Source organism: Rutidosis leptorrhynchoides, chromosome 10 (assembly GCF_046630445.1).
Source record: "Rutidosis leptorrhynchoides isolate AG116_Rl617_1_P2 chromosome 10, CSIRO_AGI_Rlap_v1, whole genome shotgun sequence".
NCBI classification, from domain to species: domain Eukaryota; kingdom Viridiplantae; phylum Streptophyta; class Magnoliopsida; order Asterales; family Asteraceae; genus Rutidosis; species Rutidosis leptorrhynchoides.
The window spans coordinates 35,007,295-35,079,383 of record NC_092342.1 but is presented as its reverse complement, the minus strand read 5'-3'; the positions used below and the strand labels follow the sequence as shown (position 1 = coordinate 35,079,383).

The following is a 72,089-nucleotide window of genomic DNA, read 5'->3' as shown; positions in this document are numbered from 1 at the left end:
GCACTTCGGTCGATCAAAACCATTCACTTCTCATATACGCACTGATCTACACCTTACCAATTGATATGGTGTTGGAGATCAGGGAGAAAATGACTGCTATTAGAAAAGAGAAAATGGCAGAACATAATAAAGTTAATTTCGTACAAGGTACGTCTAAATCTGCTGCAAAACGAAGGGCAAAACAACTCGAGAAATGTTACAAGTGCGGAAAGTGGTCCCACGAAGGAGAATGCCCGAAGAATCAAACACATTCTAATTTCGAGTTCGTAACTTTATGCCGACAAGGGCCAGTCAGGTGTTTCCAAGAAAAATTACTAAACCCGAGAGGGTACGCATATGAAGCTATGGAAAATCAACTTGATCGGCTCGCTTTCGAAGCAATTCGCTCAGGTCGTTTTCAAGATGATAATTCTGTGAGATTCTGAAATTCTCACGAGTGTGCGAGTGTAATAGTTTGTTGTGTGATTTATTTTAGTGTGCTATTGTGTGATAAACATGTATGATTGTTTGTAAAGAATAATGTATTTGTATTTTAAGTTTATTTGTTTGTTTAAATGCATTTAATCTTCGGCTTTCAAGCGATAAATCTTCTAATTTAAGTGTTTAGATTGGTAGTCGGTAAAATTAAGTACCTAAAACTGAAATTACTGTTATCAAATAAAAGTTTAAATTTTGAATTAGAGAATATCGTTTATTGAGAAGATATAAATATTTTAAGTCAAATACTTAATATAACAATTTCAAAATATTCGTGAGTGAAATTAAGTTCCTGCCGAAATCGCGTAGAACGAAAATTTTGTTATTTTTAGAAAAGATAATTTGATTTAAGTGGGATAAAAATATACTTTTAATTAATAACTTTAAAATGACGATTGCTATAAATTGGTCGCAAGTTAAGATTAAGTGTTTACACCGAAATTACTTTACCCAAGGGTGGGGCGAGAATTTTGTTATCGTTATTTTATCCTTATTAATTTAAAGTATACCAAAAATAAATTTAATCCTTTTGTGTGATTTTATTTTCTTTGTATCGACTTGAAATGATAATTATAATAATTTATTTCAGGTAAGAATAGGTGATAAAACCGAAATTACCCTACCCGGGGCGCAAATTTTATTATTATTATTACAAGTTATAATTTTAAGTATTGTAAAATATTATTAAAAAAAATGTGTGTGTCTTTGTGTGCATGTTTGTTTGTTTTGTTTGTTGTATGAAAATAGGTAAAACAAGGCATGTTCAAAGACTGACAGTAAGTTCAGCAAAAGTAACTAATTTTTGACGAAACATGTGAACAAGAGAAGATATTGGTAATAAAGAACAATTCAACTCCAAACAGCGCAAGTTAGGGCTTTCTAGCTCTAAGAGGTTTTAACTCCCTTTCTATACTATTTGCCCTCGTGAATTCTAATTTTTGTCTGATTTCATTGCAAATGAGGGCATTGCATGATCTCAAATATGGGGAGGGGTTACAATTCTCTCGGTTTATACACTTGGCTTATTCTTTAAATTTTATGAAAAATTTAAAAATTTCTAGCTAAATAAATTCAAATCATGTTTATATATATATTTATGAACGGTAAAATTAAGTAAAATTTACTGAAACTATTGTCACCTAAAATGGACATAAATTGAGAAACAACACAAATGTTGAATTTATTTAATAGAATAGAGAAGAATAAAAATGCAAAGAAAAAGCCAAGTGTGGGGAGATTTACCAATCTATTTATTTAAAATTGCATATCACATATTTGTGCAAAGTTTTTTTGCAGGTGCTTTTGTTGTAATCCACAAAGAACGATGATTAAACAGCATAATTGAAACCGGGACATGGCCCAATTGGAGAACTAAAAGGGAGATCTACACTATAAGGGATAGTGTTGCACCCAACTGACCCTTCGTACAAAATGTTTTTAAAAAGATCAAAATGTGTTCATAAAATCTTATTTTCCTTAAGAAAAACATTAATCTTTTAATACACGAGGTCTTCAGGATGAATCAACTCCATCCTAGAGGAAGTAAAGTCTTCCGAAAAAGAAACGTGCTTCTTGATTTAGGTCAAGAAGTTGTCGTTCAGACCGGTTGTAGAGTCTACGAAAAACCTTGTAAAGTTTTCTCGAAAATCAGCTAGAAATCCACGGACCTCAGTATCAAACAGGGTCGCCAAGTGGTCAGACTTATCCTAACCATGAAAGGATTTGTCTTGTAAAATGGGGAGGATGCCTTGCAAATCAGCTGGATAAGACTGATGAATCAGATCCCCAGAAAGGATAATCTCCTTAAAGATTAAAAATCAGCATTTAAGCCTGATATTACTCAATCCTTGAGATTGACCTTAAAGATTGAGAATTACAAACTCATGGAATTCGATGATATCTATACTCGAACTTGACCGAGAAAATGTTTTGAAAAAAAATATAAAACCGATTTGTTTTCAAAGAACTTATTTTCAGTACGTTCATTACTGTTGAACGTAAAATCTTAGGAATTCACCGAAATTCATTAGGTCACCTGAACCAAATCGGGTGTCAACCGTACGAACGGTGGTTGCATAGCATGGTCGAAGATAGGACCTTATGCCAGACTAAAAACCTCTAGGGTGATCTTTACTATTTCTCCTACAAAGGATAGTAATTGCATCCGACACGATATTGACCATGATTTTATGCAATGTCTTAAAAGACATCGCCTTAACAGTTTCTTGTTCATCGCTCTCCTTTGCAACCGGACGTTAGTTTGCCGTAAGGTAATATACGGAATAAGTAAACTGCATGTGTGCTACAGGGTTAGCAGTGGGTACACAAAGCCAAAGTTTTAGCTTAAAATCAAAAGAGAATACGAAACCCATAACCCACAAAAATGTTTATGAAAACTTACACCGGTGATGGGTTAATCTGGAAAACGTGTCTAGTGTAAAAACTAGCCTGCATTTTCAAAATACAAAACGTTTTCATCAGGTTCCTATTTCCCTAAGGATCCAAATTTTCTAAGTCACGTAGGACTTTAACTACGACCCTTAAGTCATGGTGTGCTAGTCTACAAATTATCATAATAAAAAAATTAAAAGTTAGGCCAAGGGTTATGATATTTATGTTTTTAAATGCAAAAGTGGAGAACTGGTGGAAGAATTCACAAGTTGAGGAGACCTAGTCAACATGTGCTTCTTGACATATTATATTGAAATTCAAAAGCAAATTCAGAGAGAGATATATATATATATATATATATATATATATATATATATATATATATATATATATATATATATATATATATATATATATATATATATATATATATATATATATACTCCGTACGAACCAACGAAGAGGGGAGGAGGAGAAAACACACACAAGTTTACTGTAATACTCCGTAATAGTAATATTTAGTAGTTTATTATTTATATATATATATATATATATATATATATATATATATATATATATATATATATATATATATATATACACTCCATAGTAAAAACGGTGAAGGTTTCTAATATTGTTATTATTTGTTATTGTACGGGTGTTGAATTTGAAGTTTTCTACCGCGTTGAATTAATGGAAGCTAAGAACTTTTGTGTAAGTTTTATTTATCTTTTTACCATGTCTAGTAACTAATTTGTTATTATGCTTAGTTAACCCAAGTAGTTATGATGTTTGACTAAAAATAGGAAATGGGTTAATTTAATTTGTACAACGGTTAATATTTAGATAAAGAACGACCTTAAGGAAGATTGGGGTTTTAACTATTAATGGGTATGGTAAAATAATTAAGTGACAAAAATGTTAAATTACCACTATTTATAATTTACTATATGTATAAATAATCACATACGTTGACCGGACACGGAAGACGGGTTATTTACATATATGGTAAATTATTCATTGAAACGGACACGTGAATGGATTAATGGTTAAAAGACTAGTTAAAATTAAGGTGGGTTACATTCAGTGACAACTGGTGTAATTATTGACATACGTGACAACCGCGTCAAACCATCTAAATAGTAATTAGTTAGAATATTTAACTGTTGTTACAAGATAAAATGACGAGGACACTCGCATTTGATGCTTGTCATTATAGGACTGCGCTGGACAACTCCAGGAGGACATATTAAATATTCTACGGGTATAAAGGAAAATTAACCCAGGGTAAAAAGTAAAAAGTAAAAGTCAAACATCGTAACTACGGAAGTTAAATAAGCATAATACTCTTTTTATTGTATTTTCATCTCGTTTAGTTAAAGTTACTTTTATTTACCGCAACAATTTTTATTTACTTTATTGCTACAATCTAATTTAAATTTACTGTCTTGTTGTCTGATTAAAAAGAAAAGCCAAAAAGACAAACCGGTCGTTAAACGGTAAATCTCCCAAAGCTACCTATAATTACTATATATTACTAAATCTAGTTTAACTACTTAATTAACTATTTTAACCTAGTAAAGCACCCAATAAAAGTGTCAATGGATCGACCTCCCGGACTTTACCTTAGCTATATTACTATACGATAGGTATACTTGCCTAGTGTGTTTTAATTTAATTTTAGGTGATTTCCTGTAGTTAATAATATAAAACTGATAACCGTTTTGTACACCACTAAAAAACACATCAGAAACCTACCGCTTCTAATAAGGTTTTTCTCACGCGACAATTGTTCAATACGAAGATGAAGGAAGGTACGAGTGCAATGGATCATATCAGCGAGTTCAACAACATCATATCGAGGTCAGCATCAGTAGATATTGTGTTTGATGATGAGTTAAAGGCACTAATCTTGCTTTCATCATTACCGGAAAGTTGGTCGGGTACGGTTACCGCAGTTAGTAGCTCTACGAGAACTACTAAGCTAGCGTTTGAAGGAATAAAGGATTTGATTCTTGGTGAAGATACTCGTAGGAGAAACTCGGGGGAATCGACATCCGGTTCCTTGTTAAGTACCGACAACCGTGGTAGGAAATTTGATCACGGTGAGAGGAAGGGTAGAAAGAAGTCTAAGAAGAGGTATCCATCGAAAGATAGAAGTGAAGCTGTTTGTTGGGGTTGCAATCAAAAAGGGCACTTTCAAAAGAATTGTAAAAATGGTCCAGCGAAAGGTGTGAACTTGACCGCGAAAGAAAGTGATGATGCACTTTTATGTAGTGTTGAAAATTCTATGGAGTCTTGGATTTTGGATTCGAGAGCTTCGTTTCATGCTACTCATGTCAAAAGCATGATGAAGAATTTTCATTCATATCAAGGTAAGGTGAGATTGGCGGATGACAAACAACTCAATATAGAGGGCATTGGAGATGTTGTATTGAAGACTACTCTTGGCTCTAATTGGACCTTGAAAAACCTAAGGTACATTCCTAAATTAAAAAGGAAACTTATTTCGGTTGGTCAATTAGATGATGAAGGTAACGCGGTTACTTTTGAAAACCACCAATGGAAGGTGGTTAAGGGTAGTTGTGTAGTGGCTCGTGGACATAAAAGAGGAACTCTTTATATGGTTGAAGTGTTTGATGAAGACACGGTGCTTGCTACAGTTAATGTTGAGTCCGAATCAACTCTATGGCACCGGAGACTCGGGTATATGAGTGAGAAGGGTATGAAGATGCTTGTTTCGAGTGGGAGAATTCCTGATTTGAAAAAGGTAGAACTTGGGTTTTGCGAACCATGTGTATATGGGAAGCAAAAAAGGTGACTTTTGGGAAATCGGGGAATGCACCTAAGTTGGAGAAATTGGAGCTCGTTCATACGGATGTGTTTGGTCCAACCAATGTAGAATCACATGGAGGTTCTCTCTATTATGTCACCTTTATTGACGACTCCACTCGAAAGGTATGGGTTTATTTTCTTAAAGCTAAATCCGATGTATTTAATACTTTTGTGAAGTGGATAGCTATGGTAGAAAATGATACTAACTTGAAGGTCAAGTGCTTGAAGTCGGATAATGGAGGGAAATATGGTAGTCTTGAGTTTAAAGACCATTGTGTAAAGCTCGGTATTAGAATGTTGAAAACGGTACCGGAGACACCGCAACATAATGGGGTCGCCGAACGTATGAATCGTACGTTAAATGAAAGGGCTAAGAGTATGAGACTACATGCCAGTTTGCCTAAAATGTTTTGGACGGATGCGGTTAACACGGTGGCTTATTTGATAAATAGGGGACCCTCAACACCGTTGGGTTTCCGAATTCCCGAGGAAGAATGGCATGGTAAGAAGGTGAGTTATAATCACCTTAGGATCATTGGGTGTAATGCTTATGTGAAGACTAAAGATGCAGATAGAGACAGGCTTGAAGCTAAGTCAAAGAAGTGTACTTTCATAGGTTACGGGTCGGATGAAATGGGTTATCGTTGTTGGGATAACGAGGCTAGAAAAGTGATTCGTTCTCGTGATGTTACCTTTGATGAAGATTCGGTTTATGGCAAACCGAAAACGGGGAGTCCTAAACCAGGTCATGTTACTTTTGACGATGTTTCTATTGATGATCTTGCAGGTTCTAGTGGGAGTACGGGTAACAATGAATTGCCAATTAATGGTGAGGCGTCAGAAAATGCTAATGATGGAAATGATTCGGAAAGCGGTGATGATTCCGAACATAGTGCGAGTTCTGGTGATGAGGAGGATATAAATGAAACCGGTCCAACCATTCCGGTTACTCCTACACTAAGATGCTCGATTAGAGTGCCCAAACCTAATCCTAGGTATTTTCCATCAGCAAACTACTTGCTCTATACCGAGAATGGTGAACCCGAAAGTTAATTTGAGGCAAGAAAGACAAAAGAATCCATACAATGGGAGCTTATCATGAAAGAAGAGGGGTCACTTGAGAAGAATAAAACTTGGTCACTGGTGAAGTTACCTCATGATAAAAGGGTGTTGCAAAACAAATGGGTATATAGAATCAAGAATGAGTTGGATGGCAAGAAAAGGTACAAGGCTCGTTTGGTAGTCAAAGGCTTTCAAAAAAGGAAGGGGTTGACTACAAAGAGATATTTTCACCAGTAGTTAAAATGACTACTATCCGTTTGGTACTTTCTATAGTTGCATCCGAAGACTTACATCTAGAGCAACTAGATGTCAAGACTGCATTCTTGCATGGTGATCTTGTTGAAGAGATCTACATGAGGCAACCCGAGGGCTTTGAGGTAAAGGGTAAAGAGAAGTGGGTTTGTAAGCTAAAGAAAAGTTTCTATGGATTGAAGCAAGCACCTCGGCAATGGTACTTGAAGTTTGATGATTTTATGAAGAAGATTGGTTTCTTAAGATGTGAAGCGGATCATTGTTGCTACTTGAAGAAACTCAAGTCTTCTTATATAATCTTATTGTTGTATGTTGATGACATGTTACTTGCAGGTTCCAACATGTCCGAAATTAACAAGTTGAAGGGATTACTTTCCCGTGAATTCGAGATGAAAGATCTTGGTGGTGCTAGGCAAATACTTGGCATGAGTATTGTGCGTGATCGTATGAAAGGTACTCTATACTTGTCTCAATCCAAATATATTGAAAAAGTAATAGAGAGGTTCAATATGGAGAATTCAAAGGCTCGTTTTATGCCTTTGGGTAGCACGATTAAGTTATCAAAAAGTCAATCACCAAAGACGGTAAAAGACAAAATGGATATGGAAAAGGTTCCATATGCATCGGCCGTGTGTAGTTTATGTATGCCATGGTTTGTACAAGACCCGATATTGCTCAAGCAGTGGGAGTTGTAAGTCGTTATATGTCTAATTCGTGGAAAGAGCATTGGGAAGCTGTCAAATGGTTGCTTCATTATTTGAAAGGTACTTCTAATATGGGATTGTGTTTCTCCAAAAACAATCTCATACTTAGGGGTTATGCGGATGCTGATTTGGGTGGATGTGATGATTCGGGGAAAAGCACTACGGGTTATGTTTTCACAATAGGGAAGACGGCGGTTAATTGGATCTCTCGACTACAAAAGAGTGTTGCTTTATCAACCACCAAAGCCGAATATATGGCTATTGTAGAAGCTTCTAAAGAGCTTGTTTGGTTGAAAAACTTCTTAGGTGAGTTGGGTAAAAGACAAGACTATTGCGTCTTGAATTGTGATAATCAAAGTACGGTTCATCTTGGGAAGAATCCGGTGTTTCATAGTCGTACGAAACACATCAAGATAAGGTATCATTTTATTCGACAACATATAAATGATGGTACTTTATTATTGGAGAAAATCCTTGGTACGAAGAATCCTGCTGATATGTTTACTAAGGTTGTTACGACAGAGAAATTGAGGTTTTGCATTACCTCAATTGGTCTTCTAATGAATTGATAAGAGAAGACCCCAACTAGAGAATTAGAGAGTTAATGTTTCAATTCTAACAAGTAGTGTTGAAGACCTTGTATCGAAAGTCTGCTCATCTGAAGTATGTGTTGAGTGTACGTGTCCCAAATGGAGTTTGGCGGTATAATGGTGGTTTAACGTTCTTGGTTAGATCGTTGATATTTTGGCTTGACGAAGGTTGGGTTTGTTCAAAGTCTCCAAGTGGGAGATTGTTGGAGATATGGAGAACTTTAAACAATTAGAGGGAAGATTCCAGGAAACTCACATGTAGCCTCCATGAAGCTGTCAGGAAACTCACATGAAGCTTCAGGGAATTGTTTTTAGCTTACTCCTTAAACCATTCTATAAATAGACCCTCTTGTAACTCATTGTAAATACACCACAAATATTCAGTAAATACATTCTCTAGTTGGTCTGTGGACTAAAGCAATCACAACGATTGCATATAACCACATTATCTCTTGTGTCAATTTACTTTTTTTGCATTTATAATCTTTCGTGTAACAACCCCAATCCGTTTAACCAAAAACGGGGTACATTTTTTTTTTATTAGTTAGGTCCCATTAATACAATACATTTTCAACTCTATTTTAATTGAAACATAACATCGTAATGATACGTTTAATAATCTATCATGACCCTTGGCACACAAATTACACTTTACAAAATCATTTGTAATAATGAGACCTAACTAATAAAAAAAAATGTACCCCATTTTTGGTTAAACGGATTGGGGTTGTTACAAGTGGTATCAGAGCATGGTCTAAGGGAATTAGGTGACCTTGGAATAGGTGCCTAGTCTTAGACTTATTGACAGTGGTGCGTTAATTGCGGGACTTGTAGGATTACGGGTCAGTTTGAGATTTGTTAGTGCCTTAGAGTAGGTGACTAACTAGGACTTGTGATTGTCCAAAATGTGATTATGTGGGGGCCTTATTTCGTGTGTAAATTAGTGCCTTAGATTGCTAGTGCCTAATGTAAGTAGGCGAACTTGGATGTTTTTTTAGTGATAGTCACATATGTTGTAGGTTGACTTGTTGTTGTTGTGTACTTGTGTATGCTTATTATTATTGTATATTGGTGTATATATATACAGGTATCTTTTGGTGCGGTGTCCTAGGGATGAATTTATTGGAGAGATTCGCATGTTTGGCGGCTTGAGTGATCAAGTTCACGGTAAGGACTTGGGTCATTCGGGTACAAGGAGTTATCGCGTGTTATTTTGTGTGAATGTTGCGTCAGTCCGGGTAACGTACTTTGCATGACCATGCGGAAATGGTAAGGTACGCATTTGTAATAGTGATTGATCACCATTATTACAAAAGTGTATCTTGACATCGAGCATGACATGACGGGTACCGAGCAGAGGAAACGTGGCATGGTTGGGGTAGATTCGGGATGAATGAGGAATCTTTTAATGGTTCCTAGGTTATAGTGGTCTCGAGTGATGTGCTTGTTGTCACGTCGAGTTCTTTACGAGTCGGGAAGTGTTACGCTGGATTCGGTTAGCTAAGGTGAGTGAGCAACTCACGAGTTTGGCGCGTGCTTAGTCACCCTAAGTAGTGGTGTACTGTTGAGAATGTTACTGGTTTTAGTTACCTATCGTAACTAGGATGACCGATTTACGTGTGCGTGTGTGCGGCGAAGACTTGAACTCCGTAATGGAATGCAATAAGTGTAATGATTGTAGTTTTGAGTTACACTCGGTAGAGTGTGTGGTTAGAGAATCGTGTTAGGATTCTAGTTGTGAGTCGCCTTGGAATTGGCGAATCGAGGAGTCTTCGGGTCGCTAAACTCATGGGAGTGGGACCCGTATGACGGTTATTGCGTAGTGTGTTAGCGCGTAGTGGATTATAGAGTAACATTCCTAACGGAATACCCCTTGATGATGTGGTCGTGTCGATGTGCGAAAGAGTGTAAGACTTGGCGTTTCCAAGCATCTCTTTAGTGTTAGATGAAGGGTTTCGTGAGGCTATATCGTTTGGCCTTGTGGAAAATTGCGGGTAGCGTGTGATCGTTAGGAATTTTCGATAAGACGATAAACTGTAAGGTTTGCCGGGTAGGTATGACTGCGGGTCATTATTATTGAGAGATGGGTGACATCGGGTGTATGGAACCTAATGATCGGGTTTCTAAAAAATTCGGGTGATTGTGATGGGAGTCTGCATGACACGGCGTCAGGTGCCTTCTTATACCTGCTAGTGTAATGTTCAACTCCGGTGACGGTGTGATCACTTTGTGCTTAGGGTGCCCGTGAGATACCCTAGGAAGCATCGAAGATTTTAAATAGTGATCGACGGGTGTTAGTAATTCGACGGTTGCAAAAGTTGAAGTTTAAGAGCATTGCAGTAAATACTTCTTATGAAGTGGCGGATGAGCGAATATTGTTGCTCTTAAGTGTTAGACGGGTAAAGATGACCGGTGAGCCGGTGATGGACTTAATGATCGGTTAAGCCAAAGGTTATGATGACGTGTTGATATTGTGGTAGACACAATTATGGTGTCAGATTTGGTCACTCTTCTCCATGAGAGTGAGCAATTATTGATAAAGGTTCGTTGCATAGAAGGTCCGGTGATCTCGACTGTGATGCTTGACTGATTAAGCGGTGTGGCATGTGCCTAGTCATAGAGGCGTATGTGGGACTTTGGTGGAGTTCGCTTGGCGAACGATGAAGAGCTGTAAAATATGATTTGTGGTATGACGATGAGATGTCGTCACGTGTACGACATCTCAAGTGATTGTACATGTCGGCTCTAAGAGCCTAAAGTGAATTTGCGATGATTTGAGGTTTATGACCAACGGTGAGAATGGTCAGGTGTGACGTGGAATTACAATTCCGCAGGATGTTATCATCTTGGCGGTGAGAATGGAGAGATAAATCCTAAGTGGGGGAGTTTTTACTGCCGCCCAAGGAATCTCCGGTGGTGTTAGATCAATTGAAGCGTAAGTCTTCTTGTATAAGTTGGTCGTGCAGTACCAAGTGCGGTATGAGACCGAGTGTGAAGTTTGAGATCACGGAAGTGAGAGAATGTAACTGTTATTGCAGGTGCTCTCGTGATATAAATTTGGGTTGGTGTGAAACTCGGATAGTACTGTCGAGTGAGTACGAGTTCGAGATGGTGGTGAAAACTGTATTTTCCCTGTCGGGAAACGTGATCGTGAGGATTTTCGGTGGGTTATTCCACTTTGTGGATGGTTATGAGGCGGGGAGTGCCAGTTCTCATTGTCTCACATCGAGACACGCGGTTGTTGTTTGTTTACGAGAGTGTGTTCCCTAGTGATGTGACCTGTTGGTTGTATCGAAATGTCGAAGCCATCCTCAATGGACGGTCTATGTGGGAGGATTCACCCGGCGTTGGTGAATAATTGTTATGTTGAAAATTCGCTGCTGACGGGAGTCTAGTACACGAATAGTTTCCATGATAGTACTAGGAAGCCATAGTGTATGGATGTGTTGTAGGGTTTAAGGGAGAAACCTTGTGTCTAGTGTTGATGTTTCGTCTAACTCGTGGTGTATTATTGTCGTCATGGATTAATCCAGAGACGGATGGTCGTGTGCGGATCGATTGGTGGGAAAGTGGTGCTCCTAAGTGATTATTTTGGGGTTACCGAAATTTCTTCGTTGAAGGAATGACCCAGTTGTGGAGCCGGAGGAATTTGGTTCTCGATCCAGAGAGTGTTCATGAATGACCGGTTGACTAGTACGTTTATGAACCGATGGAGCACGGAGTTTCAAGGAAGCATGAATCCTTCTCGATTGGGATTAATGCAAGACATGGTTCACGACGTGGTGGATTTAATAGATCGCGTTGGGTGATATAGTTATGGATATAGCATATTACGTGTAGTAGCCGAGAAAACTTGAAGGGATATGTGGTGTTGTTCGTATTTTCCTAAATGGAAATTATGGACATTGAGTGTATGAAATATCGCATGTTGCGGTAGTGCACGCTAGTAATTATTAGCGTGTGGTGAGATCTTAAAATTCACGGTAGATGTTATGGATGTCGGGCTTGGTTGTGTTTCGTAGGATCGTGAGGCGTGACGACGATGGTTGTCGGTGAATTGTTCTACTTTTAAGACGATTGTGAAGTTATGGTACGAGTTTGGATACTCGGCGTAGGAGCAAATGGTTGCAGTTGTTTTGACTCGATGGTTGATTACCCGATATCGTTGTAATATGATGCATTAGTGCACAAAGCGAGAATTCGGATGCGTATACTACTTGTGTGACTCCGCATTGGAAGCGAAAATGTTCGAAGTAGAAGTGCTTAACTTCTAGTATAGGTACGGATCACGAGGACGTGATCCAATTTAAGTGGGGGAGAGTTGTAACACCCGTTTTCAGTTACGTGTTATTTCGAACGACGTTCGAAATACGAGGCATGTAAACGTATATTTGGATCCCAAATAAAGTTTGATTTGATGTTTCAAAGCCTTTCCATTGAAAATAAAATCTTATTACGTTTCCAACGATATTTGATTCATCGAAAACGGAGTTACGGTCAAAAAGTTATGGCCAAAACAAGTTTGCTGAAGTTCGGATGAAACAGGCAAATGCCGCGGCGCGACCAGAATGGCCATGACGCGACAAATGCCTATTTTGAAGGTCAGAAATCTTAAAAAAAGTGATCTAAAATCACCCTTTGGGCCACGGCGCGACAAATCTGCTCCGCGGCGCGACAATAGGCACGTTCTGGTACTTTTCAGCCTTTTAGTGAGTTAAATGAGGGGCAAAGTTGGTATTTCACATATGGATGGGTCTTTGGCCATAAAACTGATCCCAATCTTATCTAAACCTCATTTCCTTCTCATTTCTTCCCTCCCACTCACACCCCAAACCCTAGAGAGAGAGTAAAGGGTTAAGAGAGAGAAAGCTCGAATCGGGGATGAAGAAGAGTGATTCGGGTCGGGTCTCAAGAGTTAAAGTTGTTCTCCTCGTTCACGGCTACGTTGTGATAGTGATGGTAAGTTCTAACTCCGAAATTCATCTTTAGGATTTGGTATTCAAGTTAGGGTTTTTAGCTTTTTAGTTGTAAAACTCATTTAGATGACGAAGTGGGTTTATGGAAACTAGTTATTTTTTATACATGGCGGGTTTTGGGTTGATTGACGTTTTGACCATGATTAGGCTTTGGTTTTGGGTGTAATCACTTAGTTTAGTGATTTTGGACGCGTTGGAACCCTTTTGGGTGTATTTGAGTTGACTAATTTTGAAATGGGTCAAAATTAGGGTTTATGTGTCAAAGTGGGCTTCGAGTGATGAAATTATGAGTTTGGGTCTTGCGTGTGTTGGTTAAACGTTAGAACACTTGTGTTGACTTAGTTTTTGGGTGTAAACCCTAATTTAGGTCAAAACGGGTCAAATGGGTATTTCGGGACAAGTAAGCGTGATTCGGTGTCAAATTAAGTTTTAAGTCAAGTTTTGGTAAATCAAGTAGGTAAATACTTGATTTAAGTGTTAGTGGTTGTCTTGGAAATATAATCACTAGTCGTTAGTGATTTTGGGGCGTTTTATGACTTTGGTCAAAATGAGCAATTTAAATTGGGTCAAAATTCAGGATGACACTAATTTGGATTAATTGGATGTTAAACGCATTTGTTAAGTGTTAAATGATGCTTTTGATGTAATTACTCGCGAGAAGTGATTTTAGGTTAAAATTTGGTGTTTTAGCAATAAAGTCAAACTTGGTCAACCATGGAATGGATTTTGTGTAAAATACGAGCTAGTATGCGTTTAGAGGTTAAAGTTGACATATTTGGGTATTTCGGGAACGCGGGAACTAGTCTCGTTAGTATTGGACCTTCGGGTAGCGTTAAAAGTGCAAAAGGGTGTATTTTGCACTTGTTGTTCATTTGGGCGGGTCGAGAGTCCAAATGGGGTTGTAGGTTGATTATGTGTATACCTATATGCGTATTATAGATAAAATCTTGCTCGGTTGCGTGTGGTAAAGATTTTGCGCATGGTTTGTAATGCTCGAGTTCACGAGGTGAGTGGAATGATTATACATGTGTGTATATAATGTATTTACTTGTACGAGGTTCGATGTGGGTTTAAGTTCGGGCGTTCGATACCACATCGGGTCAATATATGATATGGGTTTAAAGTTCGGGCGTTCGATACCATGTCATATATATGTGTGTGGGCGTGTAGTGTGGGTTTAAAGTTCGGGCGTTCGATACCACATTACACGTGACGGGTGGGTTTAAAGTTCGGGCGTTCGATACCACCCAGGGGTTAGTGATATATTTCGTTGTACACTAACGGTTGTTGGGAACACCGATGGGAAATTCGAAGTACCATTCCCTTGTACGATTGGTTAACCATGGTTATGTGTTGTAGTGTAGCATATTATATTGTTCGAGTTATATATGCTATTGTTTGTGCTAGCTTGTGGTCTTGGAGATTTAGCGTTATACTTTGCGATGGTATGCCATGTAAATTGCTAGCGTGTATGAGGTATTTGTGTAAGTGTTTGCAAGTAGGTATATTATATATGTATATGTATAATTATTGCATTCACTAAGCTTTATGCTTACCCCTCTCGTTGTTTACCTTTTTACAGGTATTGTGATTATGAAGCTAGCTAGTTGTAGACTAGATGCTTAGGTGCGCTTGGGCTCGAGGGGGTAGCTTTTGGATATTTGGACGCGGATGGGGGATTTGGTAGTCCCCGGGATTATGCTCTTGGTATTGGGTTGGGTTATTGAGTCTTAACTCGTATTTCTCGTGATCGGGTCATTATTACAAATGATTTTGTAAAGTGTAATTTGTGTGCCAATGGTCATGATAGATTGTTAAACGTATCATTACGATGTTATGTTTCGATTAAAATAGAGTTGAAAATGTATTGTATTAATGGGACCTAACTAATAAAAAAAAATGTACCCCGTTTTTGGTTAAACGGATTGGGGTTGTTACATTTCGTTCATTAAGTGGGTTAGTAATCTTGTAGAATTACTATCGGTGAGTGATCTTATTGAATCACTTGCATTGTTTTGGGTCCTAATATCCTTAGAAAGTTAAAACCGATCTGAGTTGCAGGTGATGAAGATGATCATGATGATCATGATGAAGATGAAGATGAAGTTAATGATGTGTCAATTAAAAGAAAGACAAAATATTCCACGTAATCATTTTAACCGGTTTATCCGGTAGTAAGTCATTTTTGTTTATATTGGTACACTTTTTATAAGTTTGTAGACGACAGTAGGACGCAAATAGGTATATTTGCGACATCAAGACATTTGAGTAAGTATATAGCCAATTTGTGGCTTTTTCCATATTAGAAATAATAGTGTATTAATATTTCAAAACCAAATAAAATAAAGTTGTAAATCATAACCTCACTAAAAGGCGAGGCTTTTGTACTTAATTTATAGGTCGAGTTTCCTACGGCCTGCTTCATGATTTTAAATTGTGGACGAAACATTTAGATTTAAATATAATTTTAATCGGTATGAACAAAAAGAAGAGAAAAACTCATACCTCACTTACACGGGATTAGGTATTGTTGTTGTTATATAAAGAAGAGACATACATGAAACTATTAATCATGGTTATTCGGGCCTATACGTATGTTTGATATTAAACCCCACAATTACGAACTTTTTTCAACTAAAAAAGAGGCAAAAGCCTGACACCAAGACACATAAGGCTCACATAAAGTGGGCCAAGATAAAAACTCCTGATCACCTACATTACATGAATATAATACATAGGAATTTAAAGAAAAATAAGATCCACTTTATATAACTCCCTCTGATCACATTCCTCTTGGATTAACTTTCCACACCTCAAATTCTGGTAACAGCTTTGAACACCTTTTTGATCCAGAAGTGAGTAAGCACTTTTACACCTACAAAAATGTCTACTACATGTACAATGGAATTCCTCTTTTCAGGAGCTTCATGAATAAGCTTGTTTCTCCCTCTCCAAATCTGCCACACCAATACATAACGGGACGCAAGGTTTATTTCATTTACCAACTAAGATCCTACACTGTAATTCGCCGAGATTAATGTGTTTGTTACTCCATTTGGGATTTGATCACTTAGATTCCACCATGCCAGAAAGCCAACCCCAGTCCACAAAAAGGACAGTCAACCGAATCGATGCTAATGCCCCGCTCAAAAATATTTGATCTTATTGGAAGCTTATTAGCCATCATCCTCCAAATGAAAATTTTTACTTTCTTGGTAAACACTTTACCCACTTGCAACTAACAGTAATATTACTAGAGCCAAGTATCACCTTGGCAATAATAGAAGAAAGGTGTTTAACCGAGAAAATACCTTTGTGAAACTTCCAAAACCATCCGTCCGGGCTGTCTGAAAGCTTTGGTGCTAGTTGCAGCTCTGCTTCCAATCTGTTAAGTCCGTCTTTTGTTCATCCTCTTATATGGGATAAAATTACCTATGATTTCAGATTCATCCCGACCCATTTGATCTGCAACTACATGTGTCAGATTCCACTTTTTATTCGAACGACTATTTCGGAATCACGGACGGGGATTAAGACCACCCACCCGATCATCTTCCACCCACGCACGCTCCGGGGGAAACCTATCCATCCCCGCAGGCAACGGGGATAAGTGAAAACCCCTTGTGGGATTCGAATGCAGGCAACCGGGATAAGTGAAAACCCCTTGTGGGATTCGAATGCGGGACCCCTACAGAAAAGTGTCAGCTTCCAATTACCTCTGATTTCAATTCATGTAATTAAATAGGTTGTATATAAGTTCACAACATGTGTCAGCTTATAAAATAAAACATTTATGAGCAACTTCAAAAAGTACCCGAGTGAGTTGCTCCGTTGTGGCTATCCAAATCCAGTCGTTTCATTGGCGAATCTATGATAAAAATTAAATAAGGTCCCAATTTTTTTTTTTTTTTCAACGCTAATTATATTTTAAGGATACTTAAGTGGTTGTTTACTTCTAAAAAACCATAAATTTCAAAAATATGTGGGATCCCATATTAAAATTTAGTGATGTCCAATACAATTTGAAGAGTAAATTGTATAAAAAATTTCCACCTATACACTTAAAGTAGCCATTGAGTTGTTTCACCTCTATGAGACCAGGCCACCTTGTTCATTTTCTCATGATCAGGTGGTTTGTGTCTACTTTTTGTGGTTATGCATATGGTCAGCCAACATGATTTTTCCACAATTTTCTGCGTCGAGACGATCTAATATTTTGCATGTATGTGATGTGACTTTCTCTGAGATCTTCGCCATCTCCTTTTAGCTTATATATCACAGACTCTGACTTGATAAAAAAAAAGTTACTAGTACAATATAGTAAGGTAGAATCAAAGTAATTAACAAACCAAAATGCAGTAATCTTATTCTTCATGTTTACATTTAAATTACATCCATACTTTCTTTGCCTAATGCATATCAATAAGCACACGTGTGTGAGAATCTTGTATTTGTTTACAGAATGGATATACACAATCCATACCTGGTTTCCTTCTCATTTTCCCTCCTGACCCACCAATATTAAAAAGCAGCCTGCTCAACACATTAAAAATATCCATATTAAAAATACGGAATTGGTTGGCTCTAGTAAAAGCAGACTGTTCAATACATAGAGTATAGAGTATATCCATAATAAAAAATGGCATTAATCACATTATTATATTACTGTTATAATAATATTATTATTTTACCATATATAGAAAAAAATTATGAATAGTACTATTCGCACGTTTTAATCACCTGTACATCGCGCAACAATGGTTATACACCGGTAACTATTCACGTGAACAGTACACGGTACCGTAGCAATTTTTTTATTTTTTTTTGTAACAGTTTTTTTTCCCATTTTTTTTTTCTTTTTTGTTTTCCTTTATATTTTTCTTCACCCGCAGCAAATATCTACTAGACAAAAAATATGAATAGTACCGATAGTTTCTTTATAATTAGCAGCAGCAAATATCTACTAGGCAAAAAATATGAATAGTACCGATTGTTTCCTTTATATTTTTCTCTACCCGTTGTAACAATTTTTTTTTTGTTTTTTTCTTTTTTGGTTTCCTTTATATTTTTCTCCGCCCGCAGAGATGCACCTATATTATTAATTTAAAATAACATTTAAATCTTTGACGGGTTATACCTTTTAGTTCGACTCGAGTTGCGCTTCAACTACATCATCGTTAAACTAAACGCAATAAAATACATTGAAAACCGAAACTCGGCGCGAAGCGAGAGTAAAGAACTAGTTATTATTATTATTATTATTATTATTATTACTAATGCTAATAATATGGACACTCAGTTTTGGTGTATACAGTCAATTTTGTACAAACAAATAGTCAATTTTGTATACCTAAATAGCCCGTGTATGCAAGCTGAACTTGCTGGCGTTCCCATGAACTTTGTGTCATTCCATAGTTTTGATTGCAGAAGGTAAATTTGAAAGATGAAGGTTTCTATTAAAAGATTGACGGTGCCTCTCTTTGAAATCGAAGTTGAACCTGCTGACACGGTTTGTATTCGTCTCAATTCCGATTGTTTATGTTTTAATTTTATCTAATCGTTATGTTTCTATGTCATTTGTATTGTAAGTTAGGGTTCTAGCGTGCGTGATCTGTAGTTTTGCTTGATAATGATTTTTTTTTTATAAGTATTTATTAATTGATTGATCGTGGAATTGTATTTTCTAGGGTTTAAGACTTCAAGTGACACTGCTATTAATCAGGGGAGAATTTAGGATTTTTATTTGCTATATGTATTTATATTAGATTAGAAGATTTAGTTATTCTAGTCTATACATCTGATTGAATTGTGATTTTTGGGCTAAATTCATGAAATTGGAATGTGAGTTATGTCATAGGATGGTGTTTTATCTGATAGAGAAGCTAATGGTGATCATACTTAATTCAAATCAAAATGTTTGATGCTTGCATGTTTGGTTTTGGTCTACGGCTATAGGCTAAGTTAAGCTACTTTTTGTGGAATTAGACAATTAGTTGGTGACTACAGAAACCAGTTGCAGTTTTAGTTGTGTATTTAGTTTTCAAGTATAAATAAATAGTGTGGTGCTAAAAAATAATTATCAGTTGTCTTGGTATATTTGATGTTCGACTAGCAAGTTATTAGTGAACTACTTGAAAGCACCTGACGTAATTTTACTAAATAACTTGAGATTATGTTTATGATTGAATCTATCCTAGTGAATTACTTTGTTAGCTGAATGTGAGTAAGATGAAAAGAAGTTATCACCTAACTGTTTTTTTTGTCAACATGGATTTGGTATGTGGAATATTTTTGTACTTACAGAATCATAGTTCGTTTTGTGTTTGCTACTATATAATATAAAATTAGTTAAATTGTTCTAATATACAAATCATATTGGAATATTAAAGGTACTTATATCAGATGTAGTCACATATTACTCAAGGAAATGATCAAAAATTTTGAACATATCCATGAAGAAAGATAGTAGTAATTTTACCTTATAACATAAATTCTCAATATTGAGCTCCTTGTCATGAACGCTCATAATTAGTTCAAACATATCTTCATCAATTGTCGCACATCTATCACGTGTGCGCACTGCCGGCTTACGTGTTATCACGGCTCTAAGGGGTTACGTATCGCTTGCAGCCTGATAGCATTTTCCGTACATTGTGATCCGGTTATAAGTCCTTGGCAAATTTGACCTTTTTGATGAAAATGTGGCTAAGACCGGTTTCCATGTGATACGGATACCGTATACCGTATAGAGACGAATATTTGATCTGATGATTTATGTATTTCGGATTAGGATTCGATAGGCGTATCACAACTCAACTATTAAAATAATAAATTATTAATATATATATTTATATATATATAGAGAGAGAGAGAGAGAGAGACTGCAAAGCTGATTTTAAAACCAAAAGTCAAGTTCATAATCGACTTTAATTGTTATTTTGGTTAAATTCTGTTTGTTGTTTTTTTTTTTTTTTTTTTTTTTTTTTTGGTTTTTTTCCGTATCTACAGAAGCCAAACAGAATTGAAATTCGCCTTTTGCTTTTGTATCGGTTTTTGATCTTGTTTCCCACAATTTCAAAACCGAATAAATTTGAAAAAATAGAAAACTGAACTGCCAAAAAACACCCCTAGCACAAGTTATGTACTCTTTATAGATATGAGCAAAGCACTTAATTATGTGACCAACACCTAATTACAACTTTTTGTTCAATATGTTTCAGTAACAAGTTGGATTAATATGTGACATTAAATGCTGTCGAGGACTGATATATTGACAAGTAATTTCAATTTTATCTAATTGTATGTATGATCGTGAGGATGTTTAGAGTATCTCAACTTTAGAGTTAAAGAGTGCCTATAGCATTTCCTCAGTTTATCTCAATTAATTTGAATTTTAGTGCTTGTGTTTTCATGTGTATCTATAGAATCTTAACTTTTGAGCCCATAGCAAATCAAGTGAAACAAAATGAAACTTATATATTAACGAAGGAATGATGTATGTGGGAGTAGATATCTGTAAAGAAATGTTTAAGATTAGAACATGCTTGTTAAAATCCCAATTAATTCCCGATTAATTCCCGATTAATCCCTTTTTAGAAACAGCCCAATTAGATTATCGTCAATGATGTCTGGGTCAAAATCGGATATAGTTGGTCAAAGTCGGATTTAGTCGCTCAAAATTAGTCAAAATCAAAGTTGATCGCGTTTCAATATATATGAATTTAAATTACAATTTTAGAGTATTTGAAGAATTGAACGATTAGGTTTATGTTTCTAGACATTTATGTTTGTTATCAACCCTTTACCGCCAAAAAATGTTTATACAACAACAACAACAACAATACCCAATTCCCCTAAAGTGGAGTATGGGGGAGGTTAAATGTAGACAGTCTTTCCTCTACCCTAAAGTAAAAAGGGAAGTCATTCCTTCACCCACGGATACCTATCGGTCCCCAGGTAGAGGAAGTCGTCCCTCCCTATTCTGTAGAGCAGAGAGGCTGCTTCCTAGGGACCTCCGGCCAGAAAGAACCATGAATTTTGATATGTGAAGTAAAAATAAACAAGCAAAGTTGATAAAATAGAAACTTTACCATGAATAATGTATACTCCAATACGATATGTATAGATAAAAAATCATATAATAATATAATGTAATATAACAAAAAATGTTTATATTTCTAGAAATTTATGTTAAAGTTTTCGTTTATGGTTTTTTTCTATACCTGCAAATATACCTTTGAAAGTTATTATTTGAATGTATAAAAACCAATCTGATTAATCCCCAGTTTAGCCGATTAATGTTCATTAGGTTCTGACCGATTAATTACCAATTAGCGGTTTTTACAACTTACGATTGGAATCTTGTTATCATACTTAAGAGGGAGATTTTGTTTAGCACATTAAACTTGTCAAAATTAAACGTTTGAGCCTATAGCAAAAATCACATGTAATAGAATGAAACTTATACATTTTATGAATGTTTTATAGATGTGTAAAAGAATGTGGGAGTAGATCTTTAAAAAGAAATGTCTCAGATTGGAATCTTATCATTCATATTTAAGAGGAATATTTTGTTGAGCACGTTAAACATATCAAATTCAAATGAAAAGTTATTATTTTTAGGGGGGGTTTTGTTGGTTGTGACCATAAAGTTGCTAAGGTGGAAGCTGTCTTTTTATTGGTTAGCGAGGGTGGCGTTTAAGATGTTCAAAAGCTTTGGCGGGAAGGCCTTTTTTAAATTGATGAACATAGTTCTTGTGTCGCTAATGTAGCGGCTTTTCGAGCATTTGACAAACTTGCAACATCCATTTCGGGAAAAACAGAAGCGATAACAAAATAAGATTTGTAACAATATATAAGTTGTGATAGGCTAAATTGAATAATGCAGTTTATATTGAATTGCTATTTTGTCGTAGTTATTCTGGTAATGTTATGTTAAGTTGATGTCTTTAAACATTTGTCATCAATTATGCACCTCTACGTACGTTTGTGCTCAATTTTCTATGCTAACCACTGCATATTGCCAGACTTTGCAAGGTCTTTGTATATAGTGGTAATATGGCGCGTTTTCGTGCAGGTTGCTGATGTGAAGATAAAAATAGAACGTGTTTAGAAAGATGAATATCCTGCTACACAGCAGATGCTTATTCATCAGGGTGATGTGCTCGAAGATGGAACCACTTTGGAAGACAACAATGTTGCTGAAAATTCTTCTATAGTCATTATTTTATCTAAGGTATATGTTTTTTAGTTTTTATTGTTTTTCTTGACTTAGCACAATGGTGAAAGCTACTATTGAAATGTAATTTTATTTATTTATTTTGAACCTTCACTACAGACTATGGCACCCTCTGGTGAAACTTCAACACCTGCACCAAAGGTCTTTTGTTTTCAACTTCTAATGTCCTTTTACATCTTTCTTTATCTTTTTGATTTTTAAATTTGTATGTGATATTGAATTGTCATGCACCTCAGATAAGTGTTACTTCTCCACCAGCTGCTGTCACTCGAGCTCTTCCTCCCGCTGTGACTGAGTAAGCATAAGATGCACGCGTTTCCTTATTATTGTGTATTTGGGTCTATTTTGTTGGGTCTGAAAAAAATTTGTGATATAGAATGTACTTCTCTATAATTGCAGGCCTGCATCTGTTCCTTCAGCTACTCCAATTACACATCACTTGCACGGGTTTATAGAGTAGTAATAGCTTCGATAAATGGTTATTTGTTCTCTTTTCTATGTTTATCCTTTTTATTTTCCAAGTGCTTATACTTGTGGGAAATATGGGGAAAGACGAAAATCGGATTGTAACCAGAATCTTTATGTTTTATTTAATTTGCACCTGCTCTGTATGTTGGAACTTTTAACTTTGTTTTTGTATGACAATAGTGTTGTTGGTCTTTTATATCCACATACTGCGAGTATGCACTAAAAATTTCATATTTGATTTGATTTGATTTTATTTGTTTTGTAACTGCCACATCAGCTTTCTCTTCACTACCTCCCATGGCATTCTCATAACATACTACTACCAATCATGATATCCTTCCGGGGTTATCACCAAAATGCCCAAACCAATTCCCATCCTTGTGCTGCAATCCAAAAAAAATAAAAAATTGCCAGAATGCCTTCGCAAGACGCAAGACGCCTAGCGCCCTAACCTTAATAATTAGGTTAAATGAACTTTTTTACCTGGCAATTCACACACACACACATACATCACGCAAAACGCAAAAACGCAAAACGCAAACACGCAACAGCAAGTTCAAGGTCCATCACCTTCACAACTTCGTCACCACCTTCACTACCACCAGATCCATCACCACTTCCACTACCACCAGGTCGCTACCGTCACCACCTACAATACCACAGAATCCGTCTCAAGCTATCAAGCTATTCACCACCACCACAGCTTCTAATCAAATTAATTCAAGCTATTTACTATGGCAAATAACCAGGTTAGTCCTTTCAAGTGTGTATATGTTCGTTATATCTATATTTTTTGTGTTTGATGATAAATGTGTTTGTGTGCACACCAACTGTTCGATGAGATGAAATGTCTGTGATAATCACCAACAGTTTAGAGTAAGCTATGCCCTTGATAATCAAGGGTATAGATTTGTGTGTATATGTTGTGGTGAAACAAACATTATAAGCTCGTCCAATACATGTTACTGTCCAGGCACAAGGTTCATATTGCGCCCTTGCGTATTGAATTTAAATGGACGCAAGCTTTGTTTTGCGCCCGTTGCGTATCGAACTTAAATGGACGCAAGCTTTATTTTGCGTCTTTGCGTCTCGATTGTTTCACACGGAAGATATGTCTTGCGTCTTTGCATTATTCATGCTGATGTTGTTCTTACTATTACAGGGATATGTGGAAGCCAAATTGATGATGAAGAATATGTTGTTATAGGGCATGTCAAGAAAGTCATGACACAAAATCAAATAAAAAAATTTAAAGAGACGTGTTTTGGACCATGGTTGGATCTTGAATACGTGGGTAAAGATTAAAAAGAAAGTCCTTTGGTTTTGTAGGAGTGATTGGTGATACGATGACAATCAAACTTTAAGAGGGATAAAGATTAAAAAGAGTGCTGGAAATTCATTTACAAGACGTAAGTGCTTATGTATGTTTTAATAAAGTAATACTTAAGTTCATTTATAATTTATGTGTCTTGCATTTCCTATGATTTCAATAATAGACTTTGTTAAGTGGGTTGTGCTTGAACACACATAATTTAACTTTTATGATGCCTAACTAATTGTCACGTTTTATTATGAGGCAACTGATACATGCGTGATTTAGGTAATTCTGGAGCGTTATAAGTATATATGTTGCACTAGTTGGACATATCATGTGTTGTTATAATATCATCTTCATTTATATGTGTTTCTGAAGAGTTGCGATGCAAAAGTATATGAATGCTAAATCTCTATGTTAATGTATTGGGTATGCATGCTTTTCTACAAGTGATGTTCCTATTTCGTCTCAGTTCTTGCCGGTGCTACTTGAATTTTGTCACACTTTATAATGGATGACTTTGATAGTTTCTTTTATGTTTAAATTTACTTAACAACTTTCTTGTGATGCATATGCTTTATAGGTCGTGAACACTAATACTGTTTGAACACTTTATGTATACTGTACATTACTTGGACTAATATAATGGTCTCTCTCTCTTTCTCTCTCCTTTTCTTTTATAACTAAAGACTGATAATGGTGATGGTTCTAAATTTGAAGTTGTTGAGACTTGAGCATGTGTTTCTATGTGTGTTAAATTTTGTTGCAAGCTTCTTTTTATTAATAGTACATATAAATATATAGGCAATTTGAAGCATATTTGACCTTATGGTGTTAGAGCTTTATAATTGCCCATTGTAAGAAACCATTCCTATAAATAAGCATGTTGCTTCCTGAAAGTGTGATCAAAACTAGATTAGACAATATACACATTAATGTCTAGCAGAAACGACTTGACTTCGTATATGTTCTTCAACTTCCCGAGGGCTTACAAGGTGGTGGATCTTTGGAAGACGTTTAAACCTTTTGGTGCGGTTAGGGATGTATATCTTGCGAGCAAGAACCTAAGGAATGGTGAAAGATTTGCCTTTGTTCGATTCGCAAATGTTACTGATAAGGATAGGCTGCTCAGAACGTTGGAAACGATCACTATAGAGGGTAGGCTTATCAAGATATTCAATGCTACATGTAGAAGACCAGTTACTCCATCAACAAAAGGTAACACCGATGAAAGAGGTCCAAAAGATAAGGGGATTTTTTTCAACAGGTTTCAAGATGGGATAAATTTTAATGATGTGGTGGCCAACAAGGGTGAAGATCTACGTGAGAAACTCAATAACAAAAGGAAGGTAGATGAAGAAGCTAATTGTCGGACAATGAATAGCAGATGTATCATGATCGATGAGAGTGGCAGTAACAATGAATTATTTAAAAGTGCGATCGTTGGAGATGCAATTAACTTGAAGGTACTCCAGACCCTAGACTCTATTTGTTCGAAGCTTGGATTTAGTGATGTTCAGATTAAGTTACTTGGGGGCCTAAGTGTTATGATCATCTTTAACGCAATGGATGCTGCTAAGGGTGTCATTGATGATTTAAACCACCCCATTAGACGTTGGATCAATAAAGTTATGATGTGGGATTCATCGAGTTGGCCGGAAGGTAGAATGGTATGGTTGAGAATTACGGGCGTTCCTCCCCATTGCTGGACAGAGAAGACCTTTAGGTCGATCGCTGAGTGGTGGGGGGTTGTGTATGACCTGGAAAACTGCAAGTTATTGGGTAATCAGAAACTCTCTTATGGTAAAGTGTTTGTCAAACTTACAAATCCTGGAATCGTGAATGAGGCTCTTAAACTTCAACACAGGAAGTGTTCTTATTTCATTAATGTCGTAGAAGAAGGCAAGAAATTTCCTAGTTTGATTGATGACGGGGATGATCTATCATCCAATCCGTTTGAGTATAGTACTGAGTTTGTAGACTCGGATGATGTTTCTATCAATGGAGATGGTACAGACCCAATTGATGAAGATGAAGACATTGAAGATGATGCATCCATCAAATCTGAAGAAAACATATGTCCTGAATCTGTCCAGATTCCGGGCTTCAAGCCTGCCGGATTCGATGCCGGATTTGATGGTGTTGATAAGGAAAAAGCAGCTGAACAGTCTCCGATGGGTGAGGATCAAGAATCAAGGTGTTTTGGCATTGGTCAGTTGTTTGAGGAATTCGAAGAGGTTGTGGTTGAGTCAGCGTTTAATGATGAGGGTAAGCGTGATAGTAATACGGCTGAAGATATTCCCAATGGCATGGAAAACGAAAAGGTGGATACGGCCGAAAAGGTGTCAGGAGAATGCAATCAGGGATCTGGGCAAAAGAAATCTAAAAAATCCCTGGTGGATGTGGGCCAATTAAAATTGGGATGGACAAGGTGGATATGGGCCATAATTGCCCAACAAACCTAGTGGATCAACCTTATCCCTCTTTGGGCCAAACTAATAACTGTGATGATACAAATAAAACTCGCTGTAACCTGACCAAAAAAAACAATTTAAGAGAAAATAAAAAGAGGAGTGAAGCTTCTGTTTCTTCACGTGGTAGCAAGACGGTGGAGGTTTCGATGTGCAGCAATTGCTACTGGGATAAGGTTGGTAATTGGAAGACGTCATCGCGTATTATGAAATTGAAAAACATGGCTAGAAATGGCATCAACCCCAATTGTGAAGGGAAGTTCAAGTGTAGGGCTTGCAAAAAACGAACAGAGAAGAGAAAAAAGAAATCAAAAAGATCAGAAGGTTCGAATGGAGGGGGTGTTTCGATAGGTGGCTCTGTTAGCAACGTCGAATTAAAAGAGTATGGGGAACAGATTGGGTTGGTTTGGCCCAACCATCAGTAAGCTTTCCTTTCCCTCTTTTTCGTTTTTTTTTCTGTTTAATAATGAAGCTCCTTTCGATTAATGTTAGAGGATTTGGTGTTGAGGGTAAAATTGGGTGGGTAAAAGGGATTTGCATTAATAAGAGACCAGATATTGCTGCATTCCAAGAAACCAAATGCAGATTTGTGGATGATTATTGGGTACAAAATCTTTGCGGTCATCCTGATTTCGGGTACATCCAAAAGGAGGTGGTAGGGAACTCTGGGGGTATGCTTATTATTTGGGATACGAATCGATTCAAGGTAAACTATGCAGTTGGAGGAGATTTTTATTTAGCTATTCGTGGAAAGTGGTGTGGCTCAGAACATGACACTATTCTTGTTAATGTTTATGGACCACACAATGATGTCGATAAAAGAAAAATGTGGGTTTCCCTTGATTCACTATTAGGCAATATTGATATGGGTTGGGTACTATGCGGAGATTTTAATGAAGTTCGTGAACAGTCGGATAGATTGAATTGTATGTACCATGAAGCTAGGGCACGTAGATTTATTGTTTTCATTAATAGGAATATCTTAATTGAAATTCCCATCAATGGAAGAAAATTTACTCGCATTAGTGATGATGGTACAAAATTTAGTAAACTTGATCGATTCCTCGTTTCGAGTAACTTTATCAAATTGTGGGATGATCTCTCAATATCCATTCTTGATAGGAGGGAGTCGGACCATTGCCCTCTAATTCTTAAGGATCAGGTAATTGACTTTGGACCGAAACCGTTTAAAATTTTTGATGAATGGCTTTCAAAAGAAGGTATTGATAAGGTGATTCAAGAGGGTTGGGGAAAGCCGGTTTGTGGGAGAAAGAAAGATTGTTTGTTTCGTGATAAAATTAAAAACGTGAAGGGGGAATTGAAAGTGTGGAGTAAAAAGGAGTTTGGTAACCTAGATGATGAGATTAGGAAACTACGAGATGAAACATTGGCTTGGGAGATAAAAGCTAAAAATGGATCCCTTTCTGAATCCGAAAGGATCTGTTGGCTTGAAACCCGAAAGAGTTGGATGTCAAAAGAAAAGTCGAAGGCAAACATGTTAAAACAAAAGGCACGAACAAGGTGGATAATTGATGGAGACGAAAATTCTTTCATTCTTCAATCCGACTTCGAATTGTCCTAACACACCTTCCTTCAGAATCCAAAATTGGGCCGTGTATAATAGCATTGGGCCTGGGCTTGCTGCAGCACCAATAGTGCATCATCAGACTGATTTCAGGCCTACTGCTGTCTGCCCAGGTGCTAATAATGTTCCGGTTGGGCCTGCTGGGTCCTATGTTGGGCCTTTTTCTGTTGGGCCTGATCTTAGGTCCATTTCTACCGAAAGAGCTGAAGCACTAGAGTGCATGTTTGATGAATCGGAAGTTTGGGAAGCAATCAAAGGGTGCGGTAGCTCAAAGGCTCCGGGGCCGGATGGATTTAACATGGGTTTTTACAAAAAATTCTGGCACATAATCAAAGGAGAATTAATGGAGGCCATCCACCAATTTTGGCTCTCGGGTAAGATTTCTAACGGTTGTAATGCATCATTTATAACTCTTGTCCCGAAGAAATCTGACCCGTCATTCTTAAATGACTACCGACCGATTAGCCTCATTGGTAGTTATTATAAGATTATTGCGAAGTTGCTTTCAAATAGACTTAGGCGGGTTATCCCTGATCTAATCGGGTTCGAGCAAAGTGCATTTATAAAAGGCAGAAACATTCTTGATGGGGTCCTTGTTGCAAATGAATCTCTTGACTATCTAAAGAATAAGAGTTCGAAATGCCTCATCTTTAAGGTCGATTTTGAAAAGGCGTTCGACTGCTTAAGTTGGGATTTCTTGATGGAGGTTATGGAAATAATGGGGTTTGGGTTTAAATGGAGAAGTTGGATATCCTCATGTCTCAAATCAGCCTCAATCTCGGTTCTTGTTAATGGTTCCCCCACTCGCGAATTCTCCTTAGAACGTGGCGTTCGTCAAGGTGACCCACTTTCACCTTTTTTATTCATCATTGCAGCGGAAGAACTAAATGTTATGATAAAGCGGGCTGTGAGTAATAATAAATACATTGGTGTGGAAATTGGGTGCGATAAGATTCCTATCTCACATCTACAATACGCCGATGATACTATTTTTTATGGGGAATGGAGTGAAGACAATTTGAGAAACCTTTTTAAACTTCTTAAATGCTTCGAGAAAACATCGGGTCTAAAAGTTAATTATCTCAAGAGTATCCTATACGGGGTTGGTGTTGGAAAGTGTGAAGTTGAGAACTTAGCCAAGTCTTTTGGGTGTAACGCCGGATCTTTTCCTTTCATTTACCTAGGATTACCGGTTGGTGGTAGAATGAATAAAATTGAAAGTTGGAGCCCGATTATTGAAAAATTCTCGAAACGCCTCTCGGATTGGAAGGCACGTTCGTTGTCATTTGGTGGACGCTTGACCCTTGTGAAATCGGTGCTTAATAGTCTCCCGTTGTACTACTTCTCGCTCTTCCGCGCCCCTCCATGTGTGGTAAAAAAACTTGAGTGTGTAAGACGTTCTTTCTTTTGGGGTGGGTCGGGTAATAAATCAAAAATTGCTTGGGTCAAATGGGAGGAAATCCTTCTTCCATTTGAAAAGGGGGGTTAAATTTGGGGTCTTTGAATAGCAAAAACTTAGCTTTGATTGGCAAGTGGTGGTGGAGGTTCAAAACCGAAACCAACTCCTTGTGGGTCAAAGTCATTTCGAGTATTCATGGTTCGTCGGGGGGATTGTCACTTTGTCTAGATGGGAATTATTGTTTTCCTTACAATTCGGTTTGGACTAACATTGTGAAAGCAGGAAGTGACATCGATTCAAAAGGAATTTCGTTTACTAACTCCTTTGTTAGGCTTATTGGGAACGGGCTCGCAACTTCATTTTGGAACGACTTTTGGCTTGGGAAGTTTTCTCTCAAAAGCAGATTCGAGAGACTCTTCTATTTGGATTCGGATCCAAATGTTACGGTTGCTGGAAGACTAGGTCAAAGTGGGTGTGAAGGTGTCGGGAATTGTGATTGGGTTCGGGAACCTACGGGACGAGCTGCGGGTAGTCTCACAGTACTCAAGGAGCTGCTTCAAGGTGTTAAGCTTGATGATCAGAATAATGATACGTGGAGTTGGTCCTTAAGTGGTAATGGTCTCTTCAAAACTAAAACTCTTACGGGTATAATTGACTCAAAATTATTGAAAACGCCTCAATCTTTTTTGGCTACCTTGCACAATTATTTGGTCCCTAAAAAAGGTAGAGGTGTTTATTTGGAGGGTGCGAAAAGGTAGAATACCGGTGTTAACAAACTTAGATAAGCGGGGTGTCGATTTGCATTCGGTTCGTTGTCCAATATGTGACAACGGGGTTGAATCAATTCAACACTCCCTCTTATTGTGTGGAAAAACACTTGAAATTTGGGGTAAAATATTCGATTGGTGGCGTGCCACCCTACCTAGTAGCATTGATATAAATAATATTTTAGAGGGTAGTTCGAGTATCTTTAGTTCGGAATTGGGTAAAAATATATAGCAAGCGGTTTTGTGGTCATGTGCATACTTAGTGTGGAAAAATCGGAATGAGAAGGTTTTCAAGAACAAATGTTGGAATATACCGGTTGCGGTTAGTGAGATCCAAGTCAAGAGCTTCGAGTGGGTTGCGAAAAGATGCAAGACAAAACGCATTGAATGGCACGACTGGTTACATAACCCACATAACGCAATCGCATAAAAGAGTGCTTCTTGTGTGTTTTCCTGTTAGTTTCATAATGGAATTGTATTGTAAATATCATATGTAACTATGTTGGCATCTTGGCACCTAGATCTTAGATCATCCTCATGTTTCGAGATGTAGATACGTGTGTACATCATGGCTGCTGCTCATTCGAGATGCTAGCTCATGGACATGTTTCGTGATTAATAAAATTTTGTTGCCTTTCAAAAAAAAAAAAAAAAAAAAAAAAAAAAAAGACATTTCTAATTATGTATCAAGGATATTATTATGGGATATTATGTGGTCTGTAATATTAATTTAAAGTTACCTTAGAATATTATGGATTTCTCACATCTTAAAGTGCATTACTTAACATCAATCACTTGTATTTGTCACCAATACATATATACTCTTTGTGCCGTTAAATTCAAATTAACCAAATTTCATATGTTATTGCATAAATTGAATGTAATAATGTCATTTTTTAAAAAAGAACTATTATATATGTCATTTAAACAAACTCGTGAATTCACGGATCAATTAACTAGTAAAGATTAATTTCAGAGTTTAATAATGCTTAATAATTACTTTTTATAATTATCATTAATTTAAAATAAATAAGGTAGTAAACTATTAGAGAGGAAGTATAAAACTAAATTCTCAATAGAGAAAATTACGTCGTTGGTACCTGTGGCTTGTATACGTTTTTATGACAACACCTAAACTTTATTTTTTGCATAGTTGGTACCTAGGTTTTGCTTAAGTTACATCGTTGGTATCCCAACTTAATGTCCGTCAACTGTTGATGGTTAACCCTTACATGTGCCACGCATGTGAGGGCAATTTCGTCACTTTAATTCATTTTTTTATTCATTTTGAAAGCATTCAAAGGGAATAAATCCAGATCCCCCAATTGAACGGGACAAATTAGGAATAACTTCAATTGAAAGGGAGAATTTGAATGCTTTAAAATAGAAATAAGAGTCAGATCATAACAACCTCAAACATGCAGATCAATCGCTTAACCCAACAACAATTTCAACACAATAATAAAAATATAATTTCAATAAAATTGCAGAGACAAATAAATCTATTATGTAATGAGATTACAAACATCGCAATGGAATCAAAAGGCGTACTGGATTGACAAAATGATATATAAAAACACGTGAAAATTGAAAGTGAAAGACATAGATTGTAGATATAGAATAGAAAGCCTAGAAATTTGATTAGGGATGATTATGATTATGATTGATGTTGTTGATGTAAGATTGTGATTTCCACGTGCAGATACATGCTTCCCTTTACATGCTTTTAAATGAATTAAAAATGAATTAAGATGACGAAATTACCCTTACATGCGTGGTACATGCGAGAGGTTAACCATCAACAGTCAACGGACGTTAGGTTGGGGTACCAACCACGTAATTTAAGCAAAACCTAGGTACTAATTATATAAAAAATAAAGTTTATGTGTTATTATGAAAATGTATACAAATCACAGGTACCAATGGCGTAATTTTTTCTTCTCAATATCATTGTTCTTTACTTTTATTCCATAGTAACTTTTGCGTGGTTGTTGGCAAGGTTTTGGTATCCATTTGTCTGTTGAGATTCTCGGAAATAACCAATATAAATACGCCTAAATTGGTTTCTACTCATAGTTAAAATCAATCAACGGTTCTCGTAAATTACTCAGCAAACACACTTTTTCTCTATAAAACCGTGCTTGCTCCGAAGATACGTCCAAATTAAAAGGTTGTTTCTCTTAATTGCATCTATCCTCCCACCCTTTATTGCTCATTCCTTACCCTTTTTTTGTTTATCTTCGGTAATGCACTAATAAAACGTTAATTTGATTACTCATCTCTGCCATAGCTAATTGAATTTGAATTGTAGTAACTCGTAAGCGAATAATCATTACATTAGAATTACAGAGATAAAGTAGGTGTTTACACACACAAACTGATCCCCTACCAATTTTATTATCTCGAGCTAGTACATATATATAGCACTAACAATCTGCTATTAGCTAGTAGAGTACTAATTTTAATCACGTGCTAAGCATGGTGTTTATATTGAAAGCAACTCATGTGCATGAGACAGACCAATTGTATATTTCATTCCAAGCACTTGATTGTATAACTAAAGCACTTAACCGATATTTGGTCTAGTCTTTGATACTGTATTATTAGTAGTGCATCATCTTGGAAAAAAAAATGATAAATTGCAGTTGGTATATAAACGACTTCTGCATATCCCAAATTTTATTACAAGTCAAACTGTTTTGTTATTTTTTTTAGAACATCAAATTTCACTAAAACTGCTTTGTTATATTGATGTGGTTATAGTTGGTTTTTATAAAAAAAAACAAATGATTATAGCTGTTACCTTGATAAACTACAATAGCTCTAGCTAGTTGTTTATGGCTGAAACATTCGTGTTGTTTTTATAAACGCAAATTGTACGTTTTGTATAAATCCAATTATAGATAGATTTCCATTAACACAATGGCAATTTGTAACAGTTTATACAACACAAAATAAAAAATATAACTTGAATAAGAAAATGAGAAAAAATTGCTTAAAATTTTGACAAAATTACGTACCATAAAAATGCGAAATCGTATAACTGTGAGTGTAATAATAATAATTCGCCTATGGTATCGTTTAATTAAAAATGGTGTCAATGATTGTTGTTCGGACTGAAACCCTAATTTGAATAAGAGGATGATAAAATTAAGTACCTTAAAACTGTGTAATCGTTAAGTATTCCATATGATTTCGAAGTATGGACAATCTTGTTCATGTTTTTTGTTACAATTTCATCTCTGTTGTCCAAAAATCTTTTCCAGACGCGGTATTATCGGGGTATAAACATAATTGTACATTGTATTTGGTAAGTGGAAAAAAAGAAAGAAAGATAAATATTATGTAATCAGTTCAATCATGGCTGTGAACGAAAAGGTTAATTGCATCCAAAGGTTATTTTTTTACCAACTAAGCAAACTTTAAAACTTATTAGGTAAAAACAACTTTCTTAGAGTGCTCCCAACGCTCTTGTCCTCCCATCCGCCCAGGAAGACTCCAATGGCAGCAAGGCGTCAATGTACCCGCGTAAGGTGCCGCTCTCCATTTCGTCTGCTGCTTCGTGCTTTTCTAAAATATTTGTGAATGAGAGTAACTGAATAAAATGGTTGTACACTTGCTTTTAATATTTGTACCACACAATATTTAATTAATATAGTGGGTCTCAATTTTTATGAGGAGATATGTCTTTGTTTGTAGTGTTTAGACCATTTGTATCGGGCAAGAGAGACGCCATCTCTTGCTCACGTGTCGACGAAGAAACGTCGTAAACCACCGTATCCGCGTGTCACTTTTAGGCGTTTGTGAGGTTGGCGTTCGAATGAAACGAGGGGAGAAATGGCCGTTTCTTGTTTTTTTCTTTTTTTATTAATTTAAAAATATTATTTTTATTTCCTTTTAATACTTAACACAAATATATTTTAACATATCATCACAATACTCCTAACTAACACCAAAAATCAGCACCAACGCCAACACCAACACCAATACCATCATTAATTTTACTCCACTCAAAATAAAAACATGTCATAATCACAAAGAAGTGCAAAAAGCAAGAAACACGAATAAGAAAAGCCTAACACCGTTACAAATGGTCTTAATCATGGGTTTAATCCTTAGAAGAAAAAATGCTGATTTGACGCTGATTTGACAGCTAAGGCATAGTGTCACCATTGTGAAAGTTGGTGCAACAGACGTTTTCGACGAAAATTTAAAAGAAAACGGAAAGAAAAAAAAAAATGGAAAATGGAGAAGAGGAGCGCGTCATTACCATTGTTACCAACTACCTAAAATTAAGGAAAAGGGAAAAGAGGAGCGAGACTTTACTATTTTTTTTTTTTATTTTTTAACCTTAAATTAAGGAAAAGGGAAAGAAAAAGAAGGTGGCCGGAAAATTTTAAAAAAACAGTTCGGCGGAAATTTGAGAAGAGCGTGTACTGGAAATAAAGTAAGAGAGAGAGGAACGTGTCTTTAATTACCATTGTTAGTTGATAAATACCCCCAAATTGAAGGTTGCTTTGCTACTCATGTATACAGTTAAATCAATCAACGGTTTTCATAAATTACACAACAAACACACTAACCAAATCTAAGGTTGTCTATCTTTATTATGTTTAGCGTGATTCTTCACTAAACAATAAGCATCTTCTAGTGTTTTACTGGTACGTGATTTTCCTCATCTCCATATAAACTGCCTAATTGAATTAACCCTTAACCGCATCGTTCCTTTATTGGTAAATTCCTTCACCCCTTTTTTTTTTTTTTTTTTTTTTTTTTTATCTTATGTAACTCACTAGTAAGATATTGTTGCACTAACACGTTAATTATGATTACTCTTTTCTCTTCTGCCATATCTTAATGGATTAATTTCGTGAGAGATGTGTTCAACTAATTAATCATTCATATATTCCGTCGTACGTACTCTCATCAATAGCTGAACTCCTTGTAGCTAGAAATCACCATGACACCATCGTAAACTAGTTTGAATCATCTTTAAACACTCGAATCTAAAAATTAGCTGATTTTTCTTTTCTCGAATCGGTCATCTGGATATCGGTAGTTGTTATGAACATCTAGGCTAATTGTAATTGAAGTTGAACTAATTAACAGACTCTATTTCAAAACTCACACAAAAATTGAGTAATGAAATTGAAATTGAATTGTTGTAACTCGTAAGCGAATGATTGTTACGTCAGAATTACAGAGAGAAATTAGCTAGGTGTTTACACACAATAACTGATCTCCTTCAAAGTTTATTACTCGAGCTAGCTAGTACATATATATAGGACTAACAATCTGCTATATACTATTAGCTACTAGAGTAGTAATCTTAATCACGTGCTAATTAAGCATATATGGTGTTTATATTGAAAGCAACTCATGTGCAGGAGACAGACCAATTGTATATCACATTCCAAGCATATACATACATACATATATACATATATATATATATATATATATATATATATATATATATATATATATATATATATATATATATATATATATATATATATATATATATATATATATATATATATATATATATATATATATATATGTTACTGTATAACTATAGCACATAACGGATTACTGGTCTAGTCTTTGATACTGTTTTATTAGTATGTAGTGCATCATCTTGGAGAAAAATATCAAATAAATTTCAGTTGATATATATATACAGTAAATGATTTTTGCATAACCCAAATTTGATTACAAGTCAAACTGCTTTGTTATTTTTTTAGAACAACAAATTTGAATAAAACTGCTTTGTTATTTTGATGTGGTTATAGTTGGTTTTTATAAAAACAAATGATTGTAGCTGTTCCCTTGATAAATTACAATAGCTCTAGCCAGTTGTTTATGGCTGAAACATTCGTGTTGTTTTTTTTCTCTCAGGATTATTGTTTGAATCTTTAATCAGTTGTATTAATTACGTATTAATCATGGCTGATGAGTTTAAATGGAAAATTGTTAAATTTCGATTTGGTGTTACAAGAGAAGAACACCCGGTTCTTAAATTTTTAGACATTGCTACTAAGATTAGGGCCCATGAGCAAACACATCTTTTCGAAACTGAGAAAGAAGTGCTTCAAAATCCGGAAGAACCTCTCAGTAGTATTTCTACGTACGTGGGCATATCAAAATGGAACTTTGTCTTCTCTGTCTCCCCAATATGTTTGATGATTGATGAATCGAAAAACGCACTGCGCGTGTGGAAAAAATGTGCTACTGCTATTATTTTTAAATTGTGTAACTTGGATCCAAAACCAGAATTTTATCAAAGTGATATCGATGATATGAAAAAAGCTGATTACTACATGTATCGCAAAGATGTGGACGGGGAGTTCTATGAGTGTAAGAAGGGTAAAAAAGAAAAGGTATGTACGTAGGGTCGATCTACTCCTTTTTTTCATTTATATTTAATTATAATAAATAATAATGTACATAAGTACTCCGTATATTGTTAATGGTGAAATGTTTGGTACTTAGGTATACATGCAACACCAACACTAAAACCTTGAAAAAAATAAAATAAAGTTCACTCTTTCAAGAGATCGTATCACATTAATTACTGACAAGCTAGCTTAGCTTAATCTTTTCAATATCATCACTCTCGCGCAGCTTACCTAATTAATATCTCTTGCTATTTTCAGCCACTTCCAAACGGGATGAGTGATGTAATTCGAATTGCAGGATACGCTTCTGATAAAGTAAGGCTGAAAGCAGAAGTAGATGAGCATTCTTATGTATATGATTATGTTTATGAATATGAGAACGGTGAACCTAATTATGTGTATAAAATCAAGCTAAAGAGAACTGTATACACAGTTTATTTTGGGTGTGAAGAACTCTATATGAAGTTTACTGAATTCAAATATGGTGGACATGAAAATTGCAAGCTGTGTTATGGGGAATATAGTTCCCCATTTCATAATACCGTTCCCCAAGCCTATAATTTTGCTACTTATATGTCCAAAGTTGAACGTAATCTGAACAAACACATTAAGGAGTTTGATGCCGCTTCTCAGAGTAGATCTCGGAAAGTAGAAGATACCATCTTGGGTTCAGTAATAAATATGACATCGATTCTAAAAGATGATCGTAGCAAAAATGCTCATGTTAATGCTGCTGTTTACAAGAGACTTGAAAAGGAGGGTTACAAAAATCGTCATAATCATCCCAACATTCTAATTACACATCAATCTGAGGATGATTACTACTATCGTTATGGTTCCGAAGATTTTGGGCACATCTTAAGTGAGTTTCTTCCAACGCTAACGCTTATGGAAACTAAGATGAAGGAAAAGTTTGTCAGGTTAGCTATTAATAATACATGTATAATATATAAACAAAAAAGCACACACTTTGTATCACTTTCTTAATCAATTTATGACGCTTAAAAATCCCACTAATTTAATTTTTGACGCTTCCACTTGGTGTCAAGAATATGGGTGTCAGAAAATTTTTGCATTCTCTAACGCTTAATAGTGTTAAGAAACACTTAACTTTTTGACGTTTGATTGTGTCAAACACTTATTGACACTTGAAAGCGTTAAGAAACATTTCATTTTCTGACACTAGAAAGCGTTAAGAAACACTTCAATTTTTGACGTTTGATTGTGTCAAAGAGCACCTCACTTTTTGACACTTGAAAGTGTCAATAAACACTACATTTTTTTGACAGTTCAAGAGTAATGCAAACCTTTAAGATATGATAAAACTAGCTTCAAAAAAAAAAAAAAAAAAAAAATATATATATATATATATATATATATATATATATATATATATATATATATATATATAGGGGCAGGATCAATGGGGAAGTAACCAATCGGGGGGAAGCGGGGGGAAGCAAAAAAAAAAAAAATTTCTTTCGTTTTTTTTGAATTTTTTTTTTTCCGACATCAAGATCACACGAAAATATGAACATTTAGAAAAGACACTTCGTGATGAATGTTATTATTTAGGCGGGAAAACGATCGACAAAAATAACATTCAAGATAATATTGTTCGTGAAGAATATGAACGTTTTTTTTTCATGTTTTGTGAAGTAAAATTTAGCCCGATTTAGAGTTTAGGGTTTAGGGTTTGGTGTTTTGGGTTTATTCCATAAACCCAAAACACCAAACCCTAAACTCTAAACCGTTCGTGTTAAAAACTCAATCTAAACCCTAAATCTAAACCCTAAACCCTAAATTTCTAAACCCTAATATTTAAACCCTATAAACCCTAATATCTAAACCCTAATATCTAAACCCCAATAGCTAAAACCTCAAAATACGCTCGAAAAACACGATAATTGTTATATATTACTTCTTCGAGCGTTTTCCCGCCAAAATAAAAACATTTATCACAAAGTGTCTCTACTAAATGTTCATATTTTCAATTCATCTATAATGTTCGTGAACAACGTTTTTTCAAAAAACGAAAAAAAAAAAAAAAATTTACTTCCCCCCGCTTCCCCCCGAATGGTTAATTCCCTCTTGATCCTACCACTATATATATATATATATATATATATATATATATATATATATATATATATATATATATATATATATATATATATATATATATATATATATATATATGTATACATTTATCACAAAGTGTCTCTACTAAATGTTCATATTTTTAACTCATCTATAATGTTCGTGAACAACGTTTTTTCAAAAAACGAAAAAAAAAAAAGTTTTGCTTCCCCCCGCTTCCCCCCGAATGGTTACTTCCCTCTTGATCCTACCACTATATATATATATATATATATATATATATATATATATATATATATATATATATATATATATATATATATATATATATATATATATATATAATTACTTATATATATGTATATATATATACATTATATAATTACTTATATATATGTATATATATAATTACTTTCCCTTATATATATTTGTATATATATATATAATTACTTATATATATATATACATATATATATGTATATATATGTGTGTGTGTGTATATATAGGGAAGTAGATTTAGAGGGGAAGGGAGAAGTAATTTAAAAAAAAAAAAAAAAAATTTATGAAAATTTTTCACAAACATTAAGATCAACTATGAACATTTAAAAAAGAAACTTTGTGATAATTGTTACTCCGTATTATTTTGATTAAGAAATGCTCGAAAAATAACATTAACTACGATGAATGTTATACATACGTCATCAGAAATAACAATATTCATTCATAACGTTTTATGATCAAAATAATAACATTATATTCATCACAAAATATCTTTTTTAAATTTTTATATTTTCACTCGATCTTAACAGTCATAACAAACTTTTCTTTTTTAGAAATTAATAATAATAATAAAATTACTTTCCTCTTCCTCCTAAAATTCAATTCTCTATTGATTAGCCCTATATCTATATAGTCATATAAAGCTCTAAAATGATGATGTCATCATTAAGCTAATTACTTTTTAATTTTCATAATGATGATGTCATAATTTTATATTAATTTAATTAAAAAAATAATATGAAATCTTTTATAAAAGGAAATACTAATCTCTCCTAAATTGTAAAATCTTTTACAGAACACCCAAATTTTAAAGCATATTGTACAACTTTTATATAATAATTGTATTTTAATTTTCTAAAAAAATTTAACAAACATTTATTATTACTAATTATTATTACTATTACTAAAAATATAAGCGAACTTTATTATTATTATTTACTTTTAATATAATAATTATAATTATAATTATTATATTATTAATATTCAAATATGTATTCTTTTTACGAAATTAATTACGTTATATAGGTATGCGAAAATACATATCTCTATATATTTGTAAAAACAACGACAAGTTTCTTAGTCAAACGGGTCATTAAAATAAATGACTTTAGCATTTACATTCACTTAATCCTTAAAACATGTTATTAAATTGTTTCGTTTAAACAAACATGTGATTTCACAGGTCATTTTACTAGTGTGTATATATATATATATATATATATATATATATATATATATATATATATATATATATATATATATATATATATACATATATATATATATATATACATATTTACATAATAGTTTTTACCCATTTTACAAATCCTTTTAATAACTCCTTAATTTAGGAACATCGTTGAAGGATTCGTGGCTTTGCATAAGCATAAGCCTAAAAGGAAGCACGTAAATTTAACAAAGGATAATGTCAAGATTTGCAAAGATAGTTCTGTTATTCCTTACATTGCAAAGGTTGAAGACGAATCGCTTTTGTGTAGAAAAAAAATAGGTAAGCCAATTATAGATTTCATTTATATGATGACAGATATTATATTACTCTCTCCGTTGCACATTAAGTGTCTACATTTTTTTTTTCAAATTCTTTATTTGACAACTTTGACAATAGTATAGTCTTTTTTTTTTTTTTTTTATAGATTTCATCTATATGATGACGGATATTATATTTTTTTAAAAATTTGTTAAAGCTAAATAACAGACTGATTCATCTATATGATGACGTCATATAGATTCAAAAAAGTCGGTCGAAGTCATTCCAAAGCCTGAAGAAGTAGAAAGTAAGTCTTTTTTTTTATAGATTTCATCTATATGATGACGGATATTATATTATATTATTTTAAAAAAATTTGTTAAAGCTAGATAACAGACTGATTCATCTATACGATGATGTCATATAGATTCAAAAGAATTGGGCAAGGACGAAGTCATTCCCACGCCTAACGAAGCTGGTAAGTCTTTTTTATATATTTCATCTATATGATGACGGACATGGTTTTAAAAAACGGTCGAGGCGTACGCCTCGAGGCGCGCCTCAGTGCGTTTTTCGATTTTGCCGTTTCAAAACGTACGCCTCAAAGGCTAACTAAAAATGTACGCCTCAATTGGGGGAGGCGGTGCGATTTTTTACGCCTCACTGGTTACAGAAAAAACGTACGCCTCATGAAAATAGAGGGAAAATTTGGGTGGCGGCAAAATTAGGCCTGCTAAAACTAGGGCGGCATATTTATATGTTTTATTAAAGTGCTTTTGGCCTCCAAAACTCATCAATTAGACTCCAGAAGAAAAGATGAAGAAAGAAAATAGGAAAAAGAAGAAAAAAAAAAGAGGAGGAGGAAACAATACCTTGACGAAGAAACACGTGTTCTTTTAGATTAAATCAAAAGTATAACAATACTTTTACATATCAATAAGTTGTAGAAATATATCACAAGAGAGCAACATCAATTTATCAATTTTCTTTTGAGGAAAATGAAATAGTGGATCAGTGGATGTTGTTGATAACAACGACATGTTTTCTTCCGTAATAATGATCCATGAATCAAGCAAATAAAGGCAAATAAAGTGGAAAGTATCTGGAAGATGATAGAAGCACGTTGATATTTTATCAAATGACAATAATCAAATGACAAAAACAGTCCCTGAACTTTTACTAAACTTAAATAACAAGAACAAACTTGAGGATCACTCTTGAACCTTTAATAAAATGACAATAACAGTCCCTGTTATTTATATATTATCGAAATATATTTATTTATGTATTTTTTTAACTCCGCCTCGAACGTACGCCTCGGTTCGCCTCGAGGCATACGCCTCGCCTCACAAAGGAAAAACGCCTCGAGGCGCGTTTCCGTTTTTTTAAACCTTGATGACGGATATTATATTATATTATTTATTAGAAATTTGTTAAAGCTAGATAACATACTAATTCATCTATACGATGACGTCATATAGATTCAAAAGAATCGGTCAAAGACGAAGTCAAGCCTAACGAAGCAGGTAAGTCTTTTTTTTTATATAGATTTCATTTATATGATGACGGATATTATATTATATTATTTTTAGAAATTTGTTAAAGCTAGATAACAGACTGATTCATCTATACGATGAAGTCATATAGATTCAAAAGAATCGGTCCAGGACCAGGGTCGTCTCAACAATTTAAAGGTCCTAGACGGAAATAAAAATGGACTTCCATATACGTTAAAATCTTTTACTAGACATAAAAAAATATTAATCCAATTTATCTATTTATTTACTTACATTGTATTTAATAATTAAAAAACAAGGTATTTTTAACTTTAATTGACAATTTTTTATTTGATTTATTTAAATATATTATATTATTCAAAATTTTAGGCCCTTCTAAATTGCCTATATTGCCTACGCTTGAAGACACCTCTGTCGAGGACGAACCGTATGAATTCGAATTCGATCCATGTAAGTCTTTTTTTATAGATTTAATTAATGTATATGATGACAGAAATTATATTATATTAATATATTATTTTTAGAAATTAATTTGTGAAAGTTAGATAACAGACTACTGATTTCATCTATACGATGACTTCACATATATAGATGAGGAAAAATCGTTCCAGGAAGAATTAAAAGCTTTAGGGAAAGTGTGTTTCTTCGCTCTCACTGGATGTGAACTTGTTGAACTTCGAAACGGTGGCTGTTCTGATGTTGACATCGACAAACTCTCCAAATACCCGGAAGCACAGGATCTCATCTGTAAAGTCCTTGTCCCTTCCAAATCCAAAGGGTATGTATGTCTTTTATAGTTTATCATTATTACTGTACTAACTAACTAACTACTCTCGATATATGTGAATATAATTAGAAATTATTAGTGGACATTGATCAATCATCATTAATTTAAACTAATTTATATACGCTTTTGTTTGTTACTCCTTACTAGAACAAAGTTTGAAGAGGTGGAAGCACACCCATTCCGTTTTGAACCACATAAGGTCACCGATTTTTTTAGGGAAAATCGTCATTACCTAGGTGAAATAGTAAAGACGGATACGAAACTCCACAACGAAATTGAAGAGTTATTGACAGATTCTCTCGGGACTGAGGTGTTATTGAAAGTGATTGAGGATCGTTCAGTGGAAGCGATTAAGAAGCTTTCATCGAAAGCAGCTGAGGAGAAAAAGAAAGCGACGGCGGTGATAACGAAAGTGATTGAGCAATTAAAGAAAGTGATTACGAAGTTTTGGAATAATACTAATGTGTCATCGGAAGTGAAGACGGCGATTAACAATTTAAAGGATGTTAATGTTGCTTCCATTTTAGAAGTACAATCGAAAAAAACGAAAGAGTTATTGGCATATAGTAATGGGACTGGGGCGGTAACGGATGAAGACTTTAAGGAGCTATGTAAAGTGATTGCGGACTTCACGGAAGTGTCTAAGAAGTTATCGAATGAGACTCATGTGTCATCGAAAGTGACTAGGGCGATTAACAATTTAAACACGGTTAATGTTGCTTCCATCTCAAAACAACAATTGAAACAAATGGAAGAGTTATTGACATATATTGCAGAGCAAGCAGAGCAGGCAGAGCAGGCTAATGTGTTATTGAAAGATATTGAGAATCGATTGAAAGGGATTGAAACGTTACCAAAAGTGGATGAGGAATCATTGAAGGCGAAAGAGGATGCGAAATCGAAAGTGATTGCCGAGTTAGAGAAATTGAAAACGTACCTACAGACGGTGGCTAATGAATCACATATAGCCAGTAAGAAATTAAAGGAAGTTAAATCCCTTTCAAGCAAAGAATTGGAACAGTTGAAAAAAATGGCAAAAGTATTGACACGTTATCATGGGCCTGAGGTGTTATTGAAAGAGATTATGGAGATATGGGAAGTGATTCATGACAAGTCACTGGAAATGACTATAGAATCATCGGAAGCGAAGGAGGAATTGATTACGGTGTTATCGGAAGTGGAGAAGGTGTTAACGGAAGTGAATAGGGTGTCAGTGAAAGTGAAGAAGGTGTTATTGACAGCGATTAAAGGGTTAAATAAAATGGATGCTACTTTCCTTCCAAAAGAACAAGTTGACCGATTGAAAGGAATGAGAGATATTGTTGATAAGCCGGCTACGAGTTTGGTAACAAACGTTAGAAATATTATTTCTCACACTAAAGTTACTTTAGAGTCTGAGGAGATAGTACGTAAAGAATACCCCACCTTACTTATCAGCTTGTACAACGTCATGAAAGACAAATGTAAGGATACAAGAATCAACGAGTCATATTTTAAATGGAACGGTGAAGAGGAAGGATCAGCCGAGCCCCAAGAAGGATCAACAACCGATCCCCCCCAGTCCCAGGAAGAATCAGCCAAGCCCCAGAAAGAATCAGCCAAGCCCCAGGAAAAATCAACCGAGTCCCCGGAAGAATTATACGAGGGCCAGGAAAAAGGCATGGAAGAAATATAGGTGATGGAAGGCGGGTAATAAAGTGTAAGGTTAATTGGAAACGAACTAGCAACCTCGTTTGTCTCCTTCCATAACGATCGATGGAATGTTAATTATGTGGTGTGAAGTTATCTTATGAATTGCTTATCCCTCCGTGGTGAATGTTATTTTGGTGTGGTGTGGTGTGGTGTGGTGTGGTGTGGTGTGAAGTTTATGAATTGTTTATCCGTACGTGCGAGTATTATTGTGGTGTGAAGTTTATGAATTGCTTATCTGTACGTGTGAGTGTTATTGTGGTGTGAATTATTAATGAATCTTCTTTTCTGTATAAATAAAATAATTAATTGAGATTCTATTATGTACTCTCTCTCTCTCTCTCTCTATATATATATATATATATATATATATATATATATATATTAATATTTTTTTTTTGAACGGCAAGCTTGCATCAGTGTATCATTTATTTCAACGACACTCATCATTTGCACACACACGCGTTCGGGAGGAAACCCGAATCGCATTGCAGGAACCCGATCCTTTAACCATCCCGAGGGGCAGACGGACCAGGTTTGAATCCTGAATGGATTCGGGAGAAAACCCCCCTGAGGTCAATCTGGATATCCATATTTCAGGCAGATTAATTAATAGGATGGGCAGAGCGAGACTCGAACCCATGACCTAACCCTCAGCCCCAACGCTCAAGGTGAAGGGGATGCCGTTGAAGCAATGCTTCATTGGCTTAATATTAATATATAAATAGTTTTCATTTAATAAATTTATATTTTTGGTATGTCTAGACCCATGACCCATTTGGAGGAGTGGCCTATTAGTAGCTAGGCTGTTGATGGGTTTTGGGTGTTTATGATTCATGACCCATTACAAGTACTGGGCTGATTTGACCCATTACAAGTAGTAATAGATTGATACATTTATTACTTATATGATCCATTTAGTTTAACGCGTTTTGATTATTTAACTACCTTGCAACGAATTCCTATGATTCTAAAAGGAGGAAACAGCATTCTTATGGATACATATTAAGATATCAACTGACAATTGTTATGAAGATCTTGGAATTACAATTTTGTAGTTTATGAGATGATGACATATGTGTGGTTTTGATAAAACATGTAATTATGAATGTTTGATTAGGCCAACCACTTCTATCATAATTCACTGATTCTATCATGTTGATTTGGTTATATGTAAAACCTCTTTGTTGCTGAACAAAATTTAGTAATTCTTGGTGCTTTTTTTGGCTGCTAAATATTAAAGGGACATTGTTATAGATTTTTTTTTTTTTTAAGTTATGTTATTACTCAGTAAAGAACAACACTCAGCAGTTTGTCGTTTTGAAGGCAACACTAGAATTACATAACCATATTTCCTCATTTCAATTCCTTAAATCTTGAAGTATCACATTTAACACACAAACAGAAGATGTAATCTATTGTAATGGCAATTGAGAAAATTACCAAAATACAAGAGGGAATAAAAAAAAACTCAGAAAATGCATATTAATTCGAGAAGCAGTTGATCGTAAAACTCCAACTCAGAATCAACTTTTGATGCCTCTATCACAAGTTTCTTCTTCTTCTTCTTCTTCGATCCATCATCTAGTAATTTCCTCTTTGAATCCGATTTCGAATCACGTTTACCTGCATGTGTACATACATATCAATCATCATAAAAAGAAACAATATATATGTTAATAAACAAATATGAAGATTGAAATCGGTTTTATTGAATGCTAGATGCTGATATTTTTCATTGAATTTTATGTTAATGGCTATAGAAGCCCTTTAATACAGTGGATATCCTAACGGCTATTTCTATAAGAGGATAGGCTCCAATATTCATTTTGGAACCCCTTTTACTAAAACATGAAAAGTGCTGTTGTGTTTAGCCGTTGTCTACTGCAGACTGCATATCCTTAAGTTGCCATGTGACCCATTTACTTATGGAAATGATGAGGGTTGCTTTCCTTCTGATCCAAAGTCAAACATCTATTTTTGGTAATATCTTGACTCTACTTTCTAACACTCCCCCTCAAGTTGAATAGTGGGGTTTCCGATATTCAACTTGACTAGAACATCGTTGAACAATCTTCCATTGACTGATTTTGTGAGGATGTCGGCTAGTTGGTCTTCTGATCTGATAGATGGGAGAGAGATGATTTCACGATCTAGCTTTTCTCTAATAAAATGTCGATCTATTTCCACATGCTTGGTTCGGTCGTGCTGAACTGGATTTTCTGAAATGGCAATTGCCGCTTCATTGTCGCACAGGATTTGAATTGCTTCTTGTGGTGGAAAACCAATCTCCGTCAATAGCTTCTTGATCCATAATTGTGATGACCCGGAAATTTCTGACCAAATTTAAACTTAATCTTTGTATGATTAACATTTCCGACACGATAAGCAAAGTCTGTAAAACTGAATCTCAAAATTTTTGAACTACTTTTATATATTTAAATACCCTTCGGTTGTTTTCGACGATTCGCGAACAATTATATATAAATAGATACATATATACTATAATTTGAAAAGGTAACAATGTATTAATTGTTTGAGACCGTACATTAAACTTATTGGTTTAAATATCTATTTGAATATATATGATAAGTTGGAATATTTATTATTAAAATTTATTTATAAATAACTTCCAATGTGTATTTAAAAACTGATTTATGTATATTAAAAAGATATATACATATATATAATTTCAAGTTATTTAGTAAACGATAGTAACATTCGTTTATTGATTCGATTGATATTTAGATAAGTTAACTAAAGCATTTAAGATGAACCAGCAAAACACTAATTTGCTACAGTATTTTCAAATCGCTACAGTACTCAAAATGCTACAGTGAAATTGACTTTGCTACAGTGAATTGCTACATTAAAAATTGACTTTGCTACAGTAACTTTCCTACAGTAAACACTATTTTAAAATGTATTTTAACAAATAGCGAGACGATGATTTATAGATGTAAATGACCAAAACACTCAAATGTATAAGTTATATTTTGAGTGATATAATTTAGGGATAATTTAAGGCTATATTTTGACTAAGGTACATGTCCCAAAATGTAATGTACAAGTTTTCTCAGCGTACGAAGGGACATTCGAAAAACCGGAACCGGGACATAAGTCGAGTGACGACGTACGACTTATCGAAACAAAAATTACAAATCAACTATGCACGAGAATAAAATATAATATATAATTAATTAATTTAAATTATATATTATATATATTATAAAAATATGTCGACGAGCTAGTTGCCAAAACATTGTGAGCTGGAAAAGTTTCCCATGCGATCGCATGGGAATTACACTGCCCAGCCATGCGATCGCATGGCAGTGGAAATCAGGCCAGGTCTATAAAGCTCGCAAGTTTTGTTCGAATATATTTATTTTTTTTCTCAAAATCTCTCTGTCTCTCAAATATATATATATATATATATATATATATATATATATATATATATATATATATATATATATATATATATTATTAAGATTAATATTATTATTATTAATCTTATTATTTTTATTAGTAATATTATTAGTATTATACATAAAATACTACGACGAGGTTATGTCCAAACGATTTCAAAACAAGTTTACGAGCAAGCTAGAGTTAAGGAAATTATGGGTTATTGCCAAGGAGGTTATGGGTAACGTTCGGGGGTATATTTGTGAATCAAACCTAGTGTTTATCATCTCCGTTACGTCTACGTACTTTTCTACAATATTAAATCTCAATATTGATACGTTGAGATCTATGGTTATTCGATACTCTGAGTTTCGATCACATTACGATGAACGACTTTATATGCTGATAAGGTGAGTTTCATAAGATCCCTTTTACTCTCTACATTTTTGGGCTGAGAATACATGCAAATGCTTTATTAACCGATATACAATATTTATATGCGTGAGTTCATTGATCCCTTTTTATACATATTTTTGGGCTGAGAATACATGCGCTGTTTTATAAAATGAATACAAAAACTAAAACTGATTTGAGTGAGTTTCATTTGCTCCCTTTTTAAATGCTTTTGCATTATATATTTTTGGGCTGAGAATACATGCACTTTATTTTAAACACAATGGATACAAGTACATACTAAATTCTACACTGAGTTTGAACCAAAAATCCCTTAGCTTTGGTAACTGTTAACTGCCAGTTATAAGAACTGGTGGGCGCGAGTAGTAGTATATGGATCCATAGGGTTTGACATCCCCGTCCGAGCTAGAGCACTAGCCTTTTAACGGACGTATGCTATTTGAGAAGCGTACACGTTGGTTTGCGTGTATTTATTAAGATGATTATACAAAGGGTACAAATTATATATACGTTAAGTTTAGTTACCAGGGTGCTCAATTTCGTAGAATATTTTGATAAACGTTTCTGGATGAAACAACTGAAATCTTGTGATCCACCTTTATATACAGATTATACGAAACATTAAAACTATGAACTCACCAACCTTTGTGTTGACACTTGTTAGCATGTTTATTCTCAGGTTTCCTACAAGTCTTCCGCTGTTTGCTTATGTGTTAGACAAGCTATGTGCATGGAGTCTTACATGGCATATTTATCAAGAAAACGTTGCATTCACCAAATCATCACCATGTATCTTATTTTGACTGCATTGTCAATGGAAGTACTATTGTAAACTTATTTACGGTGATTGTCTATATGTAAAAATATCAGATGTCGAAAACCTTTGATTTAAATATTCATTTATGGTGTGCCTTTTCAAAAGAATGCAATGTTTACAAAACGTATCATATAGAGGTCAAATACCTCGCAATGAAATCGATGAATGACGTGTTCGTCCATATGGATTTGGAGCGATCGTCACAGTTGGTATCAGAGCGTTGGTCCTAGCGAACCAGGTCTTGCATGAGTGTGTCTAACTGATATTTGTTAAGATGCATTAGTAAGTCTGGACTTCGATCGTGTCTGCATGTTAAAAGTTTTGCTTATCATTTCTTGTCGGAAATTACATGCTTATCATTCTTAAGTCTAGACACGTTTTACTGCATTGATTGCATGAATAGTGTATAGACAAAATTCATATCTTAGCGTATCTGTTACTATAAACTTGGACTGCCATCTTCCGAAAATTTCTCCGTAATTTACGGAATTTTGGTATTATATATACATATGTAAATTATGTATTGAAGAGTACCAATCTAAATTCTATAATCTATTTCATATCAAAAATCATATATCTAATTATACAAGATGGATCCCGTATCCAATTTAAATTCCTTAAATTCCGACAGCTATTCCGATATGGATATTCACCTGAACTCTGAAGAAAGTGTAACCGGAATGGATCAACCAATCAGCCATCACCTATTCTGGATGAATTGGGGATGGGTTCGTAGCCTACTTAATCATTGGAGACAAGAAGAAGGTGATCCCTTCCATCCACCACATTCACCTCTTGGCGAAGAACCTGAAGCACTTACCGGCGAACCTATTCGTAATACTATTTTCTCTCTCATTTCCAGAGTATCTCATCATGATTATATATTATCTCACATTCTAAATCTTATTCGTCCGCTCGTCCGAACCACCGATCATCCCGGTATAATAGAAGAAGTCAACGAGCTTCGCGCTCGGGTAGTGGCTTTGGAGAATATGGTGCGAAGGTTACAAACACCAGTAGCAGCACCAGCAGCATAACCAGTACCACCATTATCAACAACAACAGTACCATTACCACCACCAACAACCACATCCGCATCCCACACCTCAATATCACATCTAAAAACTGTACTTCGGATATCAACATCATACGCACCGTAGATACCAAGGAGTGCCAACAACAATAAATGATGAAGTACTGATTCATAACTTCATCGAAGAAATATTCTTCGGTGATTATGTAATCTCTAAAATCTTAGAGATTATTTATCCCAGTTCTAACCGTAAGTCAGATAAATAGAAGGAAGAATAGAAACCCTGACAAGAATGATGCGTAAGGTACAAATTAGACTTGTTTTACCAACAGCATCAATAGTACCCTTAGCCTCACCATCACAGTTAGTGCTGTCAACATCATTAGAATCATCAGCACCTCTAACATCACAAGCTCTGCCGGTTCAAGAAAGCACCGTGGATATTATTACAAGTCAACAACGCGTATATTTGTATCAATGAGTTATGAAATATTAACCCATTCCCTCTGAAGAATTTATATGTATATCTTATATATATTTTAAAACCATCATAAATCTTTTCGTACTAAGCTATTAAGTATGAATTGAAAAAGGGTAAATACTACTCGGTTAAATTCATATTACTAATATGCTATGATGTACATCCTTCCTTAACAACTTAACCATTGTTAACTACAATCTCTGTTTCAACTTAGTGAATTCCATTTCATAATAAACCAAGTGTATTATTCAATTACATAGTTGATTTTACATTTTCATTTTCGATGTACTCGAAACTTTCTAGAAAACATCATTCGTACCTTGCGAAGTTAGCAAGAGTTCCATGAGCACCAACATGATTCACTGAGAAAATATCAATAAGACTGATTATTGATTACATTAGTGAAATACTCCGTAAAGATTATTAACTCTTTAATGTTTTAGAGATTATTCATTTCTAATTCAAGTCAAAAATCAAATTAGCTTAATATGATATTAACTCATCAAATCTGTATTACATCTGAAGAAAATATACATACATATATTTTCATAAAGACGATAATAAAAATTCTTTTGTACAAAATATTACTTGTGAAATCTTTAACGGGTAGGTAATTCCCGGGAAACATATAAGTTCACAATTAATATGTTATACTGTACATTCTTCAACTTTGATTCAAAAATTATTAACTATGCTCACAGCGATATACAATCGTTTCCATACAAATTCAATTACATATTCTGATGTTGACGGATCAGAATCCAAGTCAAGATTTAACGGGTGACATCATTCTTAGATCTCTACATCTTTCAAAGCTATACTTTGACTTCAAAAATGTGAAAGATCCTTTAGCATTGTTATTACTGAAAATAACCTTGCAATTTCTTTTCAAAGTATCCAGTATTATCAACCGTTCAACCAGTCAACGACGACCTTTCAGACTTGTAACTTTGGCATATACATTTTTGTTATCGGGGAATCTTTCATGTTCCACCACATTAGCAGTAAATTTACCAACAACTTCATTGATCTTTGACCTTCCGAAAAATCCTTATACTCATTGAAACCATCTCATGTACTCATCCACAACTTGTAACGGCAATTGCCATACTAACTATCGGGAATTAGCAAGCAGTATTTTGAAATCTTGTAGCACGTCTACGCCAACAGTTATATGTGTTCATATAACGTCTACCTCCTGGACTTACATACTTCGAATGTGAAGTTTCCAAAAAACACCCCAAACTACAAAACTAGTTCTCCGAATTTTGGAAAAATGTTGATGAAGCAGCAAAAACTGTAAACGACCTTAACAGTCAAAAGTTTGATGATAAAGAATAGTATGGTGGTAAAGCTGAGAAAAAGAGAAGGTTTGGAACTGAAAAAAGGATTGAGTAAAGTATGAAAGAGGCTGTGAATAAATCACAAAGACTGAACCTGCCTTCAAAGAATCCAAATGATTCAGTGACTACTGAAACCATTAGTAAGAACCTTACTTCTTATTCTAAACCTTCACAGATAGATTTTCCGCATCATCCTCTGATATTATAAATTCTAAGATATCATCGTATCTTTCAATATAAATATCCTCCATATTTCTGGAGATAATTCCATAATCATTCTTATCAGAAATCAATTTTCTCCTTACGATATCTGTGTTACACCATAACAGAAACTATTTTAGTTTCTAAATTCTGAAACTTTCAAGTTTAAAATATAAATGTTTTGAAGTAATGTTGGGAATTGAAGCATGAGTTAGTATAATATAATGACACTTGATCAACGTGATTATATTACAATAAGTCATGCTGAGTTTCTAATGGAACTTGATAAATGTTCACAGATCACACCATCATCATGACCCATGTTACATAACTCTTTTATTCTATTTAACCTCTAAACATATCAAGAAAATATTTTCTTAATGATTCGGTCTTTTCCGGATATTCTGGTAATTTGACAAATCAAGATCGTGCCATTACGATTACCTTCTCAGAACATTAACTATGTTCATCCAAAACTCCATACCTACGAATTCTGGACCATTACAAGAGATGTCTAATCGCAAGAAGAAGAAACGAAGGGACAAAGCTCTGAAATAGAAATAGGAGTATAAATCGCAGCAAATAGGAGGGAGCATTAACTGTGGATGTCAATGATTATAAAAAGACAGAAGCAGGGACTCTGAAAAATAAGGAAAGATATAAAGTCCGATGACAACACATAAATTACAAACCGTGTATATCAATGCGTATAGCAATATAAAGACACGGGAGAATGAAAAACCCTATAACCCCAAGGTAATGGTAGAAGAAAATAACTTCCTCTGGTGGTAGATGAAAAAGAAGAATGACAGATATGAATTTTAGGAGTATATCAAGAATCAGAACTGGATGAAGCATTTCACAATCTTTTGAAAGTATGAAATGAGGAAGAAGATGTAGGAGTAGTGAAAATAATGAAATGGAAGTGGTCAATTTATAAGCGAAATATCAGACATAGCAATCGAGGCAGATTACACATTTAATCAAAGAAAATCCTAATTTCCGCAAATTCTGAAGAATCAAATCTTATTTAGATTATGAAGATTTTCTATTCCTTAAAATCCGGAAATCAATTGTTACTACAACAAGAGATAAGACGCATCTCTATTCTCCATTTCACTTGATTACGATAACTTCTCTCATACGCTTCGAGTAATTGGATTGTTGTATCTATATTATTCAACCGTGATAAAACTCTACTTATCGACTCATATTCGTCATGAAAACATTTTTATTGTTAGCCATGACGACCTCACTCAAATTTCGGGACGAAATTTCTTTAACGGGTAGGTACTGTGATGACCCGGAAATTTCTGACCAAATTTAAACTTAATCTTTGTATGATTAACATTTCCGACACGATAAGCAAAGTCTGTAAAACTGAATCTCAAAATTTTTGAACTACTTTTATATATTTAAATACCCTTCGGTTGTTTTCGACGATTCGCGAACAATTATATATAAATAGATACATATATACTATAATTTGAAAAGGTAACAATGTATTAATTGTTTGAGACCGTACATTAAACTTATTGGTTTAAATATCTATTTGAATATATATGATAAGTTGGAATATTTATTATTAAAATTTATTTATAAATAACTTCCAATGTGTATTTAAAAACTGATTTATGTATATTAAAAAGATATATACATATATATAATTTCAAGTTATTTAGTAAACGATAGTAACATTCGTTTATTGATTCGATTGATATTTAGATAAGTTAACTAAAGCATTTAAGATGAACCAGCAAAACACTAATTTGCTACAGTATTTTCAAATCGCTACAGTACTCAAAATGCTACAGTGAAATTGACTTTGCTACAGTGAATTGCTACATTAAAAATTGACTTTGCTACAGTAACTTTCCTACAGTAAACACTATTTTAAAATGTATTTTAACAAATAGCGAGACGATGATTTATAGATGTAAATGACCAAAACACTCAAATGTATAAGTTATATTTTGAGTGATATAATTTAGGGATAATTTAAGGCTATATTTTGACTAAGGTACATGTCCCAAAATGTAATGTACAAGTTTTCTCAGCGTACGAAGGGACATTCGAAAAACCGGAACCGGGACATAAGTCGAGTGACGACGTACGACTTATCGAAACAAAAATTACAAATCAACTATGCACGAGAATAAAATATAATATATAATTAATTAATTTAAATTATATATTATATATATTATAAAAATATGTCGACGAGCTAGTTGCCAAAACATTGTGAGCTGGAAAAGTTTCCCATGCGATCGCATGGGAATTACACTGCCCAGCCATGCGATCGCATGGCAGTGGAAATCAGGCCAGGTCTATAAAGCTCGCAAGTTTTGTTCGAATATATTTATTTTTTTTCTCAAAATCTCTCTGTCTCTCAAATATATATATATATATATATATATATATATATATATATATATATATATATATATATATATATATATATATATATATATATATATATATATATATATATATATATATATATATATATATATATATATATATATATATATATTATTAAGATTAATATTATTATTATTAATCTTATTATTTTTATTAGTAATATTATTAGTATTATACATAAAATACTACGACGAGGTTATGTCCAAACGATTTCAAAACAAGTTTACGAGCAAGCTAGAGTTAAGGAAATTATGGGTTATTGCCAAGGAGGTTATGGGTAACGTTCGGGGGTATATTTGTGAATCAAACCTAGTGTTTATCATCTCCGTTACGTCTACGTACTTTTCTACAATATTAAATCTCAATATTGATACGTTGAGATCTATGGTTATTCGATACTCTGAGTTTCGATCACATTACGATGAACGACTTTATATGCTGATAAGGTGAGTTTCATAAGATCCCTTTTACTCTCTACATTTTTGGGCTGAGAATACATGCAAATGCTTTATTAACCGATATACAATATTTATATGCGTGAGTTCATTGATCCCTTTTTATACATATTTTTGGGCTGAGAATACATGCGCTGTTTTATAAAATGAATACAAAAACTAAAACTGATTTGAGTGAGTTTCATTTGCTCCCTTTTTAAATGCTTTTGCATTATATATTTTTGGGCTGAGAATACATGCACTTTATTTTAAACACAATGGATACAAGTACATACTAAATTCTACACTGAGTTTGAACCAAAAATCCCTTAGCTTTGGTAACTGTTAACTGCCAGTTATAAGAACTGGTGGGCGCGAGTAGTAGTATATGGATCCATAGGGTTTGACATCCCCGTCCGAGCTAGAGCACTAGCCTTTTAACGGACGTATGCTATTTGAGAAGCGTACACGTTGGTTTGCGTGTATTTATTAAGATGATTATACAAAGGGTACAAATTATATATACGTTAAGTTTAGTTACCAGGGTGCTCAATTTCGTAGAATATTTTGATAAACGTTTCTGGATGAAACAACTGAAATCTTGTGATCCACCTTTATATACAGATTATACGAAACATTAAAACTATGAACTCACCAACCTTTGTGTTGACACTTGTTAGCATGTTTATTCTCAGGTTTCCTAGAAGTCTTCCGCTGTTTGCTTATGTGTTAGACAAGCTATGTGCATGGAGTCTTACATGGCATATTTATCAAGAAAATGTTGCATTCACCAAATCATCACCATGTATCTTATTTTGACTGCATTGTCAATGGAAGTACTATTGTAAACTTATTTACGGTGATTGTCTATATGTAAAAATATCAGATGTCGAAAACCTTTGATTTAAATATTCATTTATGGTGTGCCTTTTCAAAAGAATGCAATGTTTACAAAACGTATCATATAGAGGTCAAATACCTCGCAATGAAATCGATGAATGACGTGTTCGTCCATATGGATTTGGAGCGATCGTCACAATAATGCCTCGACCACTCCTTTAGCTATTCCTCTGAATTCTGATTCGGCACTTGAAAGGGAGACAACCTTTTGTTTCTTACTTCTCCATGCAACTAAATTACCCCCGACAAGTGTGAAGAATCCGGATGTAAATTTTCTATCCCCTTTTTCTCCAGCCCAGCTTGCATCTGTATATATTTGAGTCTTTAGGTATCTATATCTTTTAAAAACAACTCCATGATCTGTTGTTTTCTTCAAGTATCTGATGATTCTCATTACAGCTTCCATATGGTGAACTTGTGGTTGATGCATGAATTGACTCACAACTCCAACTGCATGTGCTATATCAGGTCGAGTGTGAGCAAGATAGATGAGTTTTCCCACCATCCTTTGGTATTGCCCTTTATCAGCAAGATCAGCGTCATCTTCCATATATAGCTTTTGGTTTGGAATCATTGGAGTATCAGCTGGTTTGCAATCAATCATACCTGTTTCTGCAAGAAAATCAAGAACATACTTCTTTTGACAGATAAATATTCCCTGTTGGGATCGTAATACCTCAATCCCCAAAAAATACTTAAGTCTGCCCAAGTCTTTCATTTCAAATTCTTTAAATAAGTTCATTTTTAAATTAGAAATTTCCTCTTTATCATTTCCCGTTATTATCATATCATCAACATAAATGATTAAGCATGTAATTAAATTTCCTTTTCGTTTAAAAAAGAGAGTATGATCCGAGTTGCTTTGTTTAAAATCATATTTTTTCATAAATAGTGTAAACCTCCCAAACCAAGCCCGTGGGGATTGTTTTAACCCATATAAAGATTTCTTAAGTCGACAAGCTTCCCCATTTTTGAAGTTTCCGGAGAATCCTGGAGGGGCTTCCATATAGACTTCTTCTTTTAGTTCACCATGCAGAAAGGCATTCTTCACATCAAATTGGTGAAGTGGCCATTCTTCATTTGCAGCAACTGAGAAAAGAATCCTGATGGTATCAATCTTTGCAACTGGTGAGAAAGTCTCGGAATAATCTATTCCATATTTTTGAGTATATCCTTTGGCAACAAGGCGTGCTTTATATCTTTCAATGGTGCCATCTGGTTTTTGTTTGATTGTAAACACCCATCGGCATCCTACAGATTTCTTTTCTTGAGGAATAACACATTTTTTCCATGTGTCATTTTTCTTAAGTGCTTCTATCTCTTCTTCCATAGCCTTTCTCCATTTGTCAGATTTCATTGCTTGATCAACTGTAGCTGGAATGTCTTCAGAATATAAAGTACAATTGAATTTATGTGCTTCACTTGATAGGTTCCCCTGTGCAATATTAGCAACTGGGTATCTTGATCTTTGAGCTTCTTTTTCTGGAGAGTATCTCTTTGGTGGTACACCTCTGTTGACTCTCTGAGGTAAGACATATCTTTCTGTGGTTTCATTTTCATTTGCGGTATCAGAAGTTGTGTTGTTTTGCTCTTCTTGAACTGGATGTTCATTGTTTGAGGAGGTTTCGGTAGGTTCAGAATCTTGTGGCATAGTATTTGGTGAATCGGGACTTGGGTTTGGTGACTCGGGACTTGAGTTTGGTGAATCGGGACATGGGTTTGGTGAATCGGGAAATGGGTTTGGTGTTGATGTTTGGATATTGTCGGATCTAGGTATTCATTGTATCCAACTTAGAGTGTCAATATCCACTTTCTCCCCCTCACTCGTGAGTTGGGTATGATAAAAATATTCAGTTTCGAGAATGTCACAATTCATGGTAGTGTAGACATGACGTTTCTTTGGACTATAGCACCGATACCCTTTTTGGTTGATCCCATAACCAACCATCACACACTTTTCCGCACATGGATCTAGTTTGGTGCGCTCACTTTTTGGGATGTAGACAAATACGGAACACCCAAATATGCGAGGTTCAATGCTAAATGAGATCGGAAGGGTATGAAATTGGGAAAGAGTACCTTTAGGAGTTTTTGTGCCCAAAACTTTGGTAGGTAATCGGTTGATAAGATAGGTAGCGGAAGCAAGAGCTTCGGGCCAAAAACTTTTCGGAGCCTTGGATTCAATTAATAAAGCTCTTGTCATTTCTAAAAGTAGTCGATTTTTACGTTCGGCTACGCCATTTTGCTCGGGAGTATGAGCACACGAGGTTTGATGAATAACCCCATTATTTTCACAAAAGAGTTTCATTGATGAGTTTACAAACTCACCCCCGTTGTCGGATCTTAACATTTGTATGTTTTTATTAAATTGAGTTTGTACCATTTTATAAAAGTGAGAAAATTTATCAAAAACTTCTGATTTGTGGGTTAAAAAGTAAATCCAAGTCATTTGTGAATGGTCATCAATAAATAAGACAAAGTACCGAAAATTTCTCCCCCCAATAACCGGTGCAGGACCCCATACATCAGAATGAATTAAAGCAAAAGGTATATCTTTTCTAGTATTACTAGGTTTAAATGTACTTCGGTGGCTTTTGGCCAAAATACAAGTTTCACAATTTAAAGTAACATTGGATGGAAAGAGGCTAGGAAATAACGCATGTAAGTATCCAGCAGATGGGTGACCCAACCTCCTATGCCATAACCAAGCTTCCCTCGTAGGTGTTCCGTGAGCAAGCATCACGGTATCTTGTTGGGTTACTTCGTCCACATAGTACAACCCATCCCGTTCAGTGCCACGTCCAATAATTGCCCCAGTCCTAATGTCTTGAAGGATATAAAAGGTAGGGTGTAATAGAACAGAACACTTTAGTTCTTTTGTAACGTGGCTAATGGATAACAGTTTATGAGACAGGTCCGGGATATATAAACAATTAGATAATTTCAAAGTTGGAGTAATTTCAATTTTCCCAGCCCCTTCTACTTGTACAATGCCTCCATTGGCCGTTTGAATTTTATTAACTCGAGGTTTTGATTCGGAACAAAAATCGAATTTTTCAAAAGTCATGGTGTGAGTAGCACCACAGTCAAATATCCATTCACTATTTTTTATGTTATTTGAAACTATGTTTGCTTTACCATATAAGTTTCTAGTATTAAAAACAGGAGTTCTAAAATATTTGGTGTTATGATTTGAATTTCCAAAACTTTTAATAGAACTTGAGGGGTTAGTTTCTATATTAATAGAACTTAAAGGTTTAATTTGGCTAGTTGGCTCCATATTATGTGAAGAGTCAAGTTTTAACTCTTTATTCTTTGAAGAGTCGTTCACTTCAAGCCATTCGTTTGGCTTTTTTAATTTAAGGTTTATTCTAACCCTTTTCTCACATGTAGTCTTCATCGCCCTTTGTAAAAAAGGATTGGGGTTATACAATTTATTAGATTTCTCTCTTTCTGTGGCCTCTATATGTGATTTATATAATAAATTATGGTTCATGAGGCTATCTATTCTCTCAGGCGCATCCTCAGATTCACGCAGAGAGCTAGGGTTTGATTGATTTATCTTCATTCCCTTGGCCGGTTCTGTGATAATGTCTGATTTTAACAACTTAGGGTAAGAGTTATACAACCCTCCCTTTGTGGCCGTGTGAGAGGAAATTGGATTTCTCCAGTTTACTCCGGTCGATTGTGGTATTTTAGCTTTATAAAAACGAATTGAGGGTTTTACCCTCACCCTTTCGGCCGTTTTATGTATTTGAGACGAGAGAATAAAGTTCGAGTTACCTCTCGTTGATACTGTAGTGCAGTTGCCGGTTGTCTTTCGGTTGTTTCCCACCGTCGCTCCAGTCGCCACCGTTGCCGCTATCCTCTCCGTCTTCACCCTTATACCTTCTTGGTTGGTTAGGATTTCTTCGGTTTTGATAGTGACCGGTGGTGGCTGGCACAGAACATTAAGGTAACTATTTTTGACAAGCCTTGATTGCTCGGATTTCTCACTTTGTATGCTGAATTCGTTAATGGTTTGATGCATTGAGCTACCGTCAATATTTGACATGGCAGCTTGATTTTTTTTTTTTTTTGGGTAAATGATTGAAGCTATACAATGGTTGCTTTGATTCTAGGATCAGCAAACCGTAAGCTCTGATACCATGTTAATAAACAAATATGAAGATTGAAATCGGTTTTATTGAATGCTAGATGCTGATATTTTTCATTGAATTTTATGTTAATGGCTATAGAAGCCCTTTAATACAGTGGATATCCTAACGGCTATTTCTATAAGAGGATAGGCTCCAATATACATTTTGGAACCCCTTTTACTAAAACATGAAAAGTGCTGTTGTGTTTAGCCGTTGTCTACTGCAGACTGCATATCCTTAAGTTGCCATGTGACCCATTTACTTATGGAAATGATGAGGGTTGCTTTCCTTCTGATCCAAAGTCAAACATCTATTTTTGGTAATATCTTGACTCTACTTTCTAACAATATATGTCAACTCATAACAGCTAAACACCAAAGTTTTGAGTCTGGTGATCGAAAAGAAGAATATAACAAAGATCAGATCATTTAAAGTTATCTATGTCATTTGTAATTTTGACCTCCTTTTAGATAGTTGTTAATTTCAATGATTCCGTTTGTTCAGTTTGATTTTGAGACAGTTCGGCATGGTTTAAAAGTAACTCCAAAGTGTGAAATGTAGCGACCCCGACAAATCGTCAAGTGACGGCGTCGTCTACGTAGGTCCCATTGCATGGTCATAAGTCTTTAAGACAAAGTTTGACCAAAATACGTGTCCTTCATTTCAAAATAAAGATTGTTTCCAAAGTTTACAAGAATTGTTCAACCAAAAGTTAAGTTACAAGGTTATAAGTACAAAGGAAATCTAGGCGACACGGTTTAAAGTAAAGTCATAAGACGCTCCATGAAAAGCATGTATACTCGACATCCAATGCAAGTATCAAATAATGAGCGGAAGCATGTATCACATATCGTGCAAGACCTGAGAAAAACATAGAAATCTGTCAACGAAAACGTTGGTGAAATCATAGGTTTAAGTGAGTTTGTGAGTAAAAGTAAAGTAAGTCGAACCACAAGGTTTGCAAAGTTGAAATAATAGTAATACATTCTAAAAGTTAATATTCACGAGCACCCAATTATCAAAACTTAACATTCCGTCCGTTGAATACCCCATCAATTAGTGCTAGAACAACACTGTTTCCCGAAAATATATTTCATCCGTAGACGGTAGCGAACCGTCAAAGATGAGGGTTGTCAAACCCATATGGCCATATAACATAAGTTCTCGCTTACACCATCTGATGTAACTAATGATAATCGGATTGAGGATTTTCGTTCTAAACTCGTATGTAGAATGTTTGTTTTCCCGTTCTTGTGTTCACTTAGTTCAAAAGAATCGTTTATGTTTTCTCATCCCAAAAGTAAGTTCAAAAGAGTAAAAAGTGGGACTATGATCTCACCTTGTATGCACGAACCAAAAAGTACTTCGACAAGTAACGTGTGCAAAGAACAATGCTAGTCTTGACCTAAACAAATAGGTTGTATCAATAACGATAGTCACGAAGGGTCAAAGATGTTCAATTAGTCCTATGGCTCAATACGACTCGATTAATATAGCATGTGAATCAAATCATCAAGTTTCATGCAAGATACAAGTACAGAAACAAGTTAGGAAGGTTGCATAATCATTTGATTAAGTTTGACAAAAAGTCAAACTTTGGTCGGTCAAAGTCAACGAAAGTCAACACGTTCGGGTCGGGTCCCGAACTATTTTTCTGAGGTTTTTATTCATATATAAGCATGTTAGAACAAGTCTCATGTGAATCGGAGGTCCATAGTGTGCAAAACATTTTTCGTATTTTGACCAAAGAGGTCAGAAACTGGACACGGCTTAGGCCGCGCCGCGGCCCCAAATTGTCGCGCCGCGACAATACACGGGAACTGGTACCTGGTCAGTCTCAAATGTCCAAGTCTCAATTCCAAACACTTTCAAGCATAACTCGCAAACCGCTAATACTTAGAACTCGTATCTTATATCGTTAGAAAGGTAATTTGACGAGTAAAACAACTAAACACATATCATCAATCAAACTTCCACTTGCAACAACCAAAAACCGCAATTAATGTTCCTCGTTCAATGCATACAAGTCATAAATGCAATTTAATGATTTGGCAACCAAATTACATGAACGATATGCCGTTTCGAAGGTAATTAAGCATACAACACAATCTAACCCTTACAATTAACATTATCAAGCATTTAATGCATCAAGATTCAATTTACTTCTATCAAACCCTAACCCAAAATCACAAATTCAACCATCATGATTATGAAACTAATCCATGTCAACCTACATACCAATTTGAAGCTAGTGATGTTAGGAACACAATTAAAACATGAACTTTCATCATCAAACCACATATGAACACCTAAAACTCAAGATTATGCAAGTGTTCTTTCATAATGAACTAGTTACATCAAAATTGCAAGAACAAGCATACAAATCACATAATCATACTAGACTTGAGCCATAGACACTAATTAACAACTTTATAACTCAAAAATCTCAAGAACACATAAAATTAGTGATTTTAGAAAGTTACCCAAAATTGATGAAATCGGTATGGAATCGAAGAGGAGATCACGAGGAGTTCAAATATGTAATTTATTTGGTTGCTAGCTCCCTAATCCGGATTTAGATGATGAATTTATGTTAGAAAGTTGAGAGGATTTGGAAGTATCAAAAGGAGAAAGAGAGAGATGAATGAGAGGAGGAGGTTGAAGGTTTGACTAGTTGACCTAGTCAAATCTTTGGCCTCTTTGCAAGTTTGGTCCCTCTAGTTTCAAAGCGGGTGCGGGAAATAACCAAACGAATATTTAAACGCTCGAGTAAACGGGTGACGTTATAATTAAATAACGAGGATATTATGAACGTTAGTTAACGAAAGATGCCAAAATAAATGACGAAAGATATTATTTAAAAAAAAAAAAAGACGGTGTTAAAATAAATTTAACGGAAAAACGCGGGATGTTACATTATCCACACCTCAAAAGAAATTTCGTCCCGAAATTTAGTTGGAAGTAATAGTCGATGTCTCTTACTCGAGACCTAGTGTAGTAACTCTACGAATGATTGAAGGTACTTTCTTGGACATTCCACGAATCCGGATAGTCGGGGGGTTACGTTGTATTAGGGCTTGGTTTTACGATCCACAAGTTCAGCCGGTTTTTCCTATGAGGAGGAGTTTGTCATCAATAGTTGGTGCATCTAGAAGGATTGCACGTTCCTGTTCCGCAGGATACGTTTCTAAGTTTGTTACACGAAATGTAAGGTAAACGGAAACTTAATTGAGTCGGAAGTTCTAAACGGTAGGAAGCGGTTCCAATACGCCCCAAGGTTTCAAAAGGGTCAACGTGTCGCGGGTTTTAACTTTCCCTGATTCCCGAAGCGGATCACACCTTTCCAAGGTGCGGGTTCTCAATATTACACTGTTACACACAGGGATTTTTGTGAGGTTTTCATCTAAGTTTGGTATAACTCTTTTGGTGACTATGGGTTGTCTCGAGCCCTTCTCGGACTTGAATGATCTCAATTGTTGTTTCTTGATGGAGTTCAGATTCGGTGATTTGCTTGCCACATGTTTTGGTTAAATGAACAGGGGTATGACATCTGCGGTCATATAGGGTTTCGGAAGTGTTGCGTTAATATACGAATGATAGCTGTCGTTGTAAGAAGAACTACTAAAGGTGACAATACGAGTTTGTGACATGTCTTTCCAAGACGTAAATCGTTCGTTTGCTTGGTTCGTCGGTTTGTGGGTGGTACGCGGTACTCATGTCTAAGCGGGTCTGATAATGCTAAAAACGAACATATATTTCATAGCATTATTCCTCAAGAAAGACAAGCTTTTAGTTGCAATTGTTCTATTTACAAGTGATATTCGTTTGTATAATAAAAGGTGAAGACAAAAGACAGATTCGACGAATTTTAGACGCAAACGACCAAAAAGCTCAAAAGTACAAAAGACAATCAAAAAAGTTCCAATTATTGATAAGAAACGTCTCGAAATTACAAAAGTACAAGATTCAAAACGCAAAGTACAAGATATTAAATTGTACGCGAGGACGTTCGAAAATCCGGAACCGGGACCAGAGTCAACTCTTAACGCTCGACGCAACGGACTAAAAATTACAAGTTAACTATGTATATAAATATAATATAATATATAATTAATTATATTAATTATATATATATTATATTTATAAATAAAAAAAACCGTCGGCAGAGAAAAACTCCAAGGACTGAGCTGTAAAAGTAACCTCCGCGACTCGCGGAGTTTGAAGAGGTTTTCACCGCGAGTCGCGGAGCCCCAAAATTGAAAACTGCCTATAAAGCCAACCGAATTCTGATCAAAATAATAAATCTCTCTTCTCTCATATATACGTAAAATATATATAATTTATATTTTAATTTTAATTTTAATTATAATTCTAATAATAAGGGTATGTTAGCGAATATTGTAAGGGTGTAAGTCGAAATTCTGTCCGTGTAACGCTACGCTATTTTTAATCATTGTAAGTTATGTTCAACCTTTTTACATTAATGTCTCGTAGCTAAGTTATTATTATGCTTATTTAAAACGAAGTAATCATGATGTTGGGCTAATTACTAAAATTGGGTAATTGGGCTTTGTACCATAATTGGGGTTTGGACAAAAGAACGACACTTGTGGAAATTAGACTATGGGCTATTAATGGGCTTTATATTTGTTTAACTAAATGAAAGTTTGTTAATGTTAATATAAAGATTTACAATTGGGCGTCCCTATAAATTACCATATACACTCAATCGGACACGATGGGCGGGGTATTTATATGTACGAATAATCGTTCATTTAACCGGACACGGGAATGGATTAATAGCCACTAGAATAATTAAAACAGGGGTGAAATTACATTCAAGGGTAATTGGTGTAATTGTTAACAAAGTAGTAAAACCTTGGTTTACACGCAGTCGATAACCTGGTGTATTCATTAAACAAAGTATTAAAACCTTGTTACAATTCGAATCCCCAATTAGTTGGAATATTTAACTTCGGGTATAATAATAATTTGACGAGGACACTCGCACTTTATATTTATGACTGATGGACTGTTATGGACAAAAACCAGACGGACATATTGAATAATCCAGGACAAAGGACAATTAACCCATGGGCATAAAACTAAAATCAACACGTCAAACATCATGATTACGGAAGTTTAAATAAGCATAATTCTTTTATTTCATATTTAATTTCCTTTATTTTATATTTAATTGCACTTCTAATTATCGCACTTTTATTTATTGTTGTTTAATCGCACTTTTAATTATCGTACTTTTTAATTATCGCAAGTTTACCGCACTTTTATTATTCGCAATTTCATTATCGTTATTTACTTTAAGTTTTAATTTAAGTCTTTTATTTATTTAATATTTTACATTAGGTTTTAACTGCGACTAAAGTTTTAAAATCGACAAACCGGTCATGAAACGTCGGTAAAAACCCCCCTTTATAATAATAATATTACTTATATATATGTTTGTATTTTTATAAAAGTAAACTAATATAGCGTTGAGCTTTGTTTAAAGATTTCCCTGTGGAACGAACCGGACTTACTAAAAACTACACTACTGTACGATTAGGTACACTGCCTATAAGTGTTGTAGCAAGGTTTAAGTATATCCATTCTATAAATAAATAAATATCTTGTGTAAAATTGTATCGTATTTAATAGTGTTTTCTGCTAAAATTAATAACTATTTTATATACACCTCGCATAACATCAGGGTCTCCAAGGTTTCTTGTAAAACTAGAAGTGAAACGAGTATTTCGATACGGGATAATTGACAAAGATACACCGTGTTGGAATAGAATCTCTCAAGATATGTTTGAACAAGTCAGTTAGGGTTCGAAAAATGTTCGTTAGGACTATTCACCCTCGTGGCGAATACTAATGTAATATGAAGAGTTTCTCTATCCATTGGGAAATGTTACAAGAAGTTTTCTTATACGGAAGTGCGAGCGATAAAGATAGGAGTGAAATGAGAACTTAGAGTAGAGTGAGTTTACACATCGAGGTTGCCATATCGTGCCTCTAGTTGTCAAAAGTTGAGGTTTGAAAGAGAAACGAGATAGTACACGTAGTTGTATAGTTTGGGGTTGAATAGTGGTTGGCCGATTATCAGAAACACAAGGACGTTAAGTCAAAGAAGAGTGAAGTATCCTTGGATTGTGTGTTATCTTAAGTTCCAGTAATATCAGACGGTAACGGCGAAATAACAGAGGTATGTAGTTTGGTACATGATGACGAGAAAATTGATCGAGTCCACAATTATGTATTCGAATTCTTCGTGCAAAATAACGAATTTCAGTTACGTCAATTTTGAGTCGAGAGAGTATGCCTTTCAGGCGTTCAAGTAGAAATATCTCCATATTCGCATTCCATTGTGCTAATCGAATTTAGCTAGTAAGGTTTGCGTGAAAAAAAATTACGTTCAAGGTTCGGACACAGAGAGGTTTAAATTTCTACCTTAATGAGTTATCGAGGGTAAAGAACGAGCATCACGAGATAAAGTCGAAAATGAATCTGCGGTAACAACCGGTGAGATCGAAGATTTTACGAGTACAAGTCTGAGTCGTGAGAGTTTCCCGGTTACGTGTGGTTTCGATTGTGAGATGTATTGAAATACTTTGACCACTATCAACAGGGTCTAGAAATTGAACTTCGTTTAACCAAAATCCTCACTCGAAGAATTCGGTATAGAGTTGCTCTTTTCTCAAAAGTTCGAGCGTAAGACGGAGATGTTGTTCGTTTTCCTTCTTTACTTGAATAGGTCAAGATATCATGTATAAATACGATAACGGATTTGTCTAGATAAGTTTGCATACGTGGTTTAGGAGGTTCATGGATACGGACAGAGTCCTAAATAAATTGAAGGGTACTAAGAGAGATTTACAACTAACGTTGCGAGTTCGGAAAATGGCTTAGGAGACTTCGTCTCCCTTAACCCCCAATTGATGATAACCGGAACGGAGGTCGTTTTGGAATACACACGGGATTCATGCAAGAAATCATGAGGTCATGGATGCGAGGGAGAGGGTATCGGTTTCCAACCGAAAATTACTCAGTTCACAATAATCTATACAAGATGATGGGGAAACATTTTCTTTTTAACGAATAGGTTCCGAGCTCCCTAGTTCTATAGGTGTCAAGTCAAAAGTCTTAACGTATATCCTCCAATAAAATTTATAGGCACACAATATTTTCCGTTGGTCACTTAAATTGCCTAAGTAGTGTCTAGGGGAAAAAGGTGAAGTGCAAAGAGTATGAGTCAGAGCCTTGTTTATAAAACGTCTAACGGTAACCGAATCGAATAAACATGAAACGTGAGAATTTCGAGAAGAAACATACCCGTGACTAGTCCATCGTCGTCTCGGGCATCCTAGGCGTTGATGTTGAAAGTTTAACGGCGTGCGTTGGGGTTGATTTCTTCTTTGGGCACACATTCCTAAAATGACCCAGTTGACCACATTCGAAGCAAGCACCCGTCCTGTGTGTGTTGGGCATCATTCGAGCGACGGGGGTGGTACTTCCACAACGTTTGGCGACGTGACCACTTTCTTGGCGCCGGTGGCGAAACCTGCCACATCCTTCAAAGTGATGCTTGTGGCATTCGTTACAAAAAGGTAGTTTTCCGGCATACCCTTTCTTGTCGCCGGGGAAAAAGGGCTCTTTGGTGAGGTTGTTATTGTTGCGGTTGCTTGATTGGGAGGCTTCCCATTTTCTTTTGTTGTTACTCGGGTGGTTCTCGACCATTGGTGCCGGTGCTTCCATTTCATTCGCCGTTTCTAAAGTTTGGCGGGCCTTGGTTAAAGCCTCTTGTATGTTAGTGGGTTGGGATGCCATTACCCCGTGTTGAATGCTCTTAGGGAGGCCATCCATGTAAAGTTCGACTCTTAGGGATTCGGGAGTCATGAGATTTGGACACATTGAGACTAGTTCGGTAAACCGTTGATTATAAGCTCCGAGGTCATTCCCGACCGTTCTTAAATTCCTTAGACCCTGTTCGAGCCTTCGAGTCCCGTCGCGCAGAAAATATTCGGTGATCATTCTTTCTCTTAATTCGGTCCATGAAAGTGTGTGGGCTTCATCGATACCCACCGATTGTACGTACTTGTTCCACCACGAGAGAGCAATGCCGGTGAAAGTGAGGGTGGAAAACTTGACCTTATCTTGATCTCGACAACCGCTTGTGTTAAAAACGGTCTCCATTTGGTCAAACCATCGAGTGAGAGTAACCGGTCCTTCGGTTCCATCGAAAGTGGGAGGGTTGTACTTCATGAAGTTCTTGTAGGAGCAACCTTCGCTTGAATTTCCGGCTCCACGATTGGTGTTGTTGGAAAAGTGATCGGCCACGGCCGTACCCACGGCGGTGGTTATCATTCGTTGAAGAGCTTGTTCTAGAGTTTCGAGAGGGGTATTGTGTTGACCTTGGTGAGCCATTGTTCCTTCATGACACAAGAATATCGTTGATTAGTATTTTTAACAATACTAACCGTGATATGGGATAAGGATAGAGAGAAATTTTTTCCTTGACTCTCCTTAAATTCTTTATGTCATAATGTCGGAACGTCCATGTGAATCACCGTAATATAATCCCGGAAATTATATTACCCTGATTCTCATGTGCATTTAACATTACTTCATAAAGTCAAGGTGGCGCGTCAACAAAATTTATCAACGTAAGATCAAGATCGAATACGAGTTAGATATGATAGAAGAGTTCGAGTATAAATGCACAAATAGTCAAGTAATTCCTACTTCAGTCTATATGTTGGTTGTAGTCTAGATTCACCTATGTACCCTATGACTCGGGGTGGACACAAATGAACTCTAAATCCCTACAACCAAGGCTCTGATACCACTTGTAGCGACCCCGACAAATCGTCAAGTGACGGCGTCGTCTACGTAGGTCCCATTGCATGGTCATAAGTCTTTAAGACAAAGTTTGACCAAAATACGTCGCCTTCATTTCAAAATAAAGATTGTTTCCAAAGTTTACAAGAATTGTTCAACCAAAAGTTAAGTTACAAGGTTATAAGTACAAAGGAAATCTAGGCGACACGGTTTAAAGTAAAGTCATAAGACGCTCCATGAAAAGCATGTATACTCGACATCCAATGCAAGTATCAAATAATGAGCGGAAGCATGTATCACATATCGTGCAAGACCTGAGAAAAACATAGAAATCTGTCAACGAAAACGTTGGTGAAATCATAGGTTTAAGTGAGTTTGTGAGTAAAAGTAAAGTAAGTCGAACCACAAGGTTTGCAAAGTTGAAATAATAGTAATACATTCTAAAAGTTAATATTCACGAGCACCCAATTATCAAAACTTAACATTCCGTCCGTTGAATACCCCATCAATTAGTGCTAGAACAACACTGTTTCCCGAAAATATATTTCATCCGTAGACGGTAGCGAACCGTCAAAGATGAGGGTTGTCAAACCCATATGGCCATATAACATAAGTTCTCGCTTACACCATCTGATGTAACTAATGATAATCGGATTGAGGATTTTCGTTCTAAACTCGTATGTAGAATGTTTGTTTTCCCGTTCTTGTGTTCACTTAGTTCAAAAGAATCGTTTATGTTTTCTCATCCCAAAAGTAAGTTCAAAAGAGTAAAAAGTGGGACTATGATCTCACCTTGTATGCACGAACCAAAAAGTACTTCGACAAGTAACGTGTGCAAAGAACAATGCTAGTCTTGACCTAAACAAATAGGTTGTATCAATAACGATAGTCACGAAGGGTCAAAGATGTTCAATTAGTCCTATGGCTCAATACGACTCGATTAATATAGCATGTGAATCAAATCATCAAGTTTCATGCAAGATACAAGTACAGAAACAAGTTAGGAAGGTTGCATAATCATTTGATTAAGTTTGACAAAAAGTCAAACTTTGGTCGGTCAAAGTCAACGAAAGTCAACACGTTCGGGTCGGGTCCCGAACTATTTTTCTGAGGTTTTTATTCATATATAAGCATGTTAGAACAAGTCTCATGTGAATCGGAGGTCCATAGTGTGCAAAACATTTTTCGTATTTTGACCAAAGAGGTCAGAAACTGGACACGGCTTAGGCCGCGCCGCGGCCCCAAATTGTCGCGCCGCGACAATACACGGGAACTGGTACCTGGTCAGTCTCAAATGTCCAAGTCTCAATTCCAAACACTTTCAAGCATAACTCGCAAACCGCTAATACTTAGAACTCGTATCTTATATCGTTAGAAAGGTAATTTGACGAGTAAAACAACTAAACACATATCATCAATCAAACTTCCACTTGCAACAACCAAAAACCGCAATTAATGTTCCTCGTTCAATGCATACAAGTCATAAATGCAATTTAATGATTTGGCAACCAAATTACATGAACGATATGCCGTTTCGAAGGTAATTAAGCATACAACACAATCTAACCCTTACAATTAACATTATCAAGCATTTAATGCATCAAGATTCAATTTACTTCTATCAAACCCTAACCCAAAATCACAAATTCAACCATCATGATTATGAAACTAATCCATGTCAACCTACATACCAATTTGAAGCTAGTGATGTTAGGAACACAATTAAAACATGAACTTTCATCATCAAACCACATATGAACACCTAAAACTCAAGATTATGCAAGTGTTCTTTCATAATGAACTAGTTACATCAAAATTGCAAGAACAAGCATACAAATCACATAATCATACTAGACTTGAGTCATAGACACTAATTAACAACTTTATAACTCAAAAATCTCAAGAACACATAAAATTAGTGATTTTAGAAAGTTACCCAAAATTGATGAAATCGGTATGGAATCGAAGAGGAGATCACGAGGAGTTCAAATATGTAATTTATTTGGTTGCTAGCTCCCTAATCCGGATTTAGATGATGAATTTATGTTAGAAAGTTGAGAGGATTTGGAAGTATCAAAAGGAGAAAGAGAGAGATGAATGAGAGGAGGAGGTTGAAGGTTTGACTAGTTGACCTAGTCAAATCTTTGGCCTCTTTGCAAGTTTGGTCCCTCTAGTTTCAAAGCGGGTGCGGGAAATAACCAAACGAATATTTAAACGCTCGAGTAAACGGGTGACGTTATAATTAAATAACGAGGATATTATGAACGTTAGTTAACGAAAGATGCCAAAATAAATGACGAAAGATATTATTTAAAAAAAAAAAAGACGGTGTTAAAATAAATTTAACGGAAAAACGCGGGATGTTACATGAAACATAATAAAGGATTAAATAATAGCCATTTTAGTATTTAATTTTAATTTTAATACAATCAAAGATATTTGAACATTTGATACAATATTTTTTAGTTAAAAGGATAATTATCATTAATAAATTTACCTTGAGAATATTTGAAGGGCGCATTCCATGCAAGTTTGATCAAGTGGCATCCACCTAACGTTAATAATTAACATGACAAATATTTTTGCATCTGTTTTTTTTAGGTATAAAAGCTCATTGTAATGTTTATTTAGTAATCGGCAAAATGTGAGCATGAATTCCATTAGAGGTGTAAGCAGAGTACATGTATGTAGACAAACATAATCTATTGGTACCAAATGACCATTAATACCTGATGTGTTATTTTATGTTACCAAGCTAACCACCCATCATTATTATATTGCACCCTTATTAACACAACTGGTTACATGATTCATTAAATTATGCAAGCATCCACGTTTACAAATACATCCTATCGTCTACATAAC

General features: G+C 35.1%; 2 protein-coding genes and 1 long non-coding RNA gene across 7 annotated transcripts in view; 2 read left to right on the top strand and 1 right to left on the bottom strand.

Annotated features, from left to right (window-relative positions):
* The first annotated feature begins 18,672 nt into the window (after positions 1–18,672).
* LOC139870186 (uncharacterized) lies at positions 18,673–24,298 on the top strand. The gene is made up of 7 exons (XM_071858027.1): positions 18,673–18,796; positions 22,364–22,522; positions 22,625–22,666; positions 22,762–22,820; positions 22,925–22,981; positions 23,048–23,133; positions 24,156–24,298. Exons 2-7 carry the CDS (start codon positions 22,427–22,429, stop codon positions 24,296–24,298), a joined length of 483 nt encoding a protein of 160 aa, XP_071714128.1. The 5' UTR covers positions 18,673–18,796; positions 22,364–22,426.
* Positions 24,299–34,950: 10,652 nt separating this feature from the next.
* Positions 34,951–45,122, top strand: LOC139872357 (uncharacterized). 2 transcript variants are annotated; one of them, XM_071860209.1, is made up of 10 exons: positions 34,951–35,191; positions 36,432–36,913; positions 37,190–37,851; positions 40,663–40,820; positions 41,059–41,106; positions 41,227–41,277; positions 42,281–42,325; positions 42,686–42,766; positions 42,908–43,094; positions 43,251–45,122. In XM_071860209.1, the coding sequence occupies exons 2-10, from the start codon at positions 36,479–36,481 to the stop codon at positions 44,776–44,778; spliced, it is 3,195 nt and encodes a 1,064-aa protein (XP_071716310.1). In that variant the 5' UTR covers positions 34,951–35,191; positions 36,432–36,478; the 3' UTR covers positions 44,779–45,122. The 2 variants fall into 2 exon arrangements, with proteins under 2 accessions (XP_071716310.1, XP_071716311.1); XM_071860210.1 differs by lacking the exon at positions 41,059–41,106.
* Positions 45,123–72,078: 26,956 nt separating this feature from the next.
* LOC139872230 (uncharacterized) overlaps positions 72,079–72,089 on the bottom strand; it is a 4,623-nt gene continuing 4,612 nt past the window's right edge. For all 4 annotated transcript variants that reach the window (XR_011766952.1, XR_011766954.1, XR_011766953.1 and 1 more), the window contains exon 3: positions 72,079–72,089. This exon is cut by the window's right edge. This is a non-coding gene — a long non-coding RNA (uncharacterized lncRNA).

Coding starts and splice junctions, on each gene's coding strand:
- LOC139872357 (XM_071860209.1), top strand. CDS start 36,479: ATGGCTGATGAGTTTAAATGGAAAATTGTTAAATTTCGATTTGGTGTT. Junction 40,821..41,058: donor TTTGTGTAGAAAAAAAATAG/GTAAGCCAATTA, acceptor GACGTCATATAG/ATTCAAAAAAGTCGGTCGAA. Junction 41,107..41,226: donor AAAGCCTGAAGAAGTAGAAA/GTAAGTCTTTTT, acceptor GATGTCATATAG/ATTCAAAAGAATTGGGCAAG.
- LOC139870186 (XM_071858027.1), top strand. CDS start 22,427: ATGCTTATTCATCAGGGTGATGTGCTCGAAGATGGAACCACTTTGGAA. Junction 22,982..23,047: donor CACTTGCACGGGTTTATAGA/GTAGTAATAGCT, acceptor TTATTTTCCAAG/TGCTTATACTTGTGGGAAAT. Junction 23,134..24,155: donor ATTTAATTTGCACCTGCTCT/GTATGTTGGAAC, acceptor TTACTATTACAG/GGATATGTGGAAGCCAAATT.